Genomic DNA, 62,773 nt, shown 5'->3' with positions numbered 1-62,773 from the left:
TTTGAGCTTGAGTTAAATTTAAGCTTGGAGAATATTCTATTGATACTTAGGTCAGTCATCCTTTAAAAGTTTTATTTTAAATTATCATTCTTTCTTTTCTATTGACATTTTTGTAGTGTTTTCTTCCCTTCCATGTTCTCAAGTTTCTGATTCTATCAAGTTTTTCATAAGTCTAACCTCCTATAAACACTTTCATTCATGAAATGGTAAATTTAACACTATGTATTTTGTGGTAATGAAACATTCTTCCTTCTTGGAGTTTAAAAATGCTGTGGAATGCATGAAAATCATTATAAGACATATGTTTTAGCAATTGATAAAGCAATTTAGTTAAAAACAGAGATAATAAAAGAATATGTTTCTTCCCAGGTGGCAGAGTGGTAAACAATCCACCTGCCAATGCAGGAGACATGGGTTTGATCCCTGAGTCAGGAAGATCCCCTGGAGAAGGAAATGGCAACCCACTCCAATATTCTTGCCTGGAAAATTCCTTGGACAGAGGAGCTTAGCGAGTTACAGTCCATGGGGTTGCAAAGAGCTGGACATGACTGAGTGACTTAATATAGCAAAATGTTATGAACAATTGAGCCATACTTTGAAAAGATTAAAAAGGTGTGATTAGTAGCCTGAAGTTTATTCATTTAGAAATTGAAGTTTATAAACTGGTGAGTAAAATGATTATGTGGGAGTTTAGAAAATCTTACGTCACATTAGCATTTAGGAAAGATAGGACATAGACAATTAGTGAAGCACAAAGTTGATTTCTGATAATTTTATGACTCAAGGAGAACTGTAATTTGGATAATTATAATGCAAGTAAAGGGAAGATATCAGGTATGAGATACAAGACAGAGACATGGGGCACAACTTAGCCACACAGTAGCAAGAGAGAGCAGGGTTAATATTTATTTTGTTCATTGGTTTTCAACTAGAAGACTTCAAGTGTTGGAATATATAAGGAGAAAAAAAGAAACTTATTTATGAACTTCAAAAAACAAATAAAGAAATTGGATTGTAAAGGACCTTAAAAATTTTGGAATGTGAAAAAGTAAATATAAGAGGAATATATAAAATGGATGAAGTAGGTATAAACAATGTATTCATGGTTTACAAAAATGTCAATAGAAAAGAAAGAATGATAATTTAAAATGAAACTTTTAAAGGATGACTGACCTAAGTATCAATAGAATGTTCTCCAAGCTCAAATTTAACATTGAAAATTACCACAGCAATCAATTCACCTAATTCTATGACATTCCTATCCTAGTGATTCTTATTAATTTAATATACAAAATCAACATTGAAAAGTATATTATTAATGATTATATTTCAAACTCAGAAGAGTTAATATTGAGGTGACAGTAGAAGAGAACAATAAAAAATAACATGCCCACAGGTTTTCATAATCATACATTAAATTCCAGAATATTGATAAATATTCTTTATGTCTTAAAGTAATGAGGGACAAATACTCACTTAAGTTACACATTTTATGACTGAATTTTTGTCAAAAAATTCTGCCTACATTTCTGTGTCAAGATATACTTTGAGCATAAATACTCATTTCTGCTCTCCTTCAAAAACGTGCTGAAATTAATGATAATCTAGAAATGAAATAAGTATATAGCATTATTGGGAAATAGAATATGTGTCATTAAGCAGAATAACATTTGCTCTGTACAAGTCCCAGAAGGAGAAATAGATCAAACACTTATTTGAATATTTTTTTCTAATCTGAGGAATGAAACACATATCCAGGTCCAGGAACCTTATGGACTATAGTCCACCAACTCCTCTGACCATGAGATGCTCCAGACAGTAATACTGGAGTGGGTTGCCATGTCTTCCACTAGGGTATCTTCCCAACCCAGGGATAAAAGCCATGTCTCCTGCTTCTCCTGCATTGCAGGCAGATTCTTTACCTACTGAGCCACCTGGGAAGCCCCCAGGAAGCACAGAGAATTCCGGATAAGATAAGCCTAAAGAGATTCACACCAAGACACAATTACAATTAAACTGTCAAAAGTTAAAGATAAAGAAAATTTTAGAAGCAAGAGAAAAACAACTTGTTAACACCCAAGAGAAACCCAATAAAGCTTTCAGCAGATTTTTCAGCAGAAAGGTTGCAGATCAGAAGTGGCAGGACATATTCAAAACGCTAAAAAGAAAAAAAAAAACTTTTAACCAAGAATACTCCAACTTATGTCCACCCAGAGAACCAAATATTTGGCAGCCATCCATGAAGAAAAATAATGTCTTTAAGGGAGCTTGGAATCCAGGTAGAGCTTATGATTAAGGAGGACTGTTATGGGAATGCAAACCAGCACACCAGTGTCAGGCCTGATGTCGTGGTTCTGACTGCATACTGGAAACACCCCTGTCCCCTTTGAGTTCAACTCCAGTCCCACTTGTATGTAGTTCTATCACTAGCTACTGCTGCCAGGGGGCCTATGAAGAACCAAGCCTATCTGTTCCCCATGTGATAGATATGGCAGCTTCAGACCTAATCATGACCCCCAGTGCCATTCCACTCTAGCACAGACTAGGGGCAATTCTTCCCAAATAGAGATCAGCCCAGTGACCCAATGAAAGCACTCTCAGAGAACCAGTGGAAACTACGCCCCCTTGCAACCTGGTAACTGACAGACCAGATAATAGCCATAAGGCCTAGTTCCACTTTTATCCAACAGTGATCTCAGCAACAGTCCCATCGATCCAGGATCCCAGCAGGGGAAAAACATTACCTGCTAAAACCAATGTACATCTTGGAAGGCATGTTTGTTTCTTCAAATGTGCATACCAACTCTAGGCTAGATAGAACACAAGGAATCAGACAAACACCAATGAAGTAACTAATAAAGTGCCAATGACTGTTCCTAAAGAGATGGCCCATGAACTGCTGGACAAATCATTCAGAATAATTATCTTAAAGAAGCTCAGTGTACTACAAGAGAAAATATACAACTACATGCAATCAAGAAAACAACACATGAATAAAATAAGGGATTCCCCGATGGCTCAGACAGTAAAGCATCTGCCCACAGAGCGGGAGACCTGGGTTCAATCCCTGGGTTGGGAAGATCCCCTGGAGAAGGAAAAGGCAACCCACTCCAGTACTCTTGCCTAGAAAATTCCATGGATGGAGGAGCCTGGTGGGCTACAGCCCATGGGGAATAAAATAAGAAGGCTAACAAATAAATACTATAAAAATGAACTAAACAGCAATACTGGAACTGAAGAATATAATGACTGAACTGAAAATTTCAATGCAGACATTTTAAAGTTTGGTTTATGTATAAAATGGAATATTATTCAGCCTTAGAAAAGAAGGAAATCCCATCATTGCAACAACATGGGAGAAACAGGAAGTTATGCTAAGCGAAATAAACCAGTCACATAGACAAGCATTGCATGATCTTGGTTTTATGTGGCACCTTTATTAAAAGAAGTCAAACTCATAGTAACAGAGAGTAGAATGGCAATTACCACATGCTGGGGCTTAGGAGAAAAAAGATTATTTAAAAACTGTGCAATTTACTCAATTCTAAGCTGAGGAGTCTGCTATGGTAAAATGGAAAGAACTGTGGGTTTGAATCACAATTTGAGGTAGAACTGTAAAATCATAAGGGATTATATATGCTAATGGAGAAGGAAATGGCAACCCACTCCAGTATTCTTGCCTGGAGAATTCCATAGACAGAGGAACCTGGTGGGCTACAGTCCACGGGGTCGCAAAGAGTCGGACACAACTGAGCGACTAACAACAATAATATGTGCTATAGTTAGTTGAAAATCACAGTACAAATTTAGGGAAACAAAGGACAGAGGAAAGAAAAGCAAGGATATGAAGAAAACATGAGGGATTAGATAGTCACACTTACATGACCTTGTATGTTTTAAAAGAACAACCGTGCTTGGCGAGAGTCACCATTGATCCTGGTTCATTCCACCAATACTGCCAGGGAGGGTGCACAGATGCACCTACTCACATAACTTGAGTAGGTTTCCTTTCCCGCATCTTATGAGCAGCCCCAAGACCCAAACCAGTTACCTGGGGTCCACAGTGAAGTTAAAGTACCTTTATATCCATTGCCATCAAACTCATTCATCCTTCCCTACCCCTGCCTTCATCTACTAGCTATGATACTATATTAATATGCATTTTCATATTAAATTAAGAGCATTCGTCATAGTGACAAAATGGAGGTTAACCACTAAATGTCAATAGTTAAGAAGAGCAAAGAAAAAGCCTTCACGAAATGATGGTCCTTAATTGTTGTCGGTCAGATACTGTGATCCCTTTAAAGAGTATGTTATTAGCCCTTAATACTAGTTGCCAGCTACAGGAAATAAAGTTCCACCACTTCCTCTGCTGAATATTCGAAGATCTCCTCTTTCTACCTAAGTATTTGGAAGTCCCTCCCATCCTGCTGAATAAAGGCAGTTCTCAGAAGGACATTATTCTGAACTCGAGTGTAGGAAATGCCATAATTTCAAGACTAGATGTGTGTGTAAAAGAAAGCCTACACTGTCAATATATTCAGAACGTTGGTATGATTGTCTCTCTGTCACCTTCCTTACTTTTGGTTGTAAAGTTCTTGGTTGACAATGATTCCTTTTTTCAAAACAGTGTTATTGAGATATAACTGAGATAGAAAAAAAACTGCAAATATTTAACTTGTACAACTTCTGATTTAATGAGTATGGATATCCACATATACCCCTGAAATCATCATTACAATCAAGGTAATCAAATATCTATCATTTCAGGTGGCACTGGTAGTAAATAATCCACCTGCCAATGCAGGAGACTCAAGAAATGTGTGTTTGATTCCTGGGGAGGGAAGATCCCCTGGAGAAGGAAATGGCAACCCACTCCAGCCTTTCTGCCAGGGAAAACTCCATGGACAGAGAAGCCTAGCAATCTACAGTCCATGGGACTGCAAAGAGTTGGACATGACTGAGTGACTGAGCACACATCTCTTCTAAAAGTTGGCCCCTGCCCTGCCCCTTTGTTTTTTTGGTGTTTTTGTTTGCTTATTTGTTTTAAAGGCATTAAACACAAGATTTCAGTTCAGTAGCTCAGAAAAAATAAAAAAATAAAAAGTGAAAGGTAGTTGCCAAGGAATGAGGGGAGTAGATCATCAGGAGTTATTGTTTAATGGATATAGTTTTTATTTTAACAAAGTGGAACAGTATGAATGTACTTAGTGTTAGGTAGTTAGAATAGGGAAAAAGGAGTCCAGAATAACAGTGGCTAAAAGATACGGAAGAGAAAAGCCAGTGAAAATAGAACACAAGAAGGTCTGAGGACTGGAGTGAGGGCCTCAGGTAAAACAAACAATACTCCTGGCTGGCCCAATTTACACAAGACAGGCCCAGGGAAAAAAACATATAAAAAGAGGAGCCAAAGCTAGCTCTCTGTCTGTCTCCCACGTGCTGGAGCACTCTTCTCTTCGCGTCTTTGGATCGATGTACCCTCACACCTCAAAGATGGATTTTCCTGCTATCTTCTAAATAAAATAGAGCTGTAACACTGAGCTGTAACACTGATTTGTCTAAGAGGTATAGCACCGTCTGTCCAAGACCTGAGAGCTGTGACACACTGAGGCGGCTTTAATGTCCGTCACTCCAAATCTTTGTTGTGACGAGACAGAACCGAGGAGCATACACTCGCGTGACATTAGTACTACTGAAATACACTTAAAAATAGTTCAGATAGAAAATTTTGTGTAAAGTGTTTCTATCACAGTAAAATATTGGGAAAAACAGGAAAGGGAGTAAACACAGAATCAAATAAAGTAATTTGTTCATGTTATAATAGTATCATAAACTGATACAGGAGACATACAGATCATATCTGCTTCATACAGACTCTTCATAAAGGAAATGGTAAATAAGGGAGGGTTGAAGGAAAACTGAAATAAATGGTTTCATAAAGAGGACTTTTGATCACCAAAACAGCATACTGTTTTGAAGATTCATGATGTAGAATTAAAGTTTAAAATGTTGATTAGGTATTGACTGAAGGTTTGGCAACAATATTGAGTATGCTTTACCAAATAAAGTCTATAATACACACCAGAGAAATGAAAGTCATAGGGAGGAATTTTAACAGGAGATTTGACAGAGTCAGACTTGATTTGGAAAGGTAAATGTTGACACAATGGTGAGGATGGATAACATGAGAAAGTGATAGGGGAGACTGGAAGTACAGGTTTCATTAATCAAAAAGAGAAGCAGTGAAAAAACAGGAACATATGAGATTGAACCAGAATCGTTTTTATCACAAACATTATCTTCTGCATAATAACAAAAAATTGTCTGAACTTGGAAAATAAAAAAAGAAAAACTGATTGTCTAGTATATTCAATTTTCTGTCTGCACTCATGAAAACCATGATCTATGGCACATCCAGGTACTCTCAGGTCAACTCCATCACCATCCAGAAAGGTAAATTCTAAGTAAACTCTAGAATTTGAGCTCTACCTGGATTCTGTCTTCTTGGGAGATTGTGGAATTTCTTTTGCCTTCTGCCGAGAGAACTGAAACATAAGAAAGCCCCTCTCTGAAGATTTTACCTGTTACCATTAGTTATAATTTAGGAAGGAGAGTCTTAATGGGTTGGAAGAAAGTTGATGCCATTTTCTACAGGTAAGATGAGCACTACCCAAAACCAAAATTTACTGTTACAGAGTCCAATGCATCTACTTGACAGATCTTCTTTAACTTTTGAAATTCACTTGTAGCATTGTCAAACTGCATCAGGATTCACATATTTATATTCAACAAAGCAAAAGACACAATGCTAAGGATAGATCCCTAGGAAGTCACACTTTGAAAACTTAATGGTCTAAATTTAATACTTTCATGCCTTTTGAAATGGACAGAGTCAATGTCATCCCCTGTGCTGATTCCTCCCCCTTTTGGATGTTTCCCTTCCTAATAGCACAAGACACATCCCTTCCTGTGAGCTAAGGAATTATGTCTGGTATGGTGATGTGTCTCTGCAGATGGAGTAGGGAAGAACAAAGAGTTAGCTGGATTTAATGACCCATGAGCCCATGTTTATGCCCAGAGGACTTTGAAGGCTAAGCTTGGGGATTCTGGGACATGCTTAGACTTAGAGACACCCTTATTCACTATAAAGTTTTTCTCCATGTGATAGGACAGACTGAAACCCAGAGGTTTCTTGGGGTTCCCATCACCATCTTTAGCACTAGGGCTTATACTGTGACACGCTGTTCCAAGGAAGGTTTGGAGGAGGAAATATAGGAAAGGTAAGGATACATGAAAGAGGGAAATGATATGCTACAGAAAGGAGGAGAAGAGGCAAATGAGGAGAGAATGGGACAGCAGCCTCCCCTTTGCTGAGAAGTTATCCAAAGTAACCATTTTCTATTCTCACCACACAAACAAAACATGACATAGCATATGGGATTAAAGCAGATGACCACAGGTGAGAAAACAGTAATATGTCACTGAGTTATACGCAGAATATTTCTGCTCTTTCTCTCTCCCTTACACATATATTCACACATACTCTCTCTCTTACCCATACATAAATATAAACATACACATACACAAATCCTTATTTTATTCAATGGCTACATTCTGAAAAACTGGGAGCCATATCCTCATATGGCAATGTTAGGGATAGTAAAGTAAATACTCCTGGTTTGTTACCTCCAGTAGCAGCATTTATGTTGGTAGGGAATAGAAAAATTTATAAATAAAATCATGCTATGTTAGATGCTGCAGAGTTGTATAATATCCTAGAGATGCCAAAACTTAAAAATATATAACTTTATTATTTTTAAGCATCAGGAAAGATTCATTCACAATGCTTTAATTTTAGTGTCACTTAAATTTTCTAAGCATTTTATCTATATAAACCTGAAGCTAGGCATAATTTCAGGACATGAGTGCAATTTTTCATGTTAATTTGTGATAAGTTAAGGCATGAAAGGCATATGAACATGATTTAGCTGATAAGCAAAAAGCAAATTACTGTACTTCCTGTAAGAACATCAAGGGATCACAGAAGAAACAGGAACCTGGAGGCAACAGATCAGAAACTAAACCTTTTAATAAGATTTGTCCTGTTATTGTTCAGTTGCTCAGTCATGTCTGACTCTGCAACCTCATTAACTACAGTATGCCAGGCTTCCCTGTCCTTCAATATCTCCCAGAGTTTGCTCAAAATCATGTCCATTGTGTCAGTGATGCCATCCAACCATTTCATCCTCTGTCACCTCTTTCTCCTGCTCTCAACCTGTCCCAGCATCAGGGTTTTTTCCAATGAGCTGGCTCTTCGCATCAGGTGGCCAAAGTAAGATTAGCATCTTAGATTATATTTTTGATGCTTGATAATTCCATAAGATTAGCATGCATCAAAAATAGCAATGGCTTTCTAGTATAAAGATAAAGAAGAAAATTCTAAGAGAGACCATCTGACTGGTGGTGGTTTAGTTGCTAAGTCATGTCTGACTCTTGTAACACCATGGACTGTAGCCCGCCAGGCTCCTCTGTCTGTGGGTGTCTCCAGGCAAGAATACTGGAGTGGGTTGCCATTTCCTTCTCCAGGGGATCTTCCTGACCCAGGGGTAGAACCCAGGTTTCCTGCACTGGAGGCAGATTCTTTACCAACTGAGCTATGAGGCAAGCCCTGCTTCCCATAATTTGGCTGCAACAGATCCATGAGGGAAATCCCTATATTTGTATAATATCAAACACAAACAGTGGTATAAGTCAGCAGTTTTAATTTAGACCTAGGATTCTTTAACACCAGACCACACTTTGAAAAACACTAGGTATAATAATTTCTCAAAAGTAACCAAAAAACTTCTTGGAAAAGGAAAGGAAGAGAATACCATTAAAGGTAGTATACACTCTTTTTTGAAATACTGCCAGTTCCTTCAAAATTCTCATATATAAGAAAAAGTAATAGCGCCTAAAGCTGAGTGCTGAAGAATTTATGCTTTTGAACTGTGGTGTTGGAGAAGAATATTCAGAGCCCATTGGACAGCAAGGAGATCCAACCAGTCTATCATAAAGGAAATCAGTCCTGAATATTAATTGGCAGGACTGATGCTGAAGCTGAAAGTCCAATACTTTGGCCACCTGATGCTAAGAACTGACTCATTTAAAAAGACCCTGATGCTGGGAAAGATTGAAGGCAGGAGAAGAAGGGGACAACAGAGGATGAGATGGTTGGATGGCATCACCGACTCAATGGACTTGAGTTTGAATAAGCTCTGGGTGTTGATGATGGACACTGAAGCCTGGTACACTGCAGTCCATGGGGTCACAAAGAGTCGGACATGGCTGAGGGACTGAACTGAACTGATGAATCTCAGAACAATAACTTCTATTGAAAGAGCTGTTGACTACTCTCAGGAAACAGGAGAATATCTAATATTTCTAAATTAACTACTTTTACCATAACCTCCAGTGTACTGATTAAAAGTCTTTTCATCTTTCTAGGATGCATTGATAAGAAAAACAATGTAATCCTACTTTCTGACAAGAATTTTCCATGACACCTCTAGGAGAATGCCTTCTATCAATGACACCCAGTTCCATCCTCCCTTCTTTCTCCTGCTAGGAATACCAGGGCTGGAGACTGTACATATCTGGATTGCTTTCCCATTCTGTGTTGTGTATCTGATTGCCCTTGTGGGGAACATCACTGTTCTATATGTGATCAAGACTGAACACAGTCTCCACCAGCCCATGTTCTACTTTCTGGCCATGTTGTCCATGATTGATCTGGGTCTGTCCACCTCCACCATCCCCAAAATGCTGGGCATCTTCTGGTTCAACCTCAAAGAGATCAGCTTTGGAGGCTGCCTTGCTCAGATGTTCTTTATCCACATGTTTACAGGAATGGAGACTGTTCTACTGGTGGCCATGGCTTATGACCGCTTTGTTGCCATCTGCAACCCCCTCCAGTACACCACCATCCTCACCAGTAAAACCATCGGCATTTTAGCCTCTGTTGTTGTGGGCAGAAATTTACTTCTTGTGACTCCATTTGTGTTTCTCATTCTGAGGCTGCCCTTCTGTGGGCACCACATTGTTCCCCATACATACTGTGAGCACATGGGTCTTGCCCGATTGGCCTGTGCATCCATTAAGATCAATGTTATCTATGGGCTCATGGTGATTTCTAATATTATTGTAGATGTGATTCTGATTGCCTCTTCCTATGTACTGATCCTTCAAGCTGTTTTCCACCTCCTCTGTCAGGATGCCCGACTGAAGGCTCTCAATACCTGCGGTTCTCACGTCTGTGTCATGCTGTGCTTTTACACACCAGCATTTTTTTCTTTTATGACACACCGCTTTGGTCGTAATATTCCCCACTACATTCACATTCTTTTGGCTAATCTATATGTGGTTGTCCCACCTGCCCTTAACCCAGTCATCTATGGAGTCAGGACAAAGCAAATCCGAGAGCGGGTTGTAAAAATATTTATATAGAAATAATAGCTCTGTGAAATGACTGGGAAATATATTCACAAATTTTAATAATCTAAGATCTAAGTCTTTCATTATATTGTATAGTACTCTCCAGATTTTTCATTTTTATTGGAAATGGTTTAGGGTAAATGGAATTCCCTGGTGGCTCAGACAGTAAAGCGTCTGCCTGCAATGCCGGAGACCTTGGTTTGATCCCTGGGTCGGGAAGATCCCCTGGAGAAGGAAGTGGCAACCCACTCCAGTACTCTTGCCTAGTAAACTCCATGGATGGAGGAGCCTGGTGGGCTACAGTCCATGGGGTCGCAAAGAGTCGGACACGACTGAGCAACTCCACTTGGGTAAACAGATTAGGCAAACTACCATTTTTGTCCACTCTGCTCACCTCCCCCATGTAACTGAGCAAAGACTAACAAAACAGGAAGATAATGATAGCTTATGGTAAACAGTATCAGGGTGTGTCATTCATTTACACAAGTACACCAGAGAGTTAGTAAAGTAAAGTAGAAAATGTGTATACTGGGAAAGCAGAGAAGCTAGAGCTCTGAGTGTTCTTACCTTGTCTTGAAGATCCTGGATGAGCTCCCAAGATGATAGCTTATGGTGAACGGTGTCGGATTCTAGATCTCCAAAGAAGAAGATTTAGCTTTGGGACCAGGGACCAGTCTTGATCACTCAAGAGCTTTTGTGTACCAGAGTTTTATTAAAGTATGAAAGAGACAGAGAAAGCTTCTGACATAGACATAAAAAGGGGGCCGGAGACTGCCCCCATTGTTAGTGTTAGCAAAGGAGCTATATACTTTTTTAATTGGTTATTACAATAAATCAAAAGACTGTCTCAAAGTTGTAAAGATCTTACTAGACCCACTTCCATAATATACATTCTAAGATTTCAGGATTAGTCAGAAACTTTTCAAAAAGGAGAAACTGTTCTCAAGCGGGATACATTGTTGTTATATAATCCTTACTACAGAGTTTAAATTGAGTTGTTTGTCATGTAATCATCAGTTCTAGGCTTGAAGAAAAAAACATTTTATGTGACTAAGACTAAGGAACTTAGAGGATAAAAAAGATTTGTCCTTTCCTCCTCCTTGAGAATTCCAGAACCCTATCTCCTTCTTGAGAGCCCCAGACCCCACTCTCCTCCTCCAGTACCCTGGACTTCTTATCAACCTGCCTAGGAATTGACTCTATCAATACTCTAGAGGCAGCAGTGGTCTTGGATAGAATGCCTGATGGAAAAGGGTGAGATTTCCCTCATTTCTCCATGTCTTCTCTTTAGGTAAGTTTATTTATTTATTTATTTATTTATTTTTTTACTCTAAAGCGGCCAATATAGCACTTTTTTTTTTTAATTTAACTTTACAATATTGTATTGGTTTTGCCATATATCAAAATGAATCTGCCACGGGTATACATGTGTTCCCCCTCCTGGACCCTCCTCCCTCCTCCCTCCCCATACCATCCCTCTGAGTCGTCAGTTTAAAACCCGATAGAACACTGATCTCATTATATAGATCAAGAAAATAAAGTTCAAACCATGGGTGGGTAGTGACGTCTGAATTAGAATATCCTGTTCCATAGAACTATGTTCTTTATAACAATCCTTGAATTTCATCTCCCTATTCTAGAATCCTGGACTCATTGTTATGATCCCTCAGTCTTTTCATTTTGCTCCTTTTTATCTTTACTATTCTTTTTAGTTCCTCTCTCTCTTTCTTTCTTCTTTCTTTCTCTAACAGATCAAGCTTTGGGGAATTAAAGAATAAGAGAATCTGCAGTGTGAGCATTAAGAATACATAATATTGTTTTCCTTCCTGAAGCAAAGTCATTTTATTTTTTATTTATTTATTTTCTTTTCAAACTCTTGAGTTCAGGGCTGACTTTCAATAGATCGCAGCGAGGGAGCTGCTCTGCTACCTAGGAAACCCCAACGAAGAAGCTGGTCCTCTACAAATGGTTTAGCACTAGGTTCCCCACGAAAGCGCAGGTGTGTGACTGGCAAGGGGATATCCACCTTTCCGGCCTCACCCCAGTGTCCCAGGAAGTAGGGCTCCCCACACTGGACCCCCGTCCCCATGCTCGGCAGAGCGGGCCACACCACACCCCCAGGGAGGCAGGCTGTGGCCTGCCAAAAAAGTCATTTTAGATGTGAATAATCATCTGTACTATGTCTAATTCCAATTGAGTTCTACTTAAAATTTTTCTTGTTTTCTATACCATGTACCTTCAGATATACAGGACTTCAGAACACTTAAAAAGGACTCAGGCTCATTCTATGGTTTAAGAAGAAGAACAGTCTTGGTGTCAAGTCCAAAATTATCTCACTGTAATTTATTTAACAATGTAGATTTCACATATATAGTCTTATTTGTGAACTCTAGATACAGTTGGAAAGTGTGGTTTGCTTAAACTGGGTAAAAACAGCACTGATTTGAAATTTGTGACTGACCACGACACTCTTGTGTAGAAATCAGAAGTCTCTATCATATCCTGTTTTAGAACCACTCTGTAGGTTTAATGAAGATAGGCAAAATATTCAAAGCTCTTCAGAAACTAGGAAATATATAACCAATAAGACAAGGAAAGCAACAACATATGTTGCAATTTCTGTAAATCTGTCAGCTCTTGATCTGAAATTTAACACTGGCTAAGTACAATTCTTGTATCCTACAACACTTTATGGAATTTCCTTAGGCCTGTCTGTGTGAGTTATAAATTGTTTTGTTTTGTTCAGGCCTCTGACTCATGTCCCTAAAATTTTACGTGAACTTAGAATTTTAAAGATGGAGAGAGCTAATCTACCTCCTGTATTTTACAAATAAGAAAACCAAAGTTCAAAGAAAGGCAGGAAATTTGTGCATAAAGCATATCTGCATTTAGCATCATTTAGAGATAACAAGGTGGCTCTAGTGGTAAAGTACCCTCCTACCAATGCAGGAGACATAAAAGACACAAGTTTGATCCCTGGGTCAGGAATATGCCCTGGGAGAGGACGCAGCAACCCACTACAGTATCCTTGCCTGGAGAATCCCACGGACAGAGGAGCCTGGGGCTACAGTTCAGGGTTGCACATAGTTCGACATGACTGAAGCAACTTAGCATGCATGCACAGAGGTAACGAGAAATGATCACTCAGATAAATCATTTTTACCACAAACTCTTAATTCTTGCAGGACATCTGGATAGAAGATACTTGGTATATATAAGTGACAATCCAATAATAGTTTCAGGTAAAGATAGCTAGGAAAGTGGAAAACAGAGCAAGTAACCTAGGATTGGTGTTGGTAATGAGAAAAAGGAGACTACAGAAACTCTGCTGCAGGTGCAAGCAGAGTAGTAGCAAAGAATGACTAAAGTTAATACAGTCCTCATTACTATGGTCTATAAATCCTGAGTGGTGAGGACTCACTAGCTCCCTGGTCATTCATATTTATGCCACACATAAACAGACTAAATAAAGACAATGCTTTCTCATTTCTCTGTCAATGATACTAAGTGGTCTGTGACACATAAAAAGCAACTTTATGATTAAATCTACCTGTGATATTGGGGAAAATTCAATGTAAAAGTAATAGTGTACACAATGTGGATTGAAGTGAACAGTAATGCTGGCCCTGAAATGGTTCACAATCAAACTGCAGTGTTATGCTTGGACCTGGCTGAGCAGAGTTCCCGCCCTAAGCTCCGTTCTCAGGGTAACTCTGTGCTTTGGAGTAGCTTCCCCAAATTGTTCTAAGTTCACTTCTGCTACTTGGGGCCAGCTGGAGATAGCAACACTGTCTGTGCAGGGTGCCTTGAACTTGAACCAAGCATACATAGGCCTAATCATTAATTCCCCTCTTCAGAGGACTCTGATTCTCTTTTTCAACACCCACCACCTTATGGAGTCAGACATTTGTCCTAAGGGGCTCTATGACCCATGTCTATCAGGTTGTCTTGGGACCTCATCGCTGGATCCTGGGACCTGGTTTCAGGAGAGTAGCTTGGTCAGCAGTTTTGTCTTTCTGGACAGCATAGACTTTCATGGAATCACATGAGATGAAGCCACCAGAAGAGTTCTAACATGCTGATTGGAGGTGTTTCTTACTCATCACTCATGACAGACATAGGATAAGTTCAGGGCTCTAGGCTACCAATGGTCCATTCTGAAATGCTGAGCTTGAACTATGTGTTAGGTCTGTTCGTTGTCTTTCAACTGTCTACATTTACACTCTCATGCTGCATCCTAGCTACAGCACTTGAAGGTAGTAGCGGGAGCAGCAGACCTCCTTTACCTTACTGCCTTCTTCACCATGGCCCTGGTACCCAGAGTGACTGACCATCCCACTCTCTCTGCAAGCTCCATACCACCTGTCAACTAAGTGATTACATCTGTATACTACCAAGGATTTGTGACCATTATAGCCAATTGATATGATGACATGCCACCCTGAGTCAACATTAAGTAACGCCAGATGAGGTCGGGGTATTCCTTATAGGAGTGAGAATGCTCTTCTCATTTTACTACAGACACCTCACCTATGCTACAAGCTGGTGACACAGTATGAAAGGAAACAATGCAATAAGAACTGAAAGAGACCATCTTCTAGACATGCAGTCATTAGGGATTAAATATTTTAGGTAGCAAAAGATGTGTTTTTCTACATTAATGTTATAAAGTTCAAAAAAATGGAATATAAACAGTAAAAAAAAAAAAATTTTCCTGAAGGATCTGGTTAAACCTGGCATTTGTAGTCACCATCAATGAAACATAGAAAGAACTTTTGAAGAGTCACTGGAAGCTATTATCCATGGGTAATATAATGGAGAATGCAGCAGCCTACTAATGATGCAATCAGCATTAAACAAATAGAATTTGGAAATGCTAGAAACAAGATGGTCTATATTGTTCTGAACAGCCATGTCACAGTAAATAATAACCACATCAGAACCTTCTTTTGTAGAAGGAGACTTGAAATGGCTAGAAATGGCCTGTCTTCTCAATTAAAAAACAAGTAGCTCATGGAGCTGAACAGGAAGAAAAAAGTACCTGGAAACTACAAAGAATCTTTACGTTCAGTGATTAGACAAAAAGCAAATATATAATTAATTCTTCTCTACTCATTATCTTAAAGGCTCATTGATAAATTACTATATACCACATGGTGTTTATCATACATTTTTTAGGCAAATTGTTTGTATGTTCAGGACCCAAAGAACACATTTACCCCAGGCACCAGATATAGAGATAGGTCAAGTCCTCCATACATTTTTACATTCAGCATCTGTGAACCCAACTTCTAACATCCCATTTCATTCCTATGATCTGTGTCAAGATAATTCCATCCTGGACCTGAACAAGATCCCAGTGTTCTGGGAATAATATGTATGCAGTTTGACTACTGATTTATGGACAATGCTGTGTGTAAGTGTATGTGTGCACACATGCTTATGTTTGTGTTACACATGACATGAATTTGCTAGGGTCTGAACATTAAATGCTTTACATACAGACTTAATAGCAAAGATATGTAATATGATAGGAGAAGGAAATGGCAACCCACTCCAGTATTCTTGCCTGGAGATCATATAGACAGAGGAGGCTGGTGGGTATATAGTCCATGGAGTCACAGTCAGACATGACTGAGTGACTAACACTGAACACTGAACGATATGATAAGAAGAAAAAATATATAAACATAAAAATAGTTAAGGAAATGGTGACAAGAGAAAAATGACTCCAGTTTTAATTATATTCTATCAGATTAAATGACCCAAGACAATGCCTTTCCACTTAAGCCACCCTTACACTCCCAGATACCCCTCCTTTATGGGAACCCTTTATACATCACAGGGTACTTCACAGAATACAGAAACCCATCTAGTTCATAGAATATTAGTGTTGTTTCTTAATATATTATTCACCAGCACCTTGAGAGTGGACATAACTCAGTCTAATTGAGTTATTTTCTCTAGTTTGTACTGTTATTAAAAGCATTTTGCATTATAGAGCTATTTGAATACTTTAAATATAAAGTATTGTTTCCATAATGTAGACATATGGAGTATATTTAGGGATAGATGTGTTACTTGGAAAGGTCTGCTTTGACAAACTGACAAAGTCTAAATTAAAATCCCAGTGAGCAGTAAATCAATGGAACATCCCAAAAGAGAATAAAGACACTCAAAATGGAAACAGTTCCCCCAAAGTATATGATTTGGACTTATTTAGCTGCTGAATATATGTTACCAATCCCTCTACCCTACCCCACTCTCCAACTGAATGATTAATGAGTAATCGTTCAATAAAAGATGCAGTGTGGTTTATGGAGATAAAACAGCCTAGCATTACTCTTGGCCTCCTCCGTGAGGGGGGTGACATCCTGGCAGCCTGGCCAAGGGTGGCCACGTTCATCCCACCCAGACAGAGACAAGCCCGCCCACATTTGGCTGGTGAAGTTTAATACCAGTGCAGATTCCACATTCCCACTCCAATACTCACTGAGAAGTGCTTAACGATGCTGATGCACTTACAGACACAAGAAAAATCTTTGCTATTATTGTATAAATCCATAAATATAGATAAATCATGTTTTTAAAAAAATAAAGAAATAAGCAAACATTCAGGACATTTAATCCAGATACAATATCTCTCAAATCTGTTCCAATATGGGTCCATTCATTTGGTTTATCAGCCCCATAAATTCAGTTCAGTTCAATTCAGATGCTCAGGTGTGTCCAATTCTTTGTGACCCCATGAACTGCAGCACACCAGGCTTCCCTGTCCATCACCAACTCCCAGAGCTTGCTCAAACTCATGTCCATCGAGTCGGTGATGCCATCCAACCATCTTTATCCTCTGTCATCCCTTCTCCTCCTGCAATCTTCCCCCTTCTCCACCCTTCAATCTTTCCCAGCATCAGGGTCTTTTCAAATGAGTCAGTTCTCTGCATCAGGTGGCCAAAGTATTGGGAGTTTCAGCTTCAGCATCAGTCCTTCCAATGAATATTTAGGACTGAGTTCCTTTAGGATTGACTGGTTGGATCTCCTTGCAGTCTGAGTCTCAAGAGTCTTCTCCAGCACCATTTCAAAAGCATCAATCCTTGGGCACTCAGCTTTCTTTATAATCCAACTCTCACATCCATACATGACTACTGGAAAAACCATAGCTTTGACTAGACAGACCTTTGTTGACAAAGTAATGTCTCTGGTTTTTAATATGCTGTCTAAGTTGGTCATAGCTTTTCTTTCAAAGAGCAACCATCTTTTAAGTTCATGGCTGCAGTCACCATCTGTAGTGATTTTGGAGCCCCAAAATATAAAGTCAGCCACTGTTTCCATTATCTCCTCATCTCTTTGCCATGAAATGATGGAACCAGATGCCATGATCTTAGTTTTCTGAAGGCTGAGTTTAAGCCAACTTTTTCACTCTCCTCTTTCACTTTCATCAAGAGGCTCTTTAGTTCTTCTTCACTTTCTGCCATTAAGGTGGTGTCATCTGCATATATGAGGTTATTGATAGTTTTCCCAGCAATCTTGATACCAGCTTGTGCTTCATTTCGACCAGACTGTTTGTGACCCTGTGAACTATACAGTCCATGGAATTCTCCAGGCCAGAATACTGGAGTGGGTAACCTTTCCCTTCTCCAGGGGATTTTCCCAACCCAGGGATCGAACCCAGGTCTCCCTCATTGCCAGCAGATTCTTTACCAGCTAAGCCAAAAGGAAGTGAAGTGAAGTTGCTCAGTCATGTCCGACTCTTTGCAACCCCATGGACTTTAGCCTTCCATGGGATTTTCCAGACAATAGTACTGGAGTCGGATGCCATTTCCTTCTCCAGGGGATCTTCCCGACCCAGGGATCAAACTCAGGTCTCCCACATTGTAGACAGATGCTTCACCATCTGAGCCACCAGGGAAGTCCTCACCCATAATTCAGGGGTATCTTTAAAAACTTGGAAAATTCCTTGCAGACACTTCCATTTTCCAGGTGCCAACTTGGAAATTTTGAAGAAAATTACCAACAGTTTTCCAAGGTGGTTTCATGATTTTGTACTCCTACCAACAAGTATGAGAGCTTCAGCTGCTTCGCATTTTCACCAATGTTGAGGGGGTTTTGATCTTTTGAATTTTAGCTATTCTAGTGTGTGAGAAACAGTATCTCACTGTAGCTTTCATTTTCATTTCCCTGATAGCTAGTGACATTGGCACTTACTGGCCATTTTTAAGTCTTCCTTTATAAAGTTTGTGTTGTTGCTGTTGTTTAGTCACTAAGTTGTGTCCAACTCTTTGAAACCCTATGAACTGTAACCCACCAAACTCCTCTGTCTATGGGATTTCCCAGGCAAGAATACTGGAGTGGGTTACCATTTCCTTCTTCAGGGGACCTTCTGGACCCAGGTCCTAATCTGTGTCTCTTGCACTGGCAGGCAGGTTCTTTACCACTGAGCCACCCAGGAAACCCATATAGTCACTGTAGTTGTTTAGTTGCATCTGACTCTTTGTGACCCCATGGACTGCAGCACGGCAGGCTTCCCTGTCCTTCACCATCTCCCAGAGTTTGCTCAAACTCATGTCCATTGGGTCAGTGATGCCATCCAACCATCTCATCCTCTGTTTCCCCCTTCTCACCCTCAATCATTCCCAGCATCAGTGTCTTTTCCAATGAGTCAGTTTTCATCAGGTGGCCAAAGTATTGGAGCTTGAGCTTCAGCATCAGTCCTTCCAATGAATATCCAGGGTTTATTTCCTTTACAGATTGATTGGTTTGATCTCCTTGCATTCCAAGGGACTCTCAAGAAGAATAAAATTGATAACTAATGAGAACCTACTGTATAGCACAGGGAACTCTATTCTGTGCTCTGTGGTGACCTAAATGGGAAGGAAATCCAAAAAAGAGAGGATACATGTGTACATGTGGTTGAATGACTTTGCTATACAGAAGAAAATAACACAACATTGTAAAGCAACTGTACTCCAATAATTTTTTTTTAAAAATCAATGTAGAAATCATTGATTTTTTTTCATTCTGACAGCTCAAGAGAAAGATGTTATAAAGCTTCTGCCAATAAACATTTCAGAAGCCCCCACTGACTACATAACCCTCCTGCTTCTCCTGTTTGCACTACTGCTTATCACAGGGAGGAGGCCAAGAGTAATGTTAGGCTGTTTTATCTCCATAAACCACACTGCATCTTTTATTGAATGATTACTCATTAATCATTCAGTTGGAGAGTGGGGTAGGGTAAGGGGATTGGTAACGTATATTCAGCAGCTAAATAAGTCCAAATCATATACTTTGGGGGAACTGTTTCCATTTTGAGTGTCTTTATTCTCTTTTGGGATGTTCCATTGATTTACTGCTCACTGGGATTTTAATTTAGACTTTGTCAGTTTGTCAAAGCAGACCTTTCCAAGTAACACATCTATCCCTAAATATACTCCATATGTCTACATTATGGAAACAATACTTTATATTTAAAGTATTCAAATAGCTCTATAATGCAAAATGCTTTAATAACAGTACAAACTAGAGGAAATAAATCAATTAGACTGAGTTATGTCCACTCTCAAGGTACTGATGAATAATATAAAAAGAAACAACACTAATATTCTATGACTAGATGGGTTTCTGTATTCTGTGAAGTACCCTGTGATGTATAAAGGGTTCCCATAAAGGAGGGGTATCTGGGAGTGTAAGGGTGGCTTAAGTGGAAAGGCATTGTCTTGGGTCATTTAATCTGATAGAATATAATTAAAACTGGAGTCATTTTTCTCTTGTCACCATTTCCTTAACTATTTTTATGTTTATGTATTTTTTCTTCTTATCATATTGTTCAGTGTTCAGTGTTAGTCACTCAGTCATGTCTGACTGTGACCCCATGGACTGTAGCCAACCAGGCTCCTCTGTCTATGTAATCTCCAGGCAAGAATACTGAAGTGGGTTGCCATTTCCTTCTCCTATCATATTGCATATCTTTGCTATTAAGTCTGTATGTAAAGCATTTAATGTTCAGACCACAGAATAGTGAAATGGGTTGTCATTTCTTTCTCCAGGGGATCTTCTCAGCTCAGGGATTGGCAGGCAGATTCTTTACCACTGAGCCACCTGGGAAGCCTGAGTTTGTACCAGTCTTTTCCAATAACTTGGAGAAGGCAATGGCAACCCACTCCAGTACTCTTGCCTGGAAAATCCCATGGACTGAGGAGCCTGGTAGGCTGCAGTCCATGGGGTCGCTAGAGACTTTACTTTCACTTTTCACTTTCATGCAATGGAGAAGGAAATGCAGCTCACTCAAGTGTTCTTGCCTGCAGAATTCCAGGGACAGAGGAGCCTAGTGGGCTGCCGTCTATGGGGTCGCACAGAGTCAGACATGACTGAAGTGACTTAGCAGCAGCAGTTTCCAATAAGTACAAAACTAGCTCCTTTAATATATATTTGAATGCAGTTCAAAAGCCTTTGGAAAATCAGGGTTAAAGATAAAACTGCCTATGTTAAAAGTAGGACCAGGAAAACATACATATATATGTGTTATATATTGTACATTATTGTATAAACTAAGAGTAAATTTAAATAGAGAGATCTCCAGTGAAAGATAAAGTTGCCTACTGACTATGAAAATTTCAGAAAAAATATTTGGCAAACTCAAGCTGGTGCCCTTAAACTATGGCAAGCTACAGGCACAGTGTGGTTCCTGGAATCTAGATTCAAAGACACAGTGAAGGAACCTACCTGGCAGGAGCTGGGATTTATTTTGAGGGACTCACCCAGCACATGATGACTTTCAGTTCATCTACAAGGAGTGGGCACTTGGAAACCAGAGTGAATACCCTGACTTTCCTTCTGCTACCCTCCTGCTGGTGTTTTTTATATTCTGAATACAGCCAGGTGTCCAAGTGCAAAGGAGGCAATCAGTGCAGTACATTTGTGTGAGTCCTCCAGGATGCAGAGTATTAAGTGGTCCTAGAGAGGCAGAGAAGATATGCAGCACATTGGCCCACACAGATGAAGAGCTAAAAAAAAATTCAGAACAAAAGCCCGAAGGCCAGCATTTTTATATATTCTCCTTTCAAGTACTATACTATTTTTTCAGGATTGTATCTGTGATATTTGATACTGTCTTTGTTCTCAGGCTTCCCAGGTGGTGCTATAGGTAAAGAACCTGCCTGCCAATGCAGAAGATACAAAAAAAGTAGGTTCAATCCCTGGGTTGGGAAGATCCCCCTGGAGGAGGTCATGACCCACTCCAGTATTCTTGCCTGGAGAATCCCCATGGACAGAGGAGCCTGGTGGGATACAGTCCATGGGGTCGCACAATGTCAGACATGACTAAAACGACTTAGCAGGCATGAGCACATGCTATTTGTTCTCAGAGTCCCCTTAGAAGAGATTTGGATTTCTTTTTATCCTTTTAGACCACTCAAGAGTTATGCAAAATACTTCCAGTTTTCAAAACTCATGTTATGAATTCACTCTGAAATTAAATGTACCATGTTTACCTGGAGGATCAAAATTTTTAAAAAAGAAGGAATGGATAATCATGTAACTGCCATGCATGTCCTATGTTTGTATTCCTATATGTTCTCAAGTAATTTTATATTACTCTTTCCCTAAGGTCTAAAGTGAGATGTAAGAAAAACTGAAATGCCAGGAGTATTCTGTTACGTTTTATAAAATCCATGGGTATTGAAGAAAACTTTGAGCTTTCTAAAGCTTTAACTAGCACTGAAATTCAAAAAAATTGATATGAAAATGTATGTTATTGTTAAGTCACTTCAGTCGTGTCCGACTCTGTGCGACCCCACCGACAGCAGCCCACGAGGCTCCTCCGTGCACAGGATTCTCCAGGCAAGAATACTGGAGTGGGTTGCCATATAGCCAGATATAACACCTTTTGTGGAGAATACTATAAGTGATGAAGAAGAGTCAAAAACTTTTTTTTATCCTTTATGGTCTTTTATCATAAAATAAATAAAAGCTTTCTGAAGAGAAGATGGTGATTCACTTGGGAGTCATATAAGTAACGCTATACATAAAATATCTTGAAAAATTACAGTTATTTACCTGATAGCTCACAACAGATCTTTTGTTATTTGCTCAAGAAGTAGTTGATTATGCCATTGCATATATATAAAGTTAAAATTATCAACAAAGTTTTATTGATTTAGCTTATATTTATTGAACACCTAAATACTGTGTTGTCTAATAAGAGCTTAGTAAATAAAAGGTTGAATCAAGAATGTTTGCTTATCATATGAGCATTACTGACACCTAGTGGTCAAGCTTGGAAAAGGCAACGGCAACCCACTCCAGTACTCCTGCCTGGAAAATCCCATGGGCAGAGGAGCCTGGTAGGCTGCAATCCATGGGGTTGCGAAGAGTCGGACACGACTGAGCGACTTCACTTTCGCTTTTCACTTTCATGCACTGGAGAAGGAAGTGGCAACCCACTCCAGTGTTCTTGCCTGGAGAATCGCAGGGACGGGGGAGCCTGGTGGTCTGCCTTCTATGGGGTCGCACAGAGTCGGACACGACTGAAGCGACTTAGCAGCAGCAGCAGTGGTCAAGCTAAATGCACTTCTTAATTAAATGAGTCCTTTATAAAAGCAAGAGTGAACTAAAAAGTAACTGCAGTTGTTTTATTCAAATTCCATCAAAAACATGTATCTTAAATAAGTAATAAAGACAATATCCATTTTAGTAATAGTTTGGATCTATTGTCAAACACTTCTTTCTCATTGCATATATTAATTCAGAAAAAAAATGTGATGTGAATTTTCATTTTCACCCCTTTTTAAAAATTTAATTTGTTTATAAGGTGGAATGTGAGGCTTATAGAGGTAAAGAATTATGCTCAGTGTCTCTCAGTTATTGTATTGCGGAAAAAAGATTTAAACTTAAGTTTTCTGACTCTAAAGTGTTGATTCCAGAGATAATGCCATAAATTAATTAAATAGCCAGTGTGTAATATCAATTAATTTCTAATAAACAGTGATAGAGTCCTTTCTAGGCATTATCTGATTATATCATTACAACAATCCCATTAAGTTGATTTTCTTTCCTCATTTTCCTGTGAGAAAACCAAAGCTCAAAAGGTAAATTGAATGGACAGAACTCATAGAACAAAGGGATGGGCAAAGGGACCATGTTCCTAATATACATGATACACAATTACTATTATATCTAGTGTTAGAGGTTCTATACGCTCACAAAAATCATTTAGTGTAATTCTTAAAACAAATATAGCTCCAAGTTTGTAAACTTATATAAGAATTCTGGCTCTGGCCTTTATCAAATGTACATATATTTCTGCACTGAGTTTGAGAAATGCTGGGTTTTTTCCTACAGTGCTGTTTCACTGTCTTCCCTGCCTACCAAAAGTAACTTCACCTGATCCACAGTGAGATTTAAGATGTTGGCGAAAAAAAAAGGTGAAACTGAAAGTCGCTCAGTTGTGTCTGACTCTGTGACCCATGGTCTGCAGCCCGCCAGTTTGGTGGGAGGCCATTATTCCTTTGATTTACTAGACTCCTGAGGGTACTCACTGGAGGATGCAGACTATAGATCTGTAACCAGAGGGAATTTCTGACCAGAAAATTTTAAGGTTGTCCTCAGGGATATGGGAAATTTTCCATGCCATATTACAGGTCTAAGGATACAACCCACAGTGGGAAGGCCCTTCCAGGGGCTAGAGTTCTCATATAACTCCTTGGCCTTGGCTATTGAAAACTCAGACATGTGCAGGCTACAGTCTGTGGCATCCAGTTCTTCACAAACTATTTCTCAGATGCCAGTCATGATAGGTGAGTCAGTTTCTGGTTATGCTGGAAGAGGGATCACAATGACAGTAACTAAAGTGATTCATGGAATGATGGAATTCCAGTGGCTCCATCAGAGTCTCGTAGAGAAATCCATCTCCAAGCAGAGCAGCAAGAAATTGTATTGAGAAAAACCTGAATTTATAGATGCACATCAGTCACTAACACAAAATCACATAGCATAACACAGGACTAAATATGCAAACTAATATCAACAAACTCAGCAGATAGGTAGATAGATATTGAACAGATAGATTCAAACATATGAACAAAGAATGTGATATGCAAACAGGAGGGAAAAATACTAATGGTAACTCATTGGCTGGAACAAACGAACTCCTTCCTTCTCTACAGCCTTCTATTTTGTCATCTCAGAAGAGAACCTCTTATACTAGGCACGGTCATCCTAGTGGGAGGTTACAGCATTTCTGAAAATGCTGCACAGAGGGGTTGAGAGATGGGAAGCCTGGAAACCTGGGCAAAGAGATTATTCAATTCTGCTGCAAAGATGGAAGCCAGTCCCTGGGAGAAGCTCACCACAGTTTACTTGGGGAACTGTGTGTCTGAAAGGAAAGAGAGGTTCAGAAAGGAAAAGAAAGAACATCAGAGAGTTATGGTGAATATAAACTTTAAAAATATACATGGAAGTGTTTATTAAACAGAAAATAATATTAAGCACACAAAAGGTGAAGATGACTGCATCTGTAGTGGTCATAGTAATGGTAATGCATGTGTGCATGCTCAGTGGCTCAGTCATATCTGACTCTTTGTGACCCTGTGGTCTGTAGCCCACCAGGCTCCTCTGTCCATGGGATTCTCCAGGCAAGAATACTAGAGTGGGTTGCCAAGCCCTCCTCCAGGGGATCTTCCCAACTCAGGAATTGAACCTGCATCTCTCGAATCTCCTGCACTGGCAGGTGGGTTCTTTACCACTAGAGCCACCAGGGAAGCCCAGTAAAGACAATGGTTGCAACATATTGACCTAAACAGACAGCATTTTTGCCAATGACAATATGCTTCTATTGATATTTAGCCCCAAGAAAATCTTCCATGATCATTCAGTGGGATGATAATAAGATCAAAACAGTATTAAACATTGGAAACACTGGACAATCTCATTGAACAGGACATGAATCTTTGAACCCCCTACTCCCTTTGAACAGGATATGAGTCACTGCATCTCAGTCACATTTTATTGATAGTATTATATTGATCAGTCATATGTTTTTCAAAGGGAAAATTACTGAGAGTCATTGGTGAAGAGGGATGAATTATTGAAAAATTAAGATAAAAGATTATAGAAGTCTTAATTAACTCAGTAGTTGTGAGGGGGAAGAAAAATAGATTTGATAGCTATTTCTGAAGACTAACACTGTTAAAGTACTTGGTGGCTCAGATGATAAAGAATCTGACTGCAATGCAGGAGACCCAGGTTTGATCCCTGGGTCGGAAAAATCCCCTGGAGAAGGGCATGGCAATCCACTCCAGTATTCTTGTCTGAAGAATTCCATGGACAGAGGAGCCTGGCAGGTATAGACCATAAGGTCACAAAGAGTCATACACAATTGAAGCAACTTAGCACGCACGCAAACGTGAATTTTAGTCCAGGCCATGTCCAGGAGCAAATTAAAGTTTTGCCCCTGACACAAGAAATACAGAGAATATTGACAGGTAGAGAAAGAAGAAAAAGTAAGATGTGAAGTTCAAATGCAGACAACTAAGTAAGGAAAGAGTAAGTTTCCTGAGACTGAAAGAGAAATACAGCCAAGAATGAGCAGAAACACAATGCCATCTGTGGTATGCCCTGTGACACAGCTTCCAGATCTGCTTTTTAGGAAATATGCATCTACCTCCCAGCTACTAGGAATATCAGATACTGGGAGCTCACATCTGCACCCCTTTCTGGAACTGTCATCCAACTCAAGAAACTATCTCAACCAAAGTTTTGTCCCATCACTTAGGATAACACTTGCCAATGGCAAGACACCATGGAATGCAAATAACTGATTTCCTTGCATCGTCGTGGGACAATGTAGAAGGGCCATTCCAGCTCCAGAGCTTCCCATAATATCACTGGAGGCCCCAGATGCAATCTCATGGTAAGTCACCTTGTCCTTCGACCCAGTCCTACTTTCCTAGATTTTTTTTAGAAATATAATTTCTGAGAGATCTCCAAAATCCCTCTGCATGCCACTCTGTAACCCAGTTTGTGTTTATCTAGGATATCATATTTATATAATAATTTGAAAGATTATTTCCACTAAAACCTTTAACTTTTATTTGCTAATTATTGCTGATCTCTGCCTATCACTATGTGAAGTATAAAGATACTTTATACCATGAACATAAATCTGACACAGATTTTGACCTCAAAGACATTATACCCTAGCGGTAAAAAGCTAGTAGTGTTTCTTTAGGCTAGAATGAGCATTAGAATTGCCTGGAGGGTTTAATTAAAATTATTGATAGGTCTCAATCCCAGAAATTCTTATTTAGAGAGTCTGGTGTAGTGTCCAGTAATTAGCATTTATAACAAATTACTAGATGATGCTGATACCCATGGCCCAGGGACTACACTTTAAAAACCACTAATAATCAATAATAACTAGCATAACAGCAAAATAAATAGACTTCTGGAAAATAACAAAAATAATAAATAATCATGAAACAAGCCATCTGGGAAAGGCTCTGTGGATAGTGTTTCATTAAATTTAGACTAAGAATTATTTTGGTGATTGGACTTAGAAGAATTTATAGTTCTGAGAAGGTTTATTATTTTGCTGGAATTATACATTAGTCTCCTGATATGTCAAAATTTCTTAATTTCATTCCTTAGCTCAAATCTAAACACCAGCTGTCCACCCCTCCACCCTAACTAAATTCCCTCCCACATACCATTTTCTCTTTTTATTTAGCAATTCCTTGTTCTTTTATAAAAATTTTTTTATTAAAGTATAGTTGATTTATAATGTTGTAAGTGTTTTTCATATTCTTTTCCATTATCATTTATTATAGGATACTAAATATAGCTATCTGTGATATGCAGTAGGATCTTGTTGCTTATGTATCCACATACCATGTTCTTGTCAGGCCTCTCTTGAAAGAATGTATCATTCCCCTAAACCATCTATATCAATACAAGTCCTATAATTTTATACACACACATACAGACCATCTTGTTTAGGCTTTACGTGATGATTAATAGATATAATTAACAATCAATATTTGTTATTTTATAGCCATATACAGTTTCTTCCTTAAAGAGTGAAAGAAAAAAATACAAGTGCAGAATGGCTTTTTTTGGAAATTTTCCACGTGGTTTTCTATGTAGGTGAGGTAAGTACTTTGAAGTGAGAATGTCTTTTTAATTCTGCCTCATATTCCGTCTCTAGGTCTCTTCAGCTGTATTATGAAATTAAAGATTCCAGAAAACAGGTGACATGATCTGAAAGAGGTTATGGTCTCTCCCTGGAAGCAAGAAAACTGCAAAAAATGTATCTATAACCACTCCAAACAGATATGCTGCACCCCAACAAGACACAGTTCCATCCTTCTTCCTTTCTTCTGATGGGGATTCCAGGGCTGGAAGACATGCACATCTGGATTGGCTTCCCCTTCCTTGCAGTTTATCTAATAGCTCTCCTGGGAAACATTACCATCCTGTTTGTGATCCAGACTGAACGCAGCCTCCACCAACCTATGTTTTACTTCCTGGCGATGTTGGCCTTCACTGACCTTGGCCTGTCCACAGCCACCATCCCCAAGATGCTGGGTATCTTCTGGTTCAATCTCAGGGAGATTGTGTTTGGTGCTTGCATCACACAGATGTACACAGTTCACATATGCACTGGCCTGGAGTCTGTGGTGCTGACAGTCATGGCCATAGACCGATACATTGCCATCTGCAACCCCCTAAAATATAGCATGATCCTCACCAGTAAGGTAATAGCTATCCTTGGCATAGTCATCATATTTAGGACTTTGGTATTTGTGACTCCATTTATTTTCCTTATCCTGAGACTGCCTTTCTGTGAAGTCCGGATCATCCCCCACACCTATTGTGAACACATGGGTTTGGCAAAGTTGTCTTGTGGCAGTATTAGGGTCAATGTTATCTATGGCTTGATTGCTTTCTCTGTGGGATACATTGATCTTTCTGTGATTGGATTTTCATATGTCCAAATCCTCAGAGCAGTCTTCCACCTCCCGTCCTGGGATGCACGGCTCAAGGCACTCAGCACCTGTGGATCCCATGTCTGCGTCATGTTGGCCTTCTACCTGCCAGCACTCTTCTCCTTCATGACCCACCGCTTTGGCCACAATGTCCCTCACTGCATCCACATACTTCTGGCCAATCTATATGTGGTTGTACCTCCTGCCCTTAACCCTATCATCTATGGGGTTAGGACAAAGCAGATAAGACAGCGAGTGCTTAGGATGCTCAACCCAAAAAGCTATTGATGTTTAGCCCCAAGAAAATCTTCCATGATCGTCAGTGGGATAATAATAAGATTAAAGCAGTAGTAAACACTGGAAATATTTTCATTAAACTCCTCTGGCATTTCCACACAAGCCAGTCACACTGCTTTTTTGCCCATCAGTCATAATCTGTATATCCCCATCGGAATGCATAGCTCAAAGATTCCAAAATAATCATTCTACTTTTTGCCACAGGAAAAGTACATCAAAAATTCTCATGTTGAAATCCCACTGATGCTACAAAATTCCTAAGGGGAGAAAAAGGTTTGAAAAAGTCATGCCCCCGGTACCTTCAATAATTATTTTTCTTATGGTCTTGTTATTCACAGGTCAGAAGCTGAAGTTCATGTCTATAAAAATGATGAATTTCATGAAAGTCAAGCAGGACACAGTGATAAGGGACATGCATGGGTCATGAGATCCAGGTTGAAACTCAGGCTCTGTCCTTGACTGGAAGGTTTACCTGAGTTTGTCACTTAGAGCTCTTTGAGTGTCAGTATCAGTTCAGTTCAGTTGCTCAGTCGTGTCCGACTCTTTGCAACCCCATGAATCCCAGCATGCCAGGCCTCCCTGTCCATCACCAACTCCTAGAGTTCACTGAGACTCATGTCCATCGAGTCAGTGATGCCATCCAGCCATCTCATCCTCTGTCATCCCCTTCTTGTCCTGCCCCCAAACCCTCCTAGCATCAGAGTCTTTTCCAATGAATCAACTCTTCGCATGAGGTGGCCAAAGTACTGGAGTTTCAGCTTTAGCATCATTCCCTCCAAAGAAATCCCAGGGCTAATCTCCTTCAGAATGGACTGGTTGGATCTCCTTGCAGTCCAAGGGACTCTTAAGAGTCTTCTCCAACACCATAGTTCAAAAACATCAATTCTTCGGCACTCAGCTTTCTTCACAGTCCAACTCTCACATCCATACATGACCACTGGAAAAACCATAGCCTTGACTAGACGGACCTTTGTTGGCAAAGTAATGTCTCTGCTTTTCAATATGCTATCTAGGTTGGTCATAACTTTTCTTCCAAGGAGTAAGCGTCTTTTAATTTCATGGCTGCAGTCACCATCTGCAGTGATTTTGGAGCCCAGAAAAATAAAGTCTGACACTGTTTCCACTGTTTCCCCATCTATTTCCCATGAAGTGATGGGACTGGATGCCATGATCTTCGTCTTCTGAATGTTGAGTTTTAAGCCAACTTTTTCACTCTCCTCTTTCACTTTCATCAAAAGGCTTTTGAGTTCCTCTTCACTTTCTGCCATAAGGGTGGTGTCATCTGCATATCTGAGGTTCTTGATATTTCTCCCGGCAATCTTGATTCCAGCTTGTGCTTCTTCCAGCCCAGCATTTCTCATGATGTACTCTGCATGTAAGTTAAATAAGCAGGGTGACAATATACAGTCTTGACATACTCCTTTTCCTATTTGGAACCAGTCTGTTGTTCCATGTCCAGTTCTAACTGTTGCTTCCTGACCTGCATACAGATTTCTCAAGAGGCAGGTCAGGTGCTCTGCTATTCCCATCTCTTTCAGAGTGTCAGTATACTCGCTAATAAAATAACTAAAAAAAAAAAAAAAAACTGTTGTGAACAACTTTGCAGCTTTGAAGAACAAAGAAACTTTGAAAACAAACACATGTGTTTCTGGTGTGGTTGTTACTTCTGGTGCATGTAGATTAATTTACTAATTTCAATCTTACTCTACAGTCACTGGTTCCAGCTGCAGATGACCCCAGTGCTTAGAGGTCTACAGGGACTCAACCCTGACCTTGGTCAAAGCCTTTAAGTCAGAAGGCTATAATTCCTAAAGAGTTAAGAGTTCTTCCTCTGGGCTTGAGGACTCAGTGAAACCATATGCCCTACAGTCCTGGTTAGGGCATGAGGCAGAATGGTTAGCTTTAGGGCAGAATGCACAAGAGTGGCTACTAACATAAAGTCATTCCCATCTGAGTATGGAAGCTAGATAGTATAACTGATTTCTTTTGGTATTCTAGGAACTGCAGAAACATTCATTTGGCTTCTAATTGGAAATGGGACCTGGTTAAAATTCAAGAGAAAGTGAGTAAGGAATAAACAGAAAATGGGACTATGGTACTATAAACAAAGAGAGGTGGTGAACTTAAAAAAAATTATATTTTGTATAAATTTATAAAGAAAAATGACCAAATGATAGGTTTCTACATAGAAATTACAATATTGACACAAACAAGATTTTTAAAAACTAAATAGATCAAAATGATGAAGGGAGATGACAAAAAAGGTTATTGCAGATTTTCATCCAAGTAAGGTGGTGTGTGTGTTCAGTCTCATCCAACTCTTTGCTACCCCTTGGCTCCTCTGTCCATGGGATTTTCTAGGCAAAAACATTGAAGTGGGTTGCCACTTCTTCCTCCAGGGGATCTTCCCTACCCAGGGATTGAACCTACATCTCCTGCATTGCAGGTGGATTCTTTACCACTGAGCCATCAGGGAAGCCCCAGTAAGATGGTAAGAAGCCATGATAACTTGTCATATGTTTCTTATATTAATAATTAACTGTTTAACAATATTAGCAAATTTGCAAATCTTTCAAAATCATTTTAAAAATTAATTTTATTCTGATGACAAAATCAGAAAATAGAGAAGAAAATACAGTCTTTAAATCAATGCAAATAGCAACACAATTGTGAGAAATTTGACTCAAAGTCAGTGTTCACAGGAATAGATACTACCAATCTGTTGTAAGGATTTGTAAAAGATGTAGGATTCCATACACCAGTTGTCATTCCTCATGATAACTAGCACAATTTTGGCCCATGAAGGGGCTCAGAAAACATTCCTTTACTTACAATACTGAAGTGTATAAATGTAGAGTTGACAAATAGTGTCTACAATGGATCTCTAGTTCTACAGAAGTCAGTCCCTACATATGAGTGTCTTTCTGCCCTGGTTCTAAGGCAAGAGGTTAAAGAGGACCACAGGCTCTCACAGAATTGTCAAAACCAGGGAAGGTGGTTCAAGAAACTGGACAAAATGGTCCCAAGACAATGTTTCAGGTGACTCTACATACAGGTAAAGGGAATGGAAATATGGGGCCAGGATTACTCAAAGAACCAGGTCTTAAAGGGCAGATCCAACACTGCCAAGAAGTTTCAATAATATTAAAAAAAAAAAAAGTCCTCTTAGCACAGGCTTAGTTGGCGAGATTTAGTATTAACTAAATGTATTTAAAATTAGTAGACTGTAGTTGTTTTTGTCAATTTAACTGAGAAAATCTATGAAGAGTCGCTTTGCTATTATGGTCTGACTATGGTTCAGCTGTTCTGGAAGAAGTTGTACTAGGAACCAGAGAAGGGTAAGGTGGGACCTATCAAAGCCACTCACCTCACTCCCTGGTTTGCAGGTTTGTCATATTTGCGTGAGAAATTTACATGAGCAACACAGATCCTTTTGATAAATAAAGATCTGAAACCATTGAACAGTATTGAGAAACAGAGAAAAATTTAATCAAGATCCAGTAGCAAGATAGAGCAACAAGTTACCTTCGGAATTAATTATCTAGAGGAAAAAGAATCTAACCTAGTGAACAAGACTCAAAACAAAGAGCTAAGTATTGTTGAGGAAATAAAACTATGCATTCCACATATCAAAAAGTGGAGTTTGCAAGCCTCTTGGTACATCTGATGCTATATTTTGCTTATGATATATTCCAAGCATGTGGGTGCTAATAATGACAACTGTGACCTCATAGACCCAGAGTGGGACATCAAGACAGGGAATCTGGGAGTCTAAACAGCATTTGTTGTTGTTGTTCGGTCGCTCAGTCATGTCTGACTCTTTGCGACCCCATGGACTGCAGCAGGCCAGGCTTCCCTGTCCTTCACCATCTCCTGGATCTTGCTCAAACTCATGTCCACTGAATCAGTGATATCATCCAACCATCTCATCCTCTATCATCCCTGTTTCCTCATACCAATCTTTCCCAGCATCAGGGTCTTTTCTGATGACTCAGCTCTTCACATCAGGTGGATAAAGTATTAGTGCTTCAGCATTAGTCCTTTCAATGAATATGCAGGATGGATTTCCTTTAAAATAGACTAGTTTGATCTCCTTGCCATCCAAGGGACTCTCAAGAGTCTTCTCCAACACCACAATTCAAAAGCATCAATTCTTCGGCGCTCAGCCTTCTTTATGGTCCAACTCTCATATCCATACATGACTACTGGAAAAACCATAGTTTTGACTAGACAGACCTTTGCTGACAAAGTAATGTCTCTGCTTTTTAATATGCTGCCTAGGTTTTTCTTTTTTTTTTTTTCCCCAAAAAGCAAGCGTCTTTTAATTTCATGACTGTAGTCACCATCTGCAGCAATTTTGGAGACCAAGAAAATAAAGTCTGTCACGGTTTCCATTGTCTCCCCATCTATTCACCATAAAGTGATAGGACCAGATGCCATGATTTTAGTTTTCTTGAATGTTGAGTTTTAAGCCAGCCTTTTCACTCTCCTCTTTGACTTTCATCAAGAGGCTCTTTAGTGCCTCTTCACTTTCTGCTAGAAGGGTGGTGTCATCAACATATCTGAAGTTATTGATATTTTCCCTAGCAATCTTGATTCCAGCTTGTGCTTCATCCAGCCCAGCATTTCACATAATGTACATTGCATATAAGTTAAATAAAGAAGCAAGGTGACAACATTCAGCCTTGACATACTCCTTTCCCAGTTTGAAACCAGTCCATCATTCCATGTTCAGTTCCAACTGTTGCTTTTTGACCTGAATGCAGATTTCTCAGGAGGTAGGTCAGGTGGTCTAGTATTCCCATCTCTTTTAGAATTTGCCACAGTTCATTGTGATCTACACAGTCAAAGGCTTTAGTGTAGGCAATGAAGCAGAAGTAGTAGCTTTTCTGGAATTCTCTTGCTTTTTCTATGATCTAACAGACGCTGACAATTTGATCACTGGTTCCTCTGCCTTTTCTAAATCCAACTGAACATCTGGAAGTTCTTGGTTCATGTGCTGCTGAAGCCTCACTTGGAGAATTTTGAGCATTACTTTACTAGTGTGTGAGATGAGTGCAATTGTGCGGTAGTTTGAATACTCATTGGCATTGCCTTTCTTTGGGATTGGAATGAAAACTGACCTTTTCCAGTCCTGTGGCCACTGCTGAGTTTTCCATATTTGCTGGCATATGGAGTGCAGCACTTTAACAGCATCATCTTTTAAGATTTGAAATAGCTCAACTGGAATTCCATCACCTCCTCTAGCTTTGTTCATAGTGATACTTCCTAAGGCCCACTTGACTTCACATTCCAGGATGTCTGGCTCTAGGTCAGTGATCACACCATCATGGTTATCTGGGTCATTAAGATAAGCTCTTTACAAAAGAGTTTGTAAAGTCCCTCTGTGTATTCTTGCCACCTTTTCTTAATATCTTCTGCTTCTATTAAGTCCATATCACTTCTGTCCTTTATTGTGCCCATCTTTGCATGAATATTCCCTTGGTATCTCTAATTTTCTTGATGAGATCTCTCTAGTCTTTCCCATTCTATTGCTTTCCTCTATTTCTTTTCACTGATCTCTTAAGAAGGCTTTCTTATTTCTCCTTGCTATTCTTTGAAACTCTGAATTCTGATGAGTATATCTTTCCTTTTCTCCTTTGCCTTTCATTTCTCTTCTTTTCTCAGCTATTTGTAAGGCCTCCTCAGGCAGCCATTTTGCCTTTTTGCACTTCTTCTTCTTGGAGATGGTTTTGATCACTGCCTCCTGTACAGTATTATAAACCTCCATCCATCATTCTTCAGCCTCTCTGTCTATCAGATCAAATCCCTTGAAGCTATTTGTCACTTCCACTGCATAATTGCAAGGGATTTGATTTAGGTCATACCTGACTGACCTAGTAGTTTTCCCTACTTTCTTCAAGTCTGAATTTTACAATAAGGAGTTTATGATCTGAGCCACAGTCAGCTCCCAGTTTTGTTTTTGCTGACTATATATTGTTTCTCTATCTGTGGCTGTAAAAAAGATAATCATCTGATTTTGGTATTGACCATCTGGTGATGTCCATGTGTACAGTCATCTTTCACGTTGTTGGAAGAAGGTGTTTGCTATGACCAGTGCGTTCTCTTGGCAAAATTCTGTTAGCCTTTGCCCTGCTTCATTTTGTACTCCAAGGCTAAACTTGCCTATTACTCCAGGTATCTCTTGACTTCCTACTTTTGCATTCCAATCCTATGATGAAAAGAACATCAGTTTTTGGTGTTAGTTCTAGAAGATCTGGTAGGTCTTCCTAGACCCATTGAACTTTAGCTTCTTTGGACTAGTGGTTGGGGCATAGACTTGGATTACTGTGATATTGAGTGGTTTGTCTTGGAAACGAACAAAGATCATTCTTTCATTTTGAGATTGCACCCAAGTATTGCATTTTGGACTATTTTTTTGACTATGGTGGCTACTCCATTTCTTCTAAGGGATTCTTACCCACAGTTGTGTATGTAATGGTCATCTGAATTAAATTCACCCATTCCAGTCCATTTTAGCCCACTGATTCCTAAAATGTTGATGTTCACTCTTGCCATCTCCTGTTTGACCACTTCCAACTTACCTTGATTCATAGACCTAACAATCCAGGTTCCTAAGCAACATTGTCCTTTATAGCATCAGACTAATTTTACCACCAGACACACTCACACTTTGGCTCAGCTTCTTCATTCCTGCTGGAGCTATTTCTCCACTCTTCTCCAGTAGTATATTGGGCACCTACCAACCAGAAGAGTTTGTCTTTCAGTGTCATATCTTTTTGTCTTTTCATACTATTCATAGGGTTTTCAAGGCAAGAATGCTGAAGTGTTTTGCCATTCCCTTCTCCAGTGGACCACATTTTGTCAGAACTCTCCAAAAGGACCCATCAAAGGCTTCATTGCTGGCAACTCAACAGTGTCTCCTTGTGGCTATCAACCAGAATAGCAACACTGGAGTGATTCCACTTAAGTCTGCTTGGTGTTTGAAAGGAGACTGATAACTTTGAAATCAAAATTTCTGGGATCTCCAACAATAGGGGAAGGACTGTGGATAGTTTAAAGAAGAAAATACTGTACTTCATGATCATAAGCCAATGGGAATTTTAATGATTAACTTAAAAAACAAAAGATATATACAACACTTTATACTCTGATTTCCTTTTCTCCACTGACATTGAAAAGTCAATATCAAATCAATGACATGAGTCAAGTCTTCATAAATAGAATATATCTCAGCATTTTATAAGATGTTACATTAGCAACCAGTAACGCTGAAGAAGCTGAAGTTTAACGGTTCTATGAAGACCTACAAGACCTTTTACAACTAACACCCAAAAAAGATGTCCTTTTCATTATAGTGGACTGGAATGCAAAAGTAGGAAGTCAAGAAACACCTGGAGTAACAGGCAAATTTGGCCTTGGAATATGGAATGAAGCAAGGCAAAGACTAATAGAGTTTTGCCAAGAAAATGCACTGGTCAGAGAAAACACCCTCTTCCAACAACACAAGAGAAGACTCTACACATGAACATCACTAGATGGTCAACACTGAAATCAGACTGATTACATTCTTTGCAGCGAAAGATGGACAAGCTCTATACAGTCAACAACAACAAAAAAAAAGACCAGGAGCTGACTGTGGCTCAGATCATGAACTCCTTATTGCCAAATTCAGACTTAAACTGAAGAAAGTAGGGAAAACCACTAGACCATTCAGGTATGACCTAAATCAAATCCCTTATGATTATACAGTGGAAGTGAGAAATGGATTTAAGGGACTAGATCTGATAGATAGAGCGCCTGATGAACTATGGATGGAGGTTCGTGACATTGTACAGGAGACAGGGATCAAGACCATCCCCATGGAAAAGACATGCAAAAAAGCAAAATGGCTGTCTGGGGAGGCCTTACAAATAGCTGTGAAAAGAAGAGAAGTGAAAAGCAAAGGAGAAAAGGAAAGATATAAACATCTGAATGCAGAGTTCCAAAGAATAGCAAGAAGAGATAAGAAAGCCTTCCTCAGTGATCAATGCAAAGAAATAGAGGAAAACAACAGAATGGGAAAGACTAGAGATCTCTTCAAGAAAATTAGAGATACCAAGGGAACATTTTATGCAAAGATGGGCTCGATAAAGGACAGAAATGATATGGACCTAACAGAAGCAGAAGATATTAAGAAGAGGTGGCAGAAATACACAGAAGAACTGTACAATAAAGATCTTCACGACCAAGATAATCACGATGGTATGATCACTCACCTAGAGCCAGACATCCTGGAATGTGAAGTCAAGTGGGCCTTAGAAAGCATCACTATGAACAAAGCTAGTGAAGGTGATGGCATTCCAGTTGAGCTATTTCAAATCCTGAAAGATGATGCTGTGAAAATGCTGCACTCAATATGCCAGCAAATTTGGAAAACTCAGCAGTGGCCACAGAACTGGAAAAGGTCGGTTTTCATTCCAATCCCAAAGAAACGCAATGCCAAAGAATGCTCAAACTACCGCACAATTGCACTCATCTCACATGCTAATAAAGTAATGCTCAAAATTCTACAAGCCAGGCTTCAGCAATACGTGAACTGTGAACTTCCAGATGGTTCAAGCTGGTTTTAGAAAAGGCAGAGGAACCAGAGATCAAATTGCCAACATTCTCTGGATCATGGAAAAAGCAAGAGAGTTCCAGAAAAACATCTATTTCTGCTTGATTGACTATGCCAAAGCCTTTGACTATGTGGATCACAATAAACTATGGAAAATTCTGAAAGAGATGGGAATACCAGACCACCTGACCTGCCTCTTGAGAAATTTGTATGCAGGTCAGGAAGCAACAGTTAGAAATGGACATGGAACAACAGACTGGTTCCAAATAGGAAAAGGAGTATGTCAAGACTGTATATTGTCACCCTGCTTATTTAACTTAGATGCAGAGTACATCATGAGAAACGCTGGGCTGGAAGAAGCACAAGATGGAATCAAGATTGCTGGGAGAAATATCAAGAACCTCAGACATGCAGATGACACCACCCTTATGGCAGAAAGTGAAGAGGAACTCAAAAGCCTCTTGATGAAAGTGAAAGTGGAGAGTGAAAAAGTTGGCTTAAAACTCAACATTCAGAAGACGAAGATCATGGCATCCAGTCCCATCACTTCATGAGAAATAGATGGGGAAACAGTGGAAACAGTGTCAGACTTTATTTTTCTGGGCTCCAAAATCACTGCAGATGGTGACTGCAGCCATGAAATTAAAAGACACTTACTCCTTGGAAGAAAAGTTATGGCCAACCTAGATAGCATATTGAAAAGTAGAGACATTACTTTGCCAACAAAGGTCCGTCTAGTCAAGGCTCTGGTTTTTCCAGTGGTCACGTATGGATATGAGAGTTGGACTGTGAAGAAAGCTGAGCACTGAAGAATTGATGTTTTTTAACTGTGGTGTTGGAGAAGACTCTTGAGAATCCCTTGGACTGCAAGGAGATCCAACCAGTCCATTCTGAAGGAGATTAGCCCTGGGATTTCTTTGGAAGGAATGATGCTAAAGCTCAGACTCCAGTACTTTGGCCACCTTATGCGAAGAGTTGACTCTTTGGAAAATACTCTGATGCTGGGAGGGATTGGGGGCAGGAGGAGAAGGGGTTGACAGAGGATGAGATGGCTGGATGGAATAACTGACTCGATGGACATGAATCTGAGTGAACTCTGGGAGTAGGTGATGGACAGGGAGGCCTGGTGTGCTGGGATTCATGGGGTCGCAAGGAGTCGGACTCGACTGAGCGACTGAACTGAGCTGAACTGAACAGACAGTTACCAAGAAACAAGCTACTTTAAGAAAGATTATGTTCAAAACAGCCCATGACTTATCATCATTTTTAACCTTGGCAATTAGGCAATTAACCAAAATGATAAATTCCTAATGATCATTTAATTAATAGTGGCCAGAGTCAAGAGTAGGTTAGGCATATCTGCTACATAAATCTGCTTTTCCTATTACATTTTTGAAGAGTGAGTTGCATTGTTAGACTTCAACTGGATAGTTTTGCAGTTTTCTGGACTTTTTCATGGTCCATATTATAAATAGCAAAGGCAGACCACTGTATAACCCAACATATAATGAATTGCTCAGTGTAAGTAAAGTTGATTTCTCCATCAAAGATATCACAGTAACTTTACACACTTAACAATTAAAGTTTATTCTCATCCACATACCATTCCAATACGTGAGGGCTTTGTTTCATGTCAGCATTTAGAGACCCATGCTTCTTTGATTAGTTGACTCCATGTTCTAATCCATTACAGACTGCCACTGGTGCTTCTGAATATGTCAGGCAAATAAAGGGGGAGAGTGAGCAGGATTTTGTAAGATATTTTAGGGATTCAATTTAAGAGAGATTTACACCATTTTTTCTGCATTCCCTTGGCCAGGATCTTTACATAAATCTAGCTGGAGAGGCCTGGTGATTAAATATTTATTTCTTAAGAGAAATAAGGTCAAACTAGTCAATCCTAAAGGAAATCAACCCTGAATATTCATTGGAAGTACTGATGCTGAAGTTTCAATATTTGGGGCACCTGTTTCGAAGAGCAGACCCATTGGAAAAGAGTGTGAGGCTGGGAAAACTTGAGGGTGAGAGGAGAAGGGGGAAGCAGAGCATGAGATGGTTGGATGGCATTACTGATTCAATGGACAGGGATTTGAGTGGACTCTGGGAGATGGTGGAGGACAAGAAAGCCTAGTGTGCGGCAATCCATTGGGTCGCAAAGAGTTAGATCTTAGTTAGTCGCAAAGAGTTAGTTACTGACCGAATAACAAGAAAAATGATATGAGAGACCCTCACGTGTAAAGCATATATAACCTCTTCCCAAATGAGACTACCAGAACCCTCACCTAGGCACTGTATCCTCAGAAAGTCCAAGGTCTCCAGGGGTGTGTGGTCATCTCCATCAAGTCCTGATGTAGTTCCTCTTGGATGAGTCATCTCCCTCCTCCTACCATACATCTAATAATGGAGCATAAACGAAAGATTCCCAGTTGAACTGAAGCATGTAATACATTTAGCAGGAACTTGTCAGTGGTAATTCTGAAATACTTTGGGGGCAGGCACTGCAATGCTTTTATCTCCTAACAGTTGGGTAAGTTCTCTTGACCTCCCACTTTATATGATTCTGGGAGAAACTCTCCTGGCCGTTGCTTTCCATGTCCTTTTTCTGCATCTGTGGGGTTGTGTCTTCTTTAATGTTTCCCCACTCCCTTATATGAAGCAGGCACTGGAATGTGTGACTTATTTCGCAGATATTGCATTTGGAGGCTGTTTGTGTCTGTCAAATATTAAAATCAATGATTGTTTTAATTTTCAATCAAAAACTTTTTAAAAGCCTAGATCATGTTCCTTTAGCAATGAATCCCCTTAAATTTTTAACAAGATTTATCTTAGGTAAACTTTCTTTCCTTTTTTATGTATTTTTGCTTTCCCCAAGCAACTGCTTTTCTACATAAGGTTGTCTATCTAAGGCTATCAGATGAGAGGACAATGATTCACATAATCTAGTCTTTTCTCAGGGTCATTTTCTATGAGTCTTTGCTACTCAAAGACATTCTAAATCTTTCTCTTAACCTTTGACTTCCCAAGTACTAGGAACATTCTTCAAGACTTTATATTTACAAACTTTATCTATTGTGATTAATTTCTTCTTGGAAACCAGGTAACTTTCTGTTAAGCTCATTTATTACTCATAACAACTTATCAAATTAAATCAACAACTGCAAACACACACTATTATTTTGAATTCTTTAAACCTTTCCCCTAGAATTACCAACTTGTGTGTGTGTGTGTGTGTGTGTGTGTGTGTGTGTGTGTGTGTGTGTGTTCAGTCAGGCATGTCACTCAGGCATGTTCTTTGGATCCCATAGACTGTAGCCCAACAGGCTTCTCTGTCTATGGGATTTTCCAGGCAAGAATACTGGAGTGGGTTGCCAGTTCCTTCTCCAGGATATCTTCCCAACCCAGGGATCAAATCCACGTCTTTTGCACCTCCTGTACTGACCAGCAGATTCTTTACCACTGCAACATAACTTGACAGCTGTCAAAACAAACAATTCCAATTTACCAGTGAATTAGCACAATGCAATTTTATACTTTTTAATGACATCAAACTCAGTGTATGTGAAAGGTGAAAGCTCTCTTCCTTCCAATCATTCAGGGTCCTAGCCTTGTTCACTGTGTGGTTCCACTATTTTCTATGGATTTGTGTCTTCCAGTGAATTATCTGCAATGAGCCAGAGGACAAGGAAGAGACGAATGCAGAGGACATCGAGGAGGTTGTAAAAGCCATTCCTGGAAGAGATGCATGCCATTCCCTTGTCCAGACTTAGTCATAAAGCCCCACACAACTGCAAGTATGAGCTTCCCAGTTTGCTCAGTGGGTAAAGAATCTGCCTATAATGCAGGGGACAGGACCCAAGGGTTCGATCCCTGGGTCAGGGAGATCCCCTGGAGGAGGGCATGTCAATCCACACCAGTATTCTTGCCTGGACTATCCCATGAACAGAGGAGCTTGGTGGGCTATAGTCCGTAGGGTTGCAAAGAGTCAGATGCACTGAGCACACGTGCAACTGCAAGTATGCCTGGAATGTGTAAATTGACTTGTATTTAGGAGGAAAACGAACTCTGCTTGGGAAAGTTAGCCTTGTCTCTGTCATTTATATACACCGATTGCCAAGCTAAAATCCAACCATGGCATGAAAATGGTGAGAAGTGGTAGGAACCTCCAAATATGTTTATGGCTCTTCTGGTCTCACTGAGACACTGTCTGTCCTACAGCCTGATCTACTTCTTGTTTACTTTTTCCAGATGCTTCATTAAATAATTCCCCATGTTTGTTTAGACAGAAGAGAGAGAAGCAGAGGGACACATTTAGATCCCTTCCATGTTTCCCATCATCCCCCTCACCTGTGGTAGGAAGGAAGAGAAGGCACTGGGTGGAGTATGGGCAAACTGCATGTCAGAGACAGAAGTTCAACAGACCGGGTACAGGGATTTGAATTCCTCCCCAGACCCAGCCCCCAGCCCAGGACCATCTAAATATTCTCCGGAGAGCTGCTTTGCCATTTTGCCAGGGTGACATCAGGAGTTCAACATTTAATTCAAGCAAATGAGGATTCTCTTTGGGTTTCCACAGTTTGTTGTCTGTCAGAAGACACTGCTGTTGGATATAATTGGGAAAGGGCACTAGAGGAGTTAATATCTAAGGAAGACAAAACTTGATGGATTTCCTCAACAAAATAACTGAATTTGCATTTGCTTGGATGTTTATAATAGAATTAAGAACTGTGTCCTATTTGAGAATTAAGCTGAGAGTTTCCCAAGACCTAAGCTAACTCCTGTAAAAGTAAATATTGATTTATCTGTAGATTGAGCCAAAAGGGGAGGAGGTGGTGGTATTTATGGGTCTCAGTATCTTGTTTCCTCACAGCTGAGGTGAGAGCAGGCTGTCTGACTTTAGGTACTCTGCTGACTTAAGAGATGTCTGAGGAGTTCTGTACATTTATCCAGGCAACTAATATCAGTGAGAAGATATTTCTGAGGTTTTTTTTTCCTGTTGTGGGATAATACTGCCTTGTTTAGTGTCATCACTTCATATTCCTTTTGCACCAATTTTCTTTTCTTAGAGAAAAGGACTGCTTAGTTCACCAAATAATACACGTTTTAATGATCACCATGGCTGATTCTTCCTACACTCTACTGAGTGACAGATTGGTCAGTATGCCACATACTCTTGAGAAAGAACTTCCTGACATTCACTTTAAGTGTAAAAAAACCCTGGATTTTAAGTATGGAAGCCAGGTTTAATATTCTGGATAGGCTAGGCTATTGCCAGCTACACAAAATAAGCAATTAATTTAAACTCCCCACATTTCTGTTTCATTGTCTAAAACACTGAAAAGAGTAATTATTTTACTGACTTTTTTCATTCAATTATATATGCATATAAAAACATTAATTCACTATCTTTGTGCTTTTTTCTTTCTTATAAACTGTCTTCCTTCCCCTCCCTGTCTTTTTCTTCTCTTCTTTTGTTGTTTTCCATAGCTCTTTTCCTCTCTATTTCACCCATTTTCTCCTTTATTCTCTCCTCCTTTGTTTCATAAGAATCTCAGGTAAATTATTCTGCTCTTGACTGTGACCCCAAGACTATCTTGGTTTTTTCATACTCTCTTCCTCCAAAGTGGGTCACCATTAAAACATACTTTCAAGATCAGTCAATTACTTTGGATAATCTAGTATGTGTTTTGAACTCAGGTAGATAAATTACAGGTAACCAGCTTAATTATCTGTCCAGCTAAATCCAGAATGAGAGAGAATAATTACATGCATAAAGCTAACAAAATTTTAGAGGGCAGACATTTGCTACTTAGTGTCACTTTCTCGTGTTGCACACTGAAGGTTATTTCACACCATTATAAGAGGAAATGAGTCCTTCCTTCCTGTAAAGAACATTTCTGACTTCCTGGCCCCCACAGTTGCCCACAGTCCAAGCTGTTTGGAGGCCCCTGCTCCTTTGATTACTAGGGATGTCACTTTGTCATCTTCCTCTGAGGGTAATTTATTCAGTTCCTTCCCTACTGGTGCAACCATAGAAATTTTTCCCAAGAAGATTCTCATCACTCAGTTTTCTTACCGTTCTTTTCTCGGGGTGTTTTTCCTTTATTCAGACTCCCCAAGAGCCTTTGATCTCTCTCACTCTGTTCACAGTGCTGAATTAAGTCTTTGACAATATACTCTCCTGGGAAATAGACCATAGGGCCTCAGGGTCCAGGTGTCTAACAAGTGCACCAACCATTGAAAGTAATGGGGATGGAAGGGGCACAGAGGAGCCAAAGCCCATAAAATCAGCCTCTAGAGCCTTTGAAGAGGCCAGTTCGGGTCCTTTTTCCAACAACCAGAAATAGAGGCAGTGCAAACTTCGGAAGCTGGTAAGTCCCAAGTTGAGGCCAGGAAAATTGTAAGGAAGGAGACAATGAAGAAAGGTGAGTCCAGGAGCCTGGAATGAAAAGGAGATGAAAACTTTCAATAGGGCCTGATATAGATGTCAATTCTGCCAACACACTTAGATCCTGTGGCCATACAAAGTTGTTGTTGACCCCAAACAACTGTAGACTCAAAGCCCCCATCCATATCACGGCTAGAAGACCAAGGTGGTGTGCCTGGCTGGATCAGCACCTGCCTTTCTTCTCTTTTCTAAACCAATCTGTGAGCCAAGGTGATCACTCTGTTTCTAGGCAATCATAGCTAGGTTCAGACCTTCTGTTATCATTTGGGTTATTTAAGACTAGTCTGTTCTTTCCAGACTCTCAACATTTCATGGTCAGGGATCATGTCTTGTTCTTTAGTACTTGGAATAAGGAACCACTATGACCACTCCTTTGTAAATATCAGTCTGTGAGCATAACTAATGGAATTAGTGGAGTAATTAATGAAATTGGAGTATTGAAGATCAAAGCAATGCCCCACATGGCCAACAAGCCCTCATTTCTCATATTAAGAGGCTTGAGTTTCATTGAGGAGAATATATGTATATACAGAAAAAATGTTCCCAGCTATTGAGGAATTTAAAAGGATTCTAAGATGGGACTAAAAGTATATTGCAATACTATATCAGTGTTATATGAGGTCTGAAAAGGACATTTCTTCCCTGTGTCTGTTAAAAGACTTTTGATGATGTTCTTGACTCGTTTCTCTGTGTCTTCATCCTTCCTTACACTAAATCTAGGTGTCCTTCTCACCCCTCAAATAGTAATATACCCTTCCTTCTCCAGCCCCCTGCCTGTGTTCAGATGCTGATCACTTTTCCTTTGGACTCTTCAGGATCCTCTAAAAGGCTAGTATGTGATTCTCCTTTGTCCCATCTGTAGCACAGCAGATGTAGCAACAGCAAACTCTCTGTTGATTCCTTAGGGTGTACTTGAAAATGCCTACTGCCAAGTGGGCTGTTAATGGCTGCATATGCTCCTACACACATTTAAACCTTGTCTCCTGATACTCTGCTCACCTACTTCCTCCCCCTAAAGACCTTAGGATCTACCGGTCCCTAATACCTCATCGTTAATCATTACTGAATATCCACCTAGGCAGACCTTTCTTCTCTTGTAGGCCATTGCCTACAAAAGTAACCCTCCCCTCTCCCCAGATGAATATAACCACTTTATGTGTCCTCTTCAGATGCTTTAAGCTTCTTATGTCCCTGGGCTAATAGGATCTCGGGAAATAATCCTTTCTGTCCCCACAACAACAGCAAAGCTAAGTATCATTTACCTGTTTCACATATGAGAAAATTAGGTACCAAAGAGTTTAAATAGCCTTCAGGGTCATATAATGAGTATGAGCCAGAGTTGGAACTCAAATTTTCAACTACAGAACATTGCTTCATTCACCTGTACTTTTGTCTCTTTCACACTGCTTGAAAGATCATTTTTACTATAACCACAATTATAACGTGTGTTATATATGTTTATAAGTCAAGTTTTCTCTATTAGTTAATCTCCCTGAAAATAATCATTTTTACTTAATCCACGTTATACATCTGTATGCCAAACAAGATCAGGTCTGAAAAGGCACTGATCATTTTCTTGACTTTTCAAATAGTTTGAGTCACTCTGAGGATCTAGAACTTGATTAATGAGAAGGAGAAGGGTTTTTAGAAGAGATTGGTGTGTTTTCTATCCTCCTTATTTCTCTGATTCATACTGAGAATAATTTCTCTAATCGCAAATGGAAATACAGAACTGAGCTAATACATAGCTGTCCCTACCTCAGATTTGACCCTTGAGCCCCTGAATCTTTGGTTTCCTAAAGTCCTACACTGAGTAGAAAGTTGTGTGTGTTTATTGCATAATCTGTATTTGGAAAGTCTAGGATATTCCAAGTGAAAGTCTTTGGATCAAGAAAAACCCTTCATTTCCTTCCCTGGCAGCCAGCATCTGATACCTTCTCATACACACTTTACTCTCCTGGAGGAGGCTGGTCAGGTGGGATACATGAGCAGAATCAGTAGCCCCAAATCTACTGATTATATGTCTCCTGGGCTGCTTCTCTCATCCCTCCACAACTCCCCGGCTCTTTCCCGGTCTTCAGTTGCTGTAGTCATTGCTGTCATTGTTCTTAGTGTGGGTCAGTCTGCTCTTTGTGTAGCAGTGAGGGAGTTAAGCCAGAACCCAACACCAAGAAAAAAAATCCCAACTAGAATCACAGCAGGTAAATTTTCAGAACACAGATTCCATATGCTGAAATAACTGGATCCTGGTCACAAGGATTCATGGATAATTTTGCTTACCAGGTAAGCAAGCCCTATTTGAGTTTATATGCTGAAAACTTACTCACTCACTATTGAAAACTTCTATTTCACCTTTGGTAACCTCCTGGTGTACCTTGCGATACTGTCTCTATCACGAGAATAGGAAATTCACAGTCTTTTCTAAATGACCCAAATCTAATAAAGCACTCTTGAAATTTCACAAAGAGAAGCAATAGCAGTTAATCCAATAAGAGAATGATAAACATTATGCCTTGAAGTGAAATCCCCTTTGGAGCTGGACTAAATTGTTGTCCTGGGATGGTGCAAACGGCTGCTCCACCTCTAATCCAATATTTCCTGAATACTGAAAATAAAAAATCCTGAAGTCAGTCCCTGTCCAATTGTATGGAGTAGAGGGCTCGGCTCCTTTAGAATCAGCTGAACAGAGCTCTCTTCCTTGTAAACTCTGAGGGAAGGAAAAGCTGAATTAAGAAATTGTGCTGAATGAGGCTAAATCTTGTACAGGGACTGAAAGCACAGGCTCTGGAATCACATTCCCTGGTTTTCAGTTTGGCTTTGCCACGTGTGTGTGTGTGTGTGTGTGTGTGTGTGTGCTTGTGTATGTGTGTGTGTGTGTGTGTGTTAGTCACTCAGTCATGTCCGACTCTGTGACACCATGAACTATAGCCCACCAGGCTCCTCTGCTCATGGAGTTCTCCAGGCAAGAATGCTGGAGTGGGTTGCCATTCTTTTTTCTTCAGGGATTGACCCCAAGTCTCCTGAATTACAGGCAGATTCTTTACCATCTGAGCCACCAGGGAATGTGGCTCATGTTCTAGCTTTCCAATTTTGATCAAAGTGCTCAGCCTCCCTTTCCTTGTTCCCTTCATTATCTATGAAAATAACAATATTAGTTGCTTTTACGTGTTTTTAAAAGAGGAAGTGATATAATGAATATAAAGTATTTGGCATGATACCACATGCATGGCAAGTTTTTAGTTAAATGTCAGCAGTGATTAACAGTGATGATGACTTGAAATCATCAATGAGGCAGTTTCAGAGCTCTAGTGAAAACCCAAGTTTTACTACAATTATAACATACACTTCCCATGGTGCTACAATCTGTTCTACATTTTAAGGACTCTGGATTTCCAGTGTGATCAGGATATGCTGCATGGCATCACACAGCAACTACTCCGCTCCCCCAGTCTCCGAATTCATCCTCATCTGCTTCCCTAACTACCAGAGCTGGCAGCACTGGCTGTCCCTGCCCCTCAGTCTCCTTTTGCTCCTGGCTCTGGGGGCCAACGCCACCCTCCTCATCACCATCTGGCTGGAGGCCTCTCTGCATGAGCCCATGTACTACCTGCTCAGCCTCCTCTCCCTGCTGGACATGGTGCTCTGTCTCACCGTCATCCCCAAGGTTCTAGCCATCTTCTGGTTTGACCTCAGGTCTATTGGGTTTTTTCCCTGCTTTCTTCAGATGTTCATCATGAACAGTTTCTTGACCATGGAGTCCTGCACATTCATGGTCATGGCCTATGACCGCTATGTGGCCATCTGCAAGCCTCTGCACTACCCATCTATCATCACTAACCAATTTGTGGCCAGAGCCACCATTTTTGTAGTGGCCCGGAATGCCCTTGCTTCACTCCCAGTTCCAATCCTTTCTGCCAGACTCAGATATTGTGCAGAGAACATCATCAAGAACTGCATCTGCACTAATCTGTCTGTGTCCAAACTCTCCTGTGATGACATCACCTTCAATCAGCTCTACCAGTTTGTGGCAGGCTGGACCCTACTGGGCTCTGACCTCATTCTTACTCTTTTATCCTGAAAGCTGTTCTAAGGATTAAAGCTGAGGGAGCTGCTGCCAAGGCCCTGAGCACCTGTGGTTCCCACTTCATCCTCATCCTCTTCTTCAGCACAGTCCTGCTGGTCCTGGTCATCACTAACCTGGCCAGGAAGAGGATTCCCCCAGACGTCCCCATCCTGCTCAACATTCTGCACCACCTCATCCCCCCAGCTCTGAACCCCATAGTTTATGGTGTGAGAACCAAGGAGATAAAGCAGGGAATCCAGAAAATGATCAGGAGGTTATAAGAGGTAAAATGTGAAAGGCCTAAATTGGGAACAGAAATTGCTAACAGGCAATAATTTCATCAAACAGCAGTGTCTTCCACTTGAGCCAAAGCTAGTCCCTGCCATGCCTCTTTTCTGATGTGCAGCCTCACCTCAAGTTGGAAGTGAAAATGTTAGTCGCTTAGTAGTGTCCAACTCTTTTGTGAACCCATGGACTACAGCCCGCCAGGCTTCTCTGTCCATAGAATTCTCCAGGCAAGAATATTAGAGTAGGGTGGCCATGCCTTTCTCCAAGGAATCTTCCTGACCCAGGGGTTGAACCCAGGTCTCCCACACTGCAGACAGATTCTTTATTATCTGAGCCAGCAGGGAAGCCCCTTACTCAGGTTACTTACACAAATTCTTTAAATGCCTGGCACTGAATTGCTGGATCTCTGTGACAAAGTTTTCGCAAGTCTGGGTGACAAAGCTGAGAATGACAGAATACTAGTATATGGGATGCAAAGAAAATTTTTCATTCTAAGACTTCTAATCATCTATTTCTGTTTTGGGTATTAAATGCCCAGTTTTAAAAAAAAATAACGGTGATGTGTGTAATAATATTTTAATGTTTAACTTGCAAATTGGCTTTCTTCATTTGTGTGCCTTTTTAAATTCCCAGTACATTAACTTTACTCATAAAAACATGCATTTTTATCAAGTTTATTAAAGCATTATTTATATGCAATAAGGTACTTTCCATACAATGAGTTTTACAAAATGTGTATCATCTTAACAAGCATAAAAATCAAGAAAAAGTCTATTTTCATTACTGAAAAATGTTGCCTCATACACATTTGCAGTTGATACCTTACTCTACCCCTTGCCTTAAGCAAGCATTGGTTGCTTTAAAGTATGCATTAGTTTCTCATATTGTAGAATTTCATATGAAAGGAATCATGCAGTATGTATTTTGTGTTTAGAAGAAATAAACCAATTCTACAAAGACTTCCAGAAAAAATGAAGGAGAGGAGATACTATTCAACATATACTGTGAGAACACATTTATTTTTGTGCCAAAATCAGACAAACACATTATATAAAAAATTAATAGATATCCTTCAAGACATAGATCCAAAACATTAAACAAAATTTTAGAAAATAAAATGGAACAATATTCAAAGTTTAGATACATCCAACTACCAAGTGGACATTTCATGTAAATTCAGTTCAGTTCAGTCACGCAGTCGTGTCAGACTCTTTGCGACCCCATGAATCACAGCACACCAGGCCTCCCTGTCCATCACCAACTCCCAGAGTTCACTCAGACTCACATCCATTGAGTCAGTGATGGCATCCAGCCATCTCATCCTCTGTCGTCCCCTTCTCCTCCTGCCCCCAATCCCTCCTAGCATCAGGGTCTTATCCAGTGAGTCAACTCTTCGCATGAGGTGGCCAAAGTATTGGAGTTTCAGCTTCAGCATCAGTCCTTCCAATGAACACCCAGGACTGATCTTTAGGATGGACTGGTTGGATCTCCTTGCAGTCCAAGGGACTCTCAAGAGTCTTCTCCAACACCACAGTTCAAAAGCATCAATTCTTCGGCGCTCAGCTATCTTCACAGTCCAACTCTCACATCCACACATGACCAATGGAAAAACCATAGCCTTGACTAGACGGACCTTTGTTGGCAATGTAATATCTCTGCTTTTTAATATGCTATCTAGGTTGGTCATAACTTTCCTTCCAAGGAGCAAGCATCTTTTAATTTCATGACTGCAGTCACCATCTGCAGTGATTTTGGAGCCCCAAAAAATAAAGTCTGACACTGTTTCCACTGTTTCCCCATCTATCTGCCATGAAGTTATGGGACCAGATGCCATGATCTTAGTTTTCTGAATGTTGAGCTTTCATGCAAAGATGGGCTCAGTAAAGGACAGAAATGGTAGGGACCTAACAGAAGCAGAAGATATTAAGAAGAGGTGGCAAGAATACACAGAAAAACTGTACAAAAAAGATCTTCATGACCCAGATAATCACGATGGTGTGATCACTCACCTAGAGCCAGACATCCTGGAATGTGAAGTCAAGCGAGCCTTAGGAAGCATCACTATGAACAAGGCTAGTGGAGGTGATGAAATTCCAGTTGAGCTATTTCAAATCCTGAAAGATGATGCTATAAAAGTGCTGTACTCAATATGCCAGCAAATTTCTAAAACTCAACAGTGGCCACAGGACTGGAAAAGGTCAGTTTTCATTTCAATCCTAAAGAAAGGCAATACCAAAGAATGCTCAAACTACCACACAATTGCACTCATTTCACACGCTGGTAAAGTGATGCTTAAAATTCTCCAAGACAGGCTTCAGCAATACGTGAACCATGAACTTCCAGATGTTCAAGCTGGTTTTAGAAAAGGCAGAGGAACCAGAGATCAAGTTGCCAACATTCACTGGATCATTGAAAAAGCGAGAGAGTTCCAGAAAAAACATCTATTTCTGCTTTATTGACTATGCCAAAGCCTTTGACTGTGTGGATCACAATAAACTGTGAAAAATTCTTCAAGAGATGGAAATGCCAAACCACCTGACCTGCCTCTTGAGAAATCTGTATGCAGGTCAGGAAGCAACAGTTAGAACTGGACATGGAACAACAGACTGGTTCCAAATAGGAAAAGGAGTATGTCAAGGCTGTATATTGTCACCCTGCTTATTTAACTTATATGCAGAGTACATCATGAGAAACGCTGGGCCATAGGTAGCACAGGCTAGAATCAAAATTGCCAGGAGAAATATCAATAACCTCAGATATGCAGATGACACCACCCTTATGGCAGAAAGTGAAGAAGAACTAAAGAGCCTCTTGATGAAAGTGAAAGAGGAGAGTGAAAAAGTTGGCTTAAAGCAACATTCAGAAAACTAAGATCATGGCATCCAGTCCCATCATTTCATGGCAAGTAGATGGGGAAACAGTGGAAACAGTGGCTGACTTTTATTTTTCTGTGCTCCAAAATCACTGCAGATGGTGACTGCAGCCATGAAATTAAAAGACACTTACTCCTTGGAAGGAAAGTTATGACTAACCTAGACAGCATATTAAAAAGCAGAGACATTACTTTGTCATCAAAGGTCAATCTAGTCAAGGCTATGGTTTTTCCAGTGGTCATGTATGGATGTGAGAGTTGGACTGTGAAGAAAGCTGAGTGCTGAAGAATTGATGCTTTTAAATTGTGATGTTGAAGAAGACTCTTGAGAGTCCCTTGGACTGCAAGGAGATCCAACCAGTCCATCCTAAAGGAGATCAGTCCTGGGTGTTCATTGGAAGGACTGATGCTAAAGCTGAAACTCCAATACTTTGGCCACCTCATGCGAAGAACTGACTCTTTTGAAAAAACCTTGATGCTGGAAAAGATTGAAGGCAGGAGTAGAAGGGGAAGACAGAGGATGAAACAGTTGGATGGCATCACCTACTCAATGGACATGGGTTTGGGGGCACTCTGGGAGTTGGTGATGGACAGGGAGGCCTGGCGTGCTGCAATTCATGGGGTCGCAAAGAGGCAGACACAACTGAGCAAATGGAATTAGATAAGATCCAGTTTGGATAATTCCAGGAATACAGAGTTGATTTAACATTCAAACATCAATTAATGTATTTCACTATATTAACAAACAAAAGCCCCTATAATCAGCTCAGTACATACAGAAAAACATCTAACAAAATGCAACCTACCTTTTACCCCAGATCCTTAATATACTAATGATATCAGATAAGTTTTTGAATCACAGAATACAATGCAAAACCTATGAACATTTTAGAGTCATCTTCATCCCTACCCCTTGGAACAGGAGAGGATCAGCCTTAGAGGAAACCAGGTGAAAGAGATAAACTTTATGGCAATCTTCACTTTGCCCATGCATTCACATGAGATTGTGGTGCCATTCTGAAGTTGTTTAAAGGGAAGAAAGCTGTGGAGTGTTTGTCATGGCTGTGCTATATGTAAGCACAGAGCATGTAGTTCCAACAGAGGTCTGTATAATCTTACTTAATAGCAGACACTGAAAAGAGCAGTGCTGGGGCAGATATAGTTGGTGATTAACTAAGAGGCCTGTTTGCCTCAGTTGTAGAAAACAAGAAATATTAATGCTCAGGAGGCAAGGAAGCATTTCTCTGACAATCACAAAGCTCATCTGGAGGACTCACAGCCTGGAACTTGCTCTTTTATCCCTGACTCCCTCTACCCCTAGGTGCACTTTACTAAACAGAGTATTCATATCTCAAGGAAATATGAGAACAAGATTTAAAAAGAAAAGAAAATAACAAGCACTATGAAATAAAGGCAATAAACTAAACAACACACATTGTCAGCATCAGAATTAATGACTAATTAGAGAAAATAACTATTGCAAACAAGTTGGCTATATTTAGCACGTAAGTACAAAATAAGCATTTATTTGGTAAGTAAAAGCATTGACGCCCTCAGAGACTTAACGGAAGACATTGGAAATATAAATTCAGGAACAAAATAGTTGATATGAGGCATCCAGTGGATGAGTTGAAGAGCTGACAGCTGAATTAATGAACTGTCTGTAACCAAAAAAAACTTCCCAGTTGTAGTATATAATGGTCAGAAGATGCAGAAAGAAGGAAGAGGGAATGATCAAAAGAGGCACAATGAGGCCAAAATGTAAATTTGGTCTAATAAAAAATTACATAAGGAAATAAATGAATGGAAGGGAAGCACCTGAATAGAAATGAAGAATTGCTCATGTATTTTTAAAATGTAAGACTGAAAGGTGTTGTAGAGAGACAAATTTGATCCTAAAAAAGAAAGCTCCTAGATATACTACGGTGATTGTAAGGCAAGCATGGAGAAAAAGAGAGCAAGCCAGACACTCAAGCAGAGAAAGATTTATTATAGAAAGAAAGAAAGAAAGTGACTGGCTTTAGAGTAAACTAGTGCTCTCTTTTTACAGCCAACCCTTCTTATACCCTATCAATGGGAAATTATGCCCCAGAGGGAGGGGGCCTCAGTTTACCTTTGGTCCGCTGCTGGGGTCTTGTGGTCACGTAGTTGAAGGGGTCTCATGGGTTGGGTGGTCAAGTAGTCTTGAAAAACTGACACCAGCAGGGAAAAATAGGATATCACCTTAGGGAAAAACAGGATGCCCACCACAGCAACGTGGCCACTGTGACTTCATCCCTTGTTTGTCAAGTCACCACAATAGGCCATATTTTAACTATATGCTATGAGACCCTGTGAACCCTAATGGTGATATGGGAGGAAAAGAATAAACTCTTAAGGCTACATGTGATTAGGTAGATTCCTAAACAAGCTCGGAGATTCTGATATTTGTTGGCATTTGGGAGAGTTGACATTAAAAATAAAAGGACAGAGAAACATAAGTAAATCAAAGCAGCAATTTTAGTAATAAAGAAAGAAAATCACAAAGCAGAAAAATTAACATTACCTGTGAAAGTTTTAAAGATGACCACAAATTGTTTTATACTTCTCCGTGAAGTTGTTTACTGTCCTTCCTTGTGAATCGGGCTGGCTTTAGTGATTCACTCATAATCAATAGAAAGTAGCAGAAGTGATGCTGATTAGAAAAGATGTGTAGAGAATAAAAACCTAAAAATCCCTCAAATTTTTTGGGTAGAATTCTAATAGAAACTCACTTTGCTATATAATAGTATGACTTACAAAGCATTAGTAATAAAAATATTGTGTCATTGCTTTTAAGTAAAATCAGATACACCAGTGACGGAACATAAAAAGAGACCTGTGTGTATTAGAACCTGGTATGTAATAAGCTAAGGAGAAGGGGACGACAGAGGATGAGATGGTTGGATGGCATCACCAACTCACTGGACATGAGTTTGGGTAGACTCTGGCAGTTGGTGATGGACAGTGAGGACTGGCATGCTGCAGTTCATGGGGTCACAGAGTCGGACACGACTGAGCAACTGAACTGAACTTATATCAGTGGAAACAGGATCAATTGTCCCTATGTGGAGAATAATAAAGGTAGAGTCATATTTAACACTATAAACAGGAGTGGTATTCAAAAACACTTAGTAACTAGTAAAGCACTTCCACCAACAAAACAGAAGATACTCAGGCCTTGCTCTAAAGGTAGGCACTGGTAGACCCTGCTCTTCAGGCATTAACCTACTACTTGAGGGGTCATGGGGAGGTCTAGATACCAAAAAAGGGACCATGGTTGAGATGAGGGTGCTCAGTGGCTCACAGTAGAAAACAGTTATAAAAATAACAAGCAGTATTATTTGTATTTTCACACCTTATATGACTATAGCAGTACATACTAACTACTACTTCTAACTCTTGACAATATAAACCACAAGTAGATGTCAATATATCACTAAGAAACATAAGACACTATGTTTAAATTAAAAATTAAGACAAACCAAAAAATTAAACAAAACCTTGTGATTTTGTGGAATGTTCTAGAAATACAATCATCAAAGAAAATTTATTAATAGAAAAATAGCTTGACTTGGGAGAAGGCAATGGCACCCATTCCAGTACTCTTGCCTGGAAAATCCCATGGATGGAGGAGCCTGGTAGGGTGCAATCCATGGGGTCACTAAGAGTCGGACACGACTGAGCAACTTCACTTTCACTTTTCACTTTCATGCATTGGAGAAGGAAATGGCAACCCACTCCAGTGTTCTTGCCTGGAGAATCCCAGGGATGGGGGAGCCAGGTGGGCTGCTGTCTATGGGGTCGCACAGAGTCGAACATGACTGAAGTGACTTAGTAGTAGTAGTAGCTTGACTTGATCAAATTAAAGATTTTCATTAAGTAATGGACAGCATGCACTAAAATTGACAGCCATAGGACAGACCACAGAGGATATTAACAACATCTAGTCAACAGGGGCTTTAATATATAATTACACAGGAAAAAATTTTTAATATGCAAGGAAAACAGCAATTAATAGAAAAAGAAGGCACAGGATGTGAATATGTAATTCATACTATAAAACCCACAAATGGATAAAAATACATAAAGAAAGCTCAATTATCAGAAGAAAATAAATTTAAAATAATGAGATACTATTTTGCATCCATTGAGTTTTCAAAAAAGTATCAAATGGTGTAAAGAATGTGAAAAATAAAAAAATGTCAGGAATTTCTTCTGGCATTTTGTAAATATTTTGGAGAGAAATTTGGTAATTCCTAGTCAAATTAGCTCCTCTGTCCATGGAATTCTCTGGGCAAGAATACTGGAGTGCATAACCATTCCTTTCTCGAGGAGTCTTCATGACTCAAGGATCAAATCTGAGTCTCCTGCATTGCAGGAAGATTTTTTACTGTCTGAACCATCAGGAAAACCTGATATTTATATTTAAATATGTTTATACTTTTATAACTGAAAAAATCATATATATACAGTTACTAAGTCCATAAAGAGAGTTGTACAATGATATTAACAGTAGCAGTAATTAATTTATGCTAACAATTAATTATTTCTGTCCTTTATCGAGCCCATCTTTGCATGAAATATTCCCTAGGGATTTCTAATTTTCTTGAAGAGATCTCTAGTCTTTCCCATTCTCTTGTTTTCCTCTATTTCTTTGCATTGATCACTGAGGAAGGCTTTCTTATCTCTTCTTGCTATTCTTTGGAACTCTGCATTCAGATGCTTATATCTTTCCTTTTCTCCTTTGCTTTTCGCTTCTCTTCTTTTCACAGCTATTTGTAAGGCCTCCCCAGACAGCCATTTTGCTTTTTTGCATGTCTTTTCCATGGGGATGGTCTTGATCCCTATCTCCTGTACAATGTCACAAACCTCGTCCATAGTTCATCAGGCACTCTATCTATCAGATCTAGGCCCTTAAATCTATTTCTCACTTTCACTGTATAGTCATAAGGGATTTGATTTAGGTCATACCTGAATGGTCTAGTGGTTTTCCCTACTTTCTTCAATTTAAGTCTGAATTTGGCAATAAGGAGTTCATGATCTGAGCCACAGTCAGCTCCTGGTCTTGTTTTTGCTGACTGTATAGAGCTTCTCCATCTTTGGCTGCAAAGAATATAATCAATCTGATTTCAGTGTTGACCATCTGGTGATGTCCATGTGTAGAGTCTTCTCTTGTGCTGTTGGAAGAGGGTGTTTGCTATGACCAGAAAGAAGCAGGAGATATTAAGAAGAGGTGGCAAGAATACACAGAAGAACTGTACAAAAAAGATCTTCAAGACCCAGATAATCACGATGGTGTGATCAGTCACCTAGAGCCAGACATCCTGGAATGTGAAGTCAAGTGGGCCTTAGAAAGCATCACTATGAACAAAGCTAGTGCAGGGGATGGAATTCCAGTGGAGCTATTTCAAATCCTGAAAGATGATGCTGTGAAAGTGCTACCCTCAATATGCCACAAAATTTGGAAAACTCAGCAGTGGTCACAGGACTGGAAAAGGTCGGTTTTCATTCCAATCCCAAAGAAAGACAATGCCAAAAATGCTCAAACTACCACACAATTGCACTCATCTCACACGCTAGTAAAGTAATGTTCAAAATTCTCCAGATTTCAGCAATACATGAACCGTGAACTTCCAGATGTTCCAGCTGGTTTTAGAAAAGGCAGAGGAACCAGAGATCAAATTGCCAACATCCGCTGGATCATGGAAAAGGCAAGAGAGTTCCAGAAAAACTATTTCTGCTTTATTGACTATGCCAAAGCCTTTGACTGTGTGGATCACAATAAACTGTGGAAAATTCTTCAAGAGATGGGGATACCAGACAACCTGACCTGCCTCTTGAGAAACCTATACACAGGTCAGGAAGCAGCAGTTAGAACTGGACATGGAACAACAGACTGGTTCCAAATAGGAAAAGGAGTACATCAAGGTTGTATATTGTCACCCTGCTTATTTAACTTCTATGCAGAGTACATCATGAGAAACACTGGACTGGAAGAAACACAAGCTGGAATCAAGATTGCTGGGAGAAATATCAAGAACCTCAGATATGCAGATGACACCACCCTTATGGCAGAAAGTGAAGAGGAACTCAAAAGCCTCTTGATGAAAGTGAAAGTGGAGAGTGAAAAAGTTGGCTTAAAGCTCAACATTCAGAAAACGAAGATCATAGCATCTGGTCCCATCACTTCATGGGAAATAGATGGGGAAACAGTGGAAACAGTGGCAGACTGTATATTTTTGGGGCTCCAAAAGCACTGCAGATGGTGACTGCAGCCATGAAATTAAAAGACACTTACTCCTTGGAAGGAAAGTTATGACCAACCTAGATAGCATATTCAAAAGCAGAGACATTACTTTGCCAACAAAGGTCCATCTAGTCAAGGCTATGGTTTTTCCAGTGGTCATGTATGGATGTGAGAGTTGGACTGTGAAGAAAGCTGAGTGCCGAAGAATTGATGTTTTTGAACTGTAGTGTTGGAGAAGACTCTTGAGAGTCCCTTGGATTGCAAGGAGATCCAACCAGTCCATTCTGAAGGAGATCAGCCCTGGGTGTTCTTTTTAAGGAATGATGCTAAAGCTGAAACTCCAGTACTTTGGCCACCTCATGCGAAGTGTTGACTCATTGGAAAAGACCCTGATTCTGGGAGAGATTGGGGGCAGGAGGAGAAGGAGATGACAGAGGATGAGATGGCTGGATGCCATCACCAACTCGATGGACGTGTGTTTGAGTGAACTTCGGGAGTTGGTGATGGACAGGGATGCCTGGCGTGCTGTGATTCATGGGGTCACAAAGAGTCGGACACGACCGAGCAACCGAACTGAACTGAACTGAGTTGAACAATTAATTATAGATCACATGGGTGTTGGCTACTTATGTGAAAAAGGGCAAATGCACATAACAGAAATTGAACAGCAGTTTAAACTAATGAAATCACATATATCAACATATAGGAGCATGTATATATATTTTTAATATTTAGGGTTGATGGAAAATTAAGTAGCAGCAGACTTACAACCCAATGACCTTTATATAATTGCAACATCTAAATTATCCTCCCATAAATGAGCATACAACTAAATAAACATACTTGTGACTAATTAGAAAGACATTTTAAGTGCACTTGAGTTTTTACTTTTCCAAAAGGGAGACAACAAGGAGGAGTGTTGAAGCATGCAGAAGAGAAATAAAAATAAAGCAAAGGGCCTTAGAGAAACTGAAAATGTCTGTCCCCATAACTTGAGATAAATGATTAATTTCTATAAAGTTAAAAACAAAAATAAAAAATAAACAACAAATTATGATTCTTAAAAATCAGTTGTAATCAAATCCCATTTAATAATCCTTTATAAAGGAAAAATTAATATAGAATTTTCTTTCTGAAAAACACATTGCATTTTCTCAATAATATTTTGTTCAGTTTTCTTTTACATTTTTATCATCACAATGTCATGATAAATTCATGATAAGATAACATTGATCTATTCAATAGCATGATTCAGGATGTACCTAAGATGATTCAGGATGTACCTATCTAATAGCAGGTGCAGGAAATCCAAGAGAACTTCTGAGTGAAGTTACTAGTACTCTGGAAGTACCAAGCACGCATGTACAAATTAGTATGAACATGTAGGGATGTATGCAAGACACGCAAACCCAGGAAATGAACTAATTGCCTACAGAGCACCCTGTGTATATATGACTCCATCATTAGAAGTACTTTCTTTTGAAAAGCAAAAAGATAATTTCTTCTCCTATCTGCCTGCCTTCCTATTTCAGAATGGCTTTTTGTTCCAAAGGGAGCAACAATGGAGAAGTTCCCAAGGGGCAGAGTCCGTTAGGCTCCAGAGGTATAACTACCCCAGTTACTTCAGGAACTATCCAAGGCTCCAGTATCCATGGAGCCAGACCCCATCTTCACATCTTTGGCAAGCAAGTCTGGGTGAAGGGTGCCTGAGAGACAGCTGTACCAAGATTAACCAGAAGCAGGAAAGACCTATATCTTCATTGGTGATCTGTGTTCCCCACTATTCCTGAGTCAGTACTGCTGAAGTAGTCAGAAAACCAGGTGGTAGATACTGCCTCCTGTCTCAGGTGAGTAAGCACAGGTGAGATCCTCTACTCTGGGACCTCCTTCTCTCCTTTGTCCTTCTCTTCTTTGGTGGCATCTCTTGGTGGTAATAGAGATGCAGAGAAGCTGGAGTTTGCCCATATGAGATTAATAAATAGTGGAAGAGTTGGAAAATGCATCTAGAGCCCATTTGTAAAAATGGGGTATTTACAACTATAAATATGGTCATTTAGGTGCCCTAGGGCAAACCTTCTGCCCACAAATGCTTCAGTTATGGAGTAGGAATTTAATCTAGTCTATATAACTTCACAGACTGAGGACAGAGACCACAACTAAGGGTCAGTGGGGATCTGAAAATAGTTCCTCAGTTTTCAAATCAGATTGATTTTCAGATTAAAGAGTTTCAAAAAGCTATGGCTGCCAAAACGAGAAAATAACGCTCAAAGATCAGTGCAGTGTCTGGCACTGGATACACTCAATAACGTCTATAATTTTGGAGAGATGCCTTACAGGTCTATCTGAGTTTTGTGCAGTTTTATTGTTTAGTCAGTAAGTTGTGTCTGCCTTTTCACGACCTGATGAACTGTAGCCTGCCAGGCTCCTCTGTCCATAGGATTTCCCAAGCAAGGATACTGGAGTGGGTTGCCATTTCCTTCTCCAGGGGATTTTTCCAACACATTTGTTCTGCACTGGCAGGTGGACTCTTACCACTGAGCCACCAGGAAAGCCCCTTGTGGAGTTAGGTGATCCCTAACAACCTTTCCACTTCATGAAACAGGGCTTCCACAATGCTATGCTGTGGCTTAACATGCAGCTTAGGAAAAAGCTTGGGTGTCTATGTCTCCAGTTTAGTCTTGAACCTTCAACTTTCCTGGCTTTTTCCTACTCCTGGCTAGAACCAGTATCTATTAGCCCCAGGTCCTCAGCCCTAGCCCTGTAATTTGGCAAGTTTTGATTGCAAGGAAAGATGGAAAGGAGAGGGTGAGAAACTGATGCTTCTTTACTTGTAAGGTTGAACAGGTTTTTCAGTGCTTTTTGAATGACATGGATTGAAGAACATGTAGGAACAAACCTTCCAGAAAAAAAGAAGAGAAAAGAATGGTCAATTAGTAGGAAAAGAGACAAAATAATCTTTTTCCATTGTTCTCAGAAATGTCATCTTATTACTAGAAATAATTATCCCAAAGCACTTCAGATCAGATCAGATCAGTTGCTCAGTCGTGTCCAACTCTTTGCGACCCCATGAATTGCAGCACACCAGGCCTCCCTGTCCATCACCAACACCCGGAGTTCACTCAGACTCACGTCCATTGAGTCAGTGATGCCATCCAGCCATCTCATCCTCTGTCGTCCCCTTCTCCTCCTGCCCCCAATCCCTCCCAGCATCAGAGTCTTTTCCAATGAGTCAACTCTTCCCATGAGGTGGCCAAAGTACTGGAGTTTCAGCTTTAGCATCATTCCTTCCAAAGAAATCCCAGGGCTGATCTCCTTCAGAATGGACTGGTTGGATCTCCTTGCAGTCCAAGGGACTCTCAAGAGTCTTCTCCTACACCACAGTTCAAAAGCATCAATTCTTCGGTGCTCAGCTTTCTTCACAGTCCAACTCTCACATCCATACATGACCACTGGAAAAACCATAGCCTTGACTAGACGGACCTTTGTTGGTAAAGTAATGTCTCTGCTTTTGAATATGCTATCTAGGTTGGTCATAACTTTCCTTCCAAGGAGTAAGTGTCTTTTAATTTCATGGCTGCAGTCACCATCTGCAGTGATTTTGGAGCCCAGAAAAATAAAGTCTGACACTGTTTCCACTGTTTCCCCATCTATTTCCCATGAAGTGATGGGACCAGATGCCATGAGCTTCGTTTTCTGAATGTTGAGCTTTAAGCCAACTTTTTCACTCTCCACTTTCACTTTCATCAAGAGGCTTTTGAGTTCCTCTTCACTTTCTGCCATAAGGGTGGTGTCATCTGCATATCTGAGGTTCTTGATAATTCTCCCAGCAATCTTGATTCCAGCTTGTGTTTCTTCCAGTCCAGTGTTTCTCATGATGTACTCTGCATAGAAGTTAAATAAGCAGGGTGACAATATACAGCCTTGACGTACTCCTTTTCCTATTTGGAACCAGTCTGTTGTTCCATGTCCAGTTCTGACTGTTGCTTCCTGACCTGCATACAAATTTCTCAAGAGGCAGGTCAGGTGGTCTGGTATTCCCATCTCTTTCATCTCTGCATCTCTGGAATGCAAAAGTAAGAAGTCAAGAAACACCTGGAGTAACAGGCAAATTTGGCCTTGGGATATGCAATGAAGCAGGGCAAAGACTAATAGAGTTTTGCCAAGAAAATGCACTGGTCATAACAAAGCACTTCAGGAGATGAAAATCATGCTTCTTCCTCTAGGTTTCCCCATGGATATTCTTGTCTGAATTGCTAATTATTCCAGTATTCTCTGAAGGTCATTTCAAGATTTTCCCTGCTTCTATGCAGGGAATTATGAATTCTTTCAGGAATTACTTTAAAATCCTCAGATAAGAAAAGTTTCCTTGAGATGGTGAGATTTGGGGTTATAGTTTGTAAGACGGAAAAGGGAAGCAGATTGAAGATGGAAGGACTCTAGAGGTGGACTTCAACACCCTCACACTACTGTAATCAGAAGAATCAGCTTTTCATCTTTAATGACAGGTATTGCTCCCCCATAGCTATGAGATTTTTCTCACTCTCCTTTTAAGGTTGTTTCTTCCAAAGGTTAGGAATCCTACTAATATGAAAATCTGACAAAAAGAAAAAAAGCAATTCTTTTCAGGATCTGTACCTATCAAATGAAAATGAATTTTTAGGCAAAAAGCAGATTAACTAACTTTATTTTCAGTGTACAGTTTTTAAATTACCTAATTAAAGAAAAACAAGTATAAGTGAATTGTCAGTTTGGGGTAGCTGAGGAGTCAGAGTCATTTTCTTTTGCCCCTAGTTTGTGCCAGGATCTGCTGCTTATTCGGTTGTACTGCTATAGTTCAATCATATGCATGGTAGTCTATGTAGTCCATAAAAGCAAAAAAGAGGAAGAAACTTAGGAGTACAAATTTGGAGATTCACCTTTCACAAAGTAGTTTTCTAAGTTATTTTCTCCTTCTTTTAGTTTCTATAATTTAAAAGTTCTAATAAATCTTGAATAAATCCAGCATATATAGACAAATCATATCACTCCAGTTCTATTTTTTTAACATAAAAGGAATATACCAGTAGCATGGCACAAAGGATACACAAATAAATTTCTTTGGCTCTGGAAAATCTGCTAGGATGCAACAGTTTCACTTAATTAAAGCAACTTATACTACAATGCACCTTGAATCAGTAGCTAAATTTTATCCTAATTTTACAGATCACTAAAAGAAAGCTGTAGAACTATATGACAAAATATGACAGCACACCAAAATGGCAGCACCACCACTGAGATTTCAGACTTCCTCCTGAACTGTTTTGTCAGGTCCCCCAGCTGGCAGCACTGGCTATCCCTGCCCCTCAGTCTCCTCTTCGTTCTGGCCATGGGGGCCAACACCACCCTCCTGATCACCATCCGGCTGGAGGCCTCTCTGCATGAGCCCATGTACTACCTGCTCAGCTTCCTCTCCCTGCTGGACATGGTGCTCTGCCTCACCGTCATCCC

The 62,773-nt window shown here is 39.9% G+C and overlaps 3 protein-coding genes and 1 pseudogene across 3 annotated transcripts in view; all 4 read left to right on the top strand.

The window, feature by feature from the left end:
* The first annotated feature begins 9,555 nt into the window (after positions 1-9,555).
* LOC109568870 (olfactory receptor 52E4) lies at positions 9,556-10,485 on the top strand. The gene has a single exon (XM_019974239.2). It carries the CDS (start codon positions 9,556-9,558, stop codon positions 10,483-10,485), a length of 930 nt encoding a protein of 309 aa, XP_019829798.2.
* Positions 10,486-27,800: 17,315 nt separating this feature from the next.
* Positions 27,801-28,742, top strand: OR52E5 (olfactory receptor family 52 subfamily E member 5). Its single transcript, XM_019974709.2, has one exon. The coding sequence runs from the start codon at positions 27,801-27,803 to the stop codon at positions 28,740-28,742; it is 942 nt and encodes a 313-aa protein (XP_019830268.2).
* Positions 28,743-47,210: 18,468 nt separating this feature from the next.
* Positions 47,211-48,139, top strand: LOC109569410 (olfactory receptor 56A4-like; annotated as a pseudogene).
* Positions 48,140-62,525: 14,386 nt separating this feature from the next.
* Positions 62,526-62,773, top strand: part of LOC109569370 (olfactory receptor 56A3) — a 948-nt gene continuing 700 nt past the window's right edge. The window contains exon 1 of the mRNA XM_019974717.2: positions 62,526-62,773. This exon is cut by the window's right edge and continues 700 nt beyond it. Coding sequence (XP_019830276.2) covers positions 62,526-62,773 — 248 coding nt within the window.

This window comes from Bos indicus, chromosome 15, assembly GCF_029378745.1.
Source record: "Bos indicus isolate NIAB-ARS_2022 breed Sahiwal x Tharparkar chromosome 15, NIAB-ARS_B.indTharparkar_mat_pri_1.0, whole genome shotgun sequence".
NCBI classification, from domain to species: domain Eukaryota; kingdom Metazoa; phylum Chordata; class Mammalia; order Artiodactyla; family Bovidae; genus Bos; species Bos indicus.
The sequence above is the reverse complement of the archived record's forward strand: the minus strand, read 5'-3'. Positions and strand labels throughout refer to the sequence as shown.

Coding starts and splice junctions, on each gene's coding strand:
- LOC109568870 (XM_019974239.2), top strand. CDS start 9,556: ATGCCTTCTATCAATGACACCCAGTTCCATCCTCCCTTCTTTCTCCTG.
- OR52E5 (XM_019974709.2), top strand. CDS start 27,801: ATGCTGCACCCCAACAAGACACAGTTCCATCCTTCTTCCTTTCTTCTG.